Source organism: Siniperca chuatsi, linkage group LG17, assembly GCF_020085105.1.
Source record: "Siniperca chuatsi isolate FFG_IHB_CAS linkage group LG17, ASM2008510v1, whole genome shotgun sequence".
NCBI lineage: Eukaryota > Metazoa > Chordata > Actinopteri > Centrarchiformes > Sinipercidae > Siniperca > Siniperca chuatsi.
The window spans coordinates 21,360,422-21,432,510 of NC_058058.1; the positions used below are offsets into that span (position 1 = coordinate 21,360,422).

The window sequence follows — 72,089 nt, forward strand, 5'->3', positions numbered from 1 at the left end:
GTTACCCGATCAGCAGTGACATGTATATAAACACTGCCATATTAAAAAGGCAGTGCAGTGTGCTTGCGTACACAACAGGGTGTTCAACCCACCACCATTTCCGTTTAAATAAACATTTTGCTACGTTTTGTCGGGGCTGAACGCGCGCCAGCTTGACAATGGCGTGAGTCCCGCCCGTGGCGCCGATTAGCTAATCGTTAGTCCCTCGTCAGCGCTCATTGCATAATCACTTTATCTCCTGATTTCACTTTCTGCAAGAAACCGCATAAACATATTTCCCAAAATGTCAAACTATTCCTAAAAGTGATGCTCCATTTCACCATGCCTTTTTCCGTTAGCTAACATTCGTTGATTCGTTGATTCATTGGTGTCAAAGTCAACAACACACACATACATAAAGAAAACCCTGTTCCCCATAAGCATAAAGTGCACAGGCAGACAGTGACATGGATGGAAATTTCTGGCTTTCATTCAACAGCAAAATCTCATGGATGAACAGACTCCGCAGCGGTCAAAGAGGGTGGTTATGTCATGCACACAAACAACTTCACTGGTGTGTGCTCAGTGTTATTGTTTAGCTGAGACAAGCACTGCAGTAAAACAGGCTCAGCACCGAATAAATATTTAAGCAAACTAATCCATAGCTTTAGCTTCAAAGAAGATTAATCTACAGTAGCTGCAATCGATGTCATTCTTTTTTCACATATCTAACAAATTCTGTGCCAAGGGTAATGTATTGGAACAGCTGGATGGAAAAATTTGGGACATTAATTTTGCATTGTTCCTCCATCTAGATATTCATATATCAGCAGTGAGTGCAGAGTGAGAGAGAAGCAGATATAAAGGGGACTATAAAGACATGGATAGGGAATAGAGCTGGGTTGATGCAGAGGCATGATTGTGTGTCTTTGTATGTGCTGTGCATGTGTCTATGTGTCCTCATCTTCATTTTTGACGTCCACGTCACATCAGACAGACACCAGCGCCTCCTGCCATCTGAGGCTAGAACCAAGAACAGACGCGTTTGCATCATTAGGCTCCATCAGCCTCCTCTAACAATCTTCTGAGTCATCATCTGCCACTACTGTTTACACCATTCATTATAAAGCAAATATCACCATTTTATTTGACACCACACCATTAGCTTGTGTGTGTGTGTGTGTGTGTGGGGGTCCTAAAGTGTGTGAACACCTGCGGTTGAAACCTCCCTGGAGACCCACTCTAATTTATGTTTTTGGTTCCACTGGATGTCAAGAATGAGAATGAATGTGTGTGTGTGTGTGTGTATCAGGGGTTATTATATTGATGCATGGTGGGTGCTGCTCCAGCCTCATAAACCAGCCTTGAGTTTGAAAGCCTGGGCCACATCCACCACAATCTAACCTTGTCACGAACCATATGCTGGAGGCCAACTTTGGCCACCCACTCCATTAGCATACCAACATCTGATCTGATATATTGGGCCGATACTGGTCTGTCATTAAGATCAGATCTGGGCCACCATGAAGTGTCACCTGCCTCCTATTTGATGGGCATGATGCAGTTTGATTGCATATTTAATGGGAAACTGTGTGATATAGTTTTTTTTGAAAAAATAATTTTAACTCCTGGAGCGTTCAACGCCTTGAACCAGTGCGATGGGAAGGGATTGATCTGGACCAAAGCGGGATATTTTAATTTTGATGTTTTATTGGATTCCAGTGTGCATCAATTAGGGCTATAACTTTTTCTAACATTTATTTTCATGATTGATAATTTGTCAGTTTTTATGATTTATTGTTTACAGTTAATGTCACAAAATTCCAATCGCATTTTTCCAGAACCCAAGGAACAAGGCTGGATTACATCCTGGGCAAAGTGGACCCAGACCCTTTTTGACCTTACTGATTTCACTAAGGGCAAATTGGTTTGGAAATAAGCTAAACTAAATGACAAATGTGGCCCTGTCTCGTAGAAATGTGTAGAAATATAGTTTTATTACATTTATAATTGATATTGTTGATATTTCACTGCTTAATGAAATCACCACAAACTAATTTGATACACAGCAAATCAGCAGCCAGGGAATGTAAATAAGTATATTTACTCAAGTAGAGTACCTATGTACAATTTTGAGCTACTTTACTTAAGTATTTCCATTTTATACTACTTGATACTTCTACTCCACTGCATGTCAGAGGGAAATATTGTACTTTTTACTCTACACTACATTTATCTGACAACTATAGTTACTAATTACATTGCAGACAAAGATTCTACAACAAAAAATCTGTGCTGACCGTATAAAATCTAGCGCATTACTATAGATATACTATAAAGTAGTCAAACTTAGCTCACCCTTGACCTGCCATAAAATAATACATGATAATAAATGGACATTTGAACATCTACAACTCCACTGGCAAACCCTAACCACAAATGTATACAATAATAAACTATTTGTATAGCACCTTACATACATAAGATGCAAGTGGGAAAACTCTTGAAGATCATGTACTATGACTGAATGCTCCATTTGATCATTTTATAACTAGCATCAATAATTTTAATATTTTAATTATCACACGTTTTCAGTTTTTCCGTGGTAGAGTTTCAATGTCTCGGTACGGTCTACATGCAGTTTCAGGGCTTTTCCCATCATGACAAGAACAAATGGCATTTCTCTAACTGATAATATACAGTAAATACCAAGACACATCAATGGTGCATTGAAAATATTTTAATTCTTTCCTGTGTTAATACATAATTAGACATTTATATTTTCATAGAAATAGTACATATACCATGGATGTGAACGATAGCAGAGTCATGCTAGCCCTCATGAACAGGTTTTAACCCATGAACATCAAAATGGTTCAAACACAGACGTCATGATTGTACATAAAACACTGACTCCATTATTCTGCTGTAAATCCATGCTTCTTGGTTATTTGCTTCGACATAAAGTACAGATATATGCCATAACTAAACGGCCCTATTCTTTTCTATGTGTAGGACCTTAGGGTGATTAATCAAAGGCTCTCAATAGTCACTCATCCAGTCATCTACAGTACAGGCAAACCAGTGTGAATGGAATGACTAACCAATTTTGTAGTCTTCCGATGGCACATGATGATTAGGTAAGCAGGAACTTGGTTTAAGGTCGGGGTTAGTGAGAAGCTCAGGGTGTTGCAGTGGGACAAATTGCACTACTGGATTATTTATTATGTTAACATTTCTTAAGTCTTATAGTTTTATAAGTAGTGAGGGCCTAAAACATACATACAAACAAAATTATCTTAGTTTGGAGAGATTGTAAAGTCAAGCAAGCACTTGTTTAAAAAAAATCCAGGGGTGTCAATTCACTCAAACCTATAAATTATGGTAAAAATCATTTGCTTCCAGAACCTGCATGGGCACAAAGTAAAGCAATGATTGATTAGATATCATTTGGCCATTGTGATACATTTCAGGTCCTGCATATGCAATTTTTAATTTAACTGGTTATGCTTTGTAAAAACACTCCTTTCATATTTGCTTCAATGACGAACTCTAAAGTTCAAATTTGGACTCACTTTGTGCCCATATTGTTCCACAACACACTAAACTAAACACCCCTGTTAACATTCAAACACCTCATCATACTGGACTGAACTTAGAGCTTCGACACTGCAAACCCCACTGGGTGTAACGATCCTCTCTCTCCCTCTGTATCTGTCACTCCCAGTGCTATTCCCTCTGATTCTCTGACTCATCTTCTGTCTCCCTGCCTCTCTCTGTCTGTCTTTAGGTCTCACTCCCGGTTTCAGGCTCCGTATTCGCACATGCCTCATTGGATGTTCACCTTGAGCAGCTGTCGAGTTACCTCCTGCAGCGTCAGATAGACAGAGACAGAGCTGTCTGGGCCAGACCTGCCTTCTGCTGCTTCCCCCAATGTGTCGGTCTGGACCGCAGCCAGCTGGAGAATGGACTTGGTGCATGAGTGAGTGTTTAAGTGTGTGTGTGTGTATGTGTGGATTGGACGGATACAGGAAAATGACAACTTCAGGTTGAATACTATTACAGTTACTAAGCCCATTTGTACTTTTATCACTCACTATGTCAAACTAATGTTCAGTGATCCAGATAATGTTAACCCCACATGCACCCGGTTTAATGAGAAATTTAGTTTCAAGATGATGGCAAGAACAACATCAACAGCGTTTGTTTCCTTTGATCATTCACAAAAGAGAGAACAAAGTTATTCTGATTTCTGAAGGCAAGAGAGGATGCAGCTGCTGATTTCAGAGAGCGTAACGTCCAAAAGTTAAAGGAACAGTCCGACCTTTTGAGTAATGTGCTTGTTGCCTGTCAAACTTTTGTCAGGTGAGAAAATCACTATCAGTTTCATCTCAGAACATCTTCAAAACAAAAGTAAGTTCGGGATATGGTTAGTCTTAACCTGATAATCAGACTGAATTGCCATTTTGTTTCCCTTGATTCATTCAGTTTGACATTGTGTTAACGTCAGCTGATTTAGTGTCGGAAGGGGGTTAATATTGTTTTGTCTGAGTGATGTATCCGTCCTGCCACGCCACTTTCAGTCCACACAGCAGCTGTGGTAGAAACATTTAACCAATTTTTAAAAAAGCGTCAAATTTAAGAGTTATTTCTGTAAAATGACTTACAACAACTTGTAAAGCTGCATCAGTCTCATCCATGCTTGATGACATTTCTGTCAATATTTTCCTGTCGCTATTTTTCATGGATGTATCTAGGTAGCTAGCCGGCTATAAAGATGACGTCCCCATTCTTAATCCTTCCTACAAAGCTCTAATTGGTCGACTGTTAATCCAACTAGAGGTGTTGGCACAACACCAGACCTATTCGCATCAAGTCAGTGATACGTGCAATGATTCATGATCCAGGCTAGCCTAGCTTAGCACAACGCCTCATTCACATCTGACTGGATTTAACAGCAAACAAGCACATTCCCCAAGTTTTAGGACTGTTCCTTTAAAGAGCAAACGTTAGAGTAAGGGCTGGGGTAAACTCGATCAGCCCCCCTGAAACAGGAAAAGGGTATGGTTTAGAAATACTTCCAGAGTCTTTCCCTGCTTACACTTGGTCCATCTGTGCCGACGGAGCAACAACAACCACTCCTTTTTCCAGCTTCTAACAGGCTTGACATTCAAATCCCCAGTGTCTACTTTGTCAGACATGCTTGTTCTTTAATTCTACTGTGTTCTTCAGGCCAACCATGATGTCCCACTTCTGTCATCGCTTCAAGTATCACATGCTTCTTAAATCACAAATCTGCTGTTTTAGTCTATTTCTCTTTGTTTCTCAAAGATGTCAGATGGTTTCTCTCTACAACCAGCTTGAGTTAACAGACCACCACTTGAGTCACTTATTCATTCTACACAGTCATTCGTTTAATCTCTTCTCTCTCTAGATGGATTTGTTTTACACCCATTCTGGCTTGAGAGACTTGTGTATGAATCTGTTAATTATTTTCAGCTTCAGCCTACATTTAAGAGTAACTTAACACCAGGCTGAAAAGCAGTGTTTCACTGCTCTCTGAGGTTGAACGTTTCAAGTCTGTTTCACCTTTGACAGGATGTGGTTGGGTGTGGTCTGAAATGTGCTTTGTTGCATTTGTAACCACACCCAAAGGTGATGTCATGGTGTCCATCACTGGAACAACGTGAGAAGTTAAATCTCTGGAGGTCAACAAAGGCAAAATTTTTAAGGGGTGTTAGGTTACTCAATTGTTTTTTGATCATGTAAGTTTGATAAGGATTTTTTTTTACCACTTTTAAACCACTTTTTTTTTTCAGCTATCTGCTACGCTGTCATGCCCTGACATTTTATTTGAACACAGCTAACGTTAAGTTAGCTGGCCCGTCTGCCTGTGCAGAAAGCACCTGCGCACACGCCCCTTGGATCGGGGTGTGGCCGGTTGCAATAACAGATGGGCTGAAATTGTATGCAGTGTGTGGATTGTGTGGTGTGGATGTGTTTCGTAGACGATCTGGCATCTTGGGTGACGTCAGACAAACATCCAAAACTTGGATCTGTGTATTCATAATAAAGTTTGAGGGCCATGCACATTACGGGAGTTTTCCCGGGAGAAACAACAAAACGGGAGGGGGCTGGGAGATGGCCTTGAAATGCGGGAGAAACGGGAGTGTTGGCAGGTATGAATTGACGATACATGTAGAAGACAGAAATAAAAATACAGTATTGTACTTGTATCGCAGTGTAGAGCTCCTAGTATTATTAAGTACAATAAGTACAGAAAAATGTAAGATCACACTGTTATTTCTTCTAACATAACAGTTGGCTGCTTATCTTAGATACTTGTTCGCACTTTCAAACTGTATGTTTTCACTTTTACGTTACAAGAGAAAAGGCTTTTGGGATGAGGACTAAATAACGTGTTTGGCAAATGTAACACTATCTCGGGTAGCGTTGGGTGGGATTGCCACAGTGTAAACTTCCGCAATTCCAGTAACGAGCAAGACAGAGCTGCGAACGTTAGCCTAAACTCTGGTGATAACAACCAGGACCGGCTTCTACACAGTGGGGAAATGCTACACAATGGACGTGCTAGTTGTAAACGGACATGCATGTTGTGTTTTTGGTTTTGGCAAGGCAAAAAAGAAAAAAAAAAGACACCACCCTCCAAACTCCAACCGTCGCTGTTCAGGGGTGGACTTTAACGAACAGTCAATTATGTGTCCTTCTTACATCTGACAAGTCCTGTTCCTATGCCTTTTTAAACGCACTTATAAAACTCAACCTTTAGGTATGTGCTTATTAATAGTGTATAAAAGTGCATCTTCCTTACTTCCTCTCCTTCTTTCCTCACTCATCTTATCTCTACCTTACCTGTCAGTTCTCCTCTTTCATTGATTCTTACATTGTCCTCCTCCCTCTAGTCTATTCCGCTTTACTTGTTTACCAGGTGAAGCGTCCATCCACGCCGGTCTGAGACAAAAAGGTGATAAATAGCAGAGGAGTGAGGGATAGGCAGTGGGCCGGCGCCGAATAAAACAGACATGAGCTGATGCGGCGAGGGAGAAGGCGGCTAACGGAGGTCTGAGAGTGGATATCACGAGAAACAGGGGAGAGGGAAGCTGGGGGGGGAAGAGAAGTGAGGACAAACTGGTGAAGGGGAGAAACAAGGAAGGGTGGAATGATATATGAGAAAGAGAGCATTGTGACAGAGAGATAGAAAGTGAGGGGAAAGTCATAAACGGGAGAATGATGGCGGATGAGGGTGGCTGGAGACAGAGAAAGGAGAGGGTGAAAAATGGATGGCAGGGTGAGGGCCCGGTGTGCTGGCAGAACTGATGATTGAGATGAAAAAGTAATGGCTGTCTCTCTCTCAGCACAGGAGGGCAGTATTTAAATCCAGCATGTGTATATATGTGTGTGTGTGTGTGTGTGTGTGTATACAGTATATGTGTGTATGTGGTGCTGATTAGCAGTCATCTCAACCAGCGAGGCATTCAGACATTCACTCATTATCTCTAATATGGCTGCAAGTCTGCTGAGTTCAGCTTCGCAGTGCTTTTTAGTGAACTCAACTGGTCGGAGCGCCGGTGTTCAGGCGTTGGGGTCCAATATATTTGCAGTTATGTGGATAGCACATCATAATTGAACAGGAAGCCCCAAAGAAGATAATGACGCTTTATCTTTAGCTGTATACTTCTGATTGTGTGATGCTCCTTCACATAAAACCCTTGATGAAGCGGTAACTAAATAAGTGGAAAGGTAATGAATATGTATGCTATGATTTCTCCTTTAATAATAGAATGTTCAAATGTGCTTAAGAATTAGGGCTGCAAATAATAATGATTTTCCTCATTGATTAATCTTTCCGTTTGTTTTTGCTTTTAAGGATTAGACATTATTCTATATTTTTCTTTTTGAAAAGACCAAAACCATGTGTTATGCCTGGTGCACACTAGAGGATTTTCAAATTCTAACTGATTTTAAAAACGTGGGAGACCACAGACGTAGCGACAGAGTTAACTGTTTTTTGATATTTGAATTGTAAGGACGCACACACCAGACAATTCAGTCAAGACGCAGGACCACACAGTTGCCGTTTACACTAAACGATTTCAGAGTGGCGATTCCAGAGACTTGGGATCTCACAGAAACTCGTGTGATCAAACGTGACTTTAGAAAAAAACAAACATGGAGGCGGACTGTCGTCATCAGCTGGTTGCATTTGTGTGTGCTATGTTTCGCATCGCAAAATAAAAAAAGAGAAATGGATGTAGTCATGGCTAAGAAGACGGAATCACTGGCTCGGGAGACAAACATCCTATTCGTGCTGTTGGCACAAGTAATTTCCTAAAACAGCTGGGCACTGTAGTTTTTAGCAAATGTTACTTAAACAGGAGTAAATAGTGCATTTGTTGGACTATTTTCGGCTGTGGATTAATACACATTTGATGCACCAGGGAGTTTTTACAGCAGCAGGATGTTGTGGGATTGACTCAAAATAAACTACAGTGCCCATGTTCATTGCAATGAAGGAACGTTTCACCAAGTGCAACGATGTGTGTCATTGTGTTTATAATCGTTTTTTAGACAACAATGGAGCTCTGGCTATGGCAAGGGGGAATAAGATACATATCAGGCTTTGGCTACACACAGACACAACACTTGTTATTACAGTCAGTTCATCTGTTCATTGTTGATTTTGGTCTTTTCATTAGATTTTTTGACAAGAAGGAAAATATAGAATATTGACCTTAAATTGATTACTTCCCCTATAAAATGTCACAGTTATCAATGTGGTGTACTCAAATTGCTTATGCTGTCTGCCCAACAGTAAATAAACACAAATGTGATAATGGTATGATGTGGTACTGTATGATGAAGGGTATATAAATCCTCAAACTTCTGATGTTTGGACTTTTTAAATGACTAAAATGATTATCAAAACTGTCATCAATTAATTTTCTGTCAAACTAATTGATTCAGTAATTACTTATTTCAGCACAATTTACAGAAGTAAGTAATTGCTTATGATGAATGTTAATGATACTTTCAGAGGGGGGTCTGAGAGAAAATGGTTTACATTTCAAAACAGGGTTCAGCCACACAGCTGAGTGGATCATCTGTGTGCTTCTACAGCCTGCCATCCCTGCTGTTCTTTAGCCAAACCAGAGTGGAAACCCAGCCAAAATTTGCCCAGTGTATACATTAGGAAAGATGCCCTGCGTATCTCCATCCTTATTCCCTGCACATCCTGTTGCAGACCACAGGCAGCATATGGTGCTGAATATATAGTGATGAACAAAACACTTCAATTTGAATCTAAATCAGTAACTTTCCAGCCATGCCAGTCTTTTAAAAGTTTGACACTGAAGTTAACTTCTGGATTTCAAACCAAAATTTTGATTTGGAGTGAGACACCGCTGTGAGGAGACATTGCCTGGTCAATCCTCGAACTTTGTCTGAATCATGGCTGTATTCAGACAGCATCATCCAACTCATACAAGGAAAATATTGGGCGCTGTAAAAAATGTGTCCGATTTTATCCCTGAACTGGCATTAAGGTTCCAGTTCAGAAAGGGGAGAGAAAAACAGATGCATCATTTAACTGATGACGCAGAGAGAGAAAGGCAGGAGACGTGACTCAGTGTGCAATACTTCTGACGAATAACAAAACAATACCGTAATAAAGATTGGGATTGTGAGGGCTCAAACAATCACAATAGGAGGAGCACCAAACGGCAACATTATTATTAGAGAGACACAGACACAGAAAGAAATAGATGGAGATGAGCTGCTACACAAAGGGCTGTAATAAAGACAGAAAGGAGGCAATGTGGATGAGAGATAGAAAAAGAGAAAGTCCTTGGTTTAAAACAGAGCTTAGCTTCTTTAGTTGTGTGCTGACTGATACCTGGACCTTGCGAGGCAACCTACATTTCTGCCATCTCTGACCAGTGATACAAACCTGAAGTTGACGAAAAGAAAAACAACACTCAGACATTCATGTTTGACGATCCGCTCCTGGGATTCGATGCCACTGATGGAGAGTAACCAGAACGTATGAATCAAGCAGTTCTTGTCACGAAGAAATTACGTCCCCTTGTGTCTATATTGGCTGTCCACTCCAAGTAGGCTACAGTCCACTTTTGGTCACAACAAAGGTGAATGTAGTTTTGTCCTCTTCTGTTTCCTGTTTGACCATTTGCAACATTCGATTCTGCAAGTTCAGATTGGTGTCCATTGTTTCTGAAGAGTTCTTCACTGTGTAGAGAAGAGTTTCTGTAATGGTTTATCGATTCTTCAGAACGATGATGTCTGAGAATGGCTTTCTGTTGGTCTCAGGGTCTGGAAGAAACAAATTTACTGTACATACATACACTTTTGCTCTAGTGTTTTTGGCTTAGATGACGACTATTGCTCAGCCCCATGCAACACTTCAGCATGTTGAGAAACTGGAAGAAAAAAAAATTCACACACAACAGAAACTAGTTTAAAACCATAAAAAGCATGGTGGGCTGTCAAAATATATGGGAATCAGAGAGAAAACCGTAAATTAATGAAGAGATGGTCCCTTGAGGATAAGATGGTGGGGGGGATTTAGGTTGTTGCAGAAGCGTATTAACAAAATGGAGCAAAAAGAAAAAAAGCATTGAAATAAATATAGTAAGTATTTATATGAGGTATTACATAAAATGAGTCCTTTTTGTAGATGACAGTAAATAAAGATTTCCTGTTCCTCACCTATCCTGAGGTTCGAGGAGTTGGTTATTGCACAAGGCTATGCAGGGCTGGTCTTAGACATTGCTCCGCAGTAGCCCCCCCTGTGGGTGCTCTGGAGTACTGCACTCTGAGGAGTTCTTGGCTTTGTCCTTGTTGTTGTTGGGCTCGTTGTCTTTGATGATGTCATACTGACGACAAAACAGGGCGATCACCCCTAGGAGACAAATGGACATCATAATTATTTGTCAGAACAAGCTGTTAAAATACCTTTTTCCTTTGGTTTAGTTGGCTCTCCTCTATGGTGAGGTCAGTAGTCAAGATCAGCTATTTGAACAGCCTTGGAGCTGGCAGGAGTTTTAGTGTTTTGCTTGATATGTTATTAGATTTTTGTATTGCCAGACAATGTATTGTATTATTGTATTTTCACAGTCTAGCCAGTAAAAATCATTTGAATTTGAACTAAGTTAATGGAATAGTTTGAAATACGCTTATTCAGTTTCTTACTGAGAGTTAGATGAGAAGATCAATACCCCTCTCATATCTTTACCCTAAATATGCAGCCAGAGCCAGTAGGCAATTAGCTTAGCATAAAGACTGGAAACAAGATATAACATGTTTTTTAGTGCGCTTTAAAAGTGCTGGTAGACAGCTTATTGTACCTCTTGACAGAGCCAGGTTAGCAGTTTCCCCTTGTTTCCAGTCTTTATGCTAAGCTAAGCTAATCGCCTGACATATGAGAGTGGTACCGATCTTCTCATCTAACTCTCTCCTGTATTACTAATCCTTTAAAGATTTGTAATACAGTATGAGAGGGTTACATGGAAGCTTCTCAGCTCTATCATGTCTGCATTAATCACATTTTTTTCAAATTCAGTCTTCAGCTTTAGAGGTGCTTGTAGGCTAATTCTGTTACCTTTGGACAGAGCCAGACTGGCTGTTCCCCCCTTTTTCCAGTCTTTGTGCTAAGCTAAGAAAGAAAGCAAGAAAGCGAAGAACCATATTTCCAAAAATGTCAAACTATTCCTTTAAGGATTAGTAATATAAGAGGGTTACATGGAAGCTTCTAAGCTCTATCCAGCCTGCATTAATCACATATTTTCAAATTCAGTCTCAACTTTCAACATGGACAAGAAATCCTAAAAGTGCTGAGAGTAATGGCAAATTTGAACATCTACCATTTCATGAGAATTGAGCAAACTTCATCTGCTGATGAGGACCATGTGATATGACCAAAAACCCCAGAACATACGAGTAGTGGACATTGAGTGGAAATTGTTTTGCCAATTCTAACAGTTTTTACATTGAAAATACAGTTTGTAACATTGCATTAATCTGACCTGAATTAAGCCAAAAGGAAGCTTAATTCTCTATATTCAACCTTCTATAAAGCTTATTTGTTTTTCACTTCACTAAATTTGGTTTCTAGCCCTACAGTATACACCTTGAAATATTGATACACAGCAACACATTTCTTTCAATAACAGATGGAGGAGGTGATGATATGTACTAGTTATTTATCTCTATTCATCCAACTGTCTTTTGATGTTTCAAAAAAGCCGACCAAATTGAACTGAGAGAAAGAGAGACATGAATAGTGAAACGTGTAGACAGAGATGTGAACTTGATGATAAGATAGCCACGTGAAGCCTGCCTTCCATGCCAGTGAAAAAGATTAAAAACATGGCGAGAGGAGGAGAGATACATGTGGAGAGGGATAGAGAACAAGCACGAAAAAGGAGAAAGAGAATAATTCATGAGGGTGGAGGAGCGTGTGGAGGGTTGAGGCAGGAGGGATCTGGCCCGAACGGGCCTCAGTCTGGGCTGTTCTGCTTATGTCAGCCTCTGCTCATCTGATCACTGCAATACCAAAGGGCACAATGGGATATCTTACTGTGATATCCCCCAGCATGCCCCACAGGCCCAATTAAAAGCTGAAAAACACAATTTGCCCCCTTCACTGCCCTCTTTTTTCCCTCTTCTCAAGATTCGATTGCTCAGTTTTCACTCTTTTCCCTCAATGCTCCCTCTCCAACTCTCTTTGAATCTCCCCCTGCTCTCTCAGCCTCTCGTCGTCTCACGGGTAATTGGTGAGGGAGAGCCAGGCCTCTTGCTGTTACTGTATATGCCATATACAGTATTTGGAGCGTATTTGTTTCTCATTACACTTGGTGAAGCGGGTAAGGAAGGAATATTTATAGCTGTGTGCATCTGTAAAACAGTGCTGAGATGAACAAAAGGATAACTGAGATAACACAGAGCTACTGACTGGGAGGCTTAAATAAGAAGCAGCCTTATAGTCTTATAGTTGTAACTGATGGAATGATAGTAACAGTTTACTGTATGTTGTGAGGATGGAAATGTGATTTGCAATTGGCCATACCCTGTTTATTTGAAGCTTGGATACCCTTGAGTATCCTTTTTTATTTATCCTTATATATGAACAAACCAGTTGTTCAGAATGTTTCTTTTCATGGTTTTAAACTTTTATGTGAATGTAAGTTTAAACAGAAAGCTAAGTTCTCCATGTCTGACTGAGCAGCAGCTTCTGTCTAAATCATCCAAATAGTAAGAGTAAGGTGGCTGCCGTCATGTTTTTTGCTGACATCAGTATGTTATCATTATAATGTGTGAGTCAGAAGGTAACTCTTTACATGTATACATACCTAAGGTGGCTTTATGCTAGCAGCATGGCTCTAGGCCCACCACTTTGCTCTGGACTAAACAATATCTAAACAACTTTTGGATGGATTGCCATGAAATTTTGAACAGATATCCATGGTGCCCAGAGGATGAAGTCTATCGACTTTGGAGATCCCCTGATATTTCCTCCAGAGCTACCAGCAGGTCAAAGTTTTCACTTATTCTGTGAAATATCTCAACATCTGGAACAAGATTTGGTACAGATATTCATGGTTCCAAGACAATGTATCCTAATGACTTTTGCGATTGCGATTTTTACTTTTAGTGCCACCATGAGGTTGACATTTGTGGTTTTGAGTGAAATGTCTCACCAACAATTGGATTGATTGCCATGAAATTTGGTACAGATGTTAATTTCCCCCCTCAGGATGAAATTTCATTGTCCTACACACCCTACAGGTGTACCTTAGGCAACACTAGCCCAAAATCACAAATTTTCCTCAAAGGGCTTTACCATCTGTACAACATACAACATCCTCTATTCTTAGACCCTCGATTTGGATAAGGAATGTTTTATGTATCATATGTTCAAGTATGTCTGTGTTCCATGATTCACCTGGCTGCAAGACAAATTTCCCCTCAGAGACAATAAAGTTTAACTATCTAACTAATTATCTGCTGAATATGATGGACTTCAACCAACGGAAAGTTCAACCTCAGACCCTGAAATGAAGTGTTTTATGATTAAAATACCTCTTCACTATAGAAAAAAATAACTCAGTCCAATCCTAAATCTCAAACTTAGATTTTTCTTTACCTGACTATAACACATTTCTGTCTGTTTTGACAAGCATATCCGGATGGGTGTATAGAATTTAAACCTGGATTTGATTTGTTCTCATCACCAAAAATGTTTTTTGGCCAACATCACACCATCCCAAAAGCACAAAAATAGTCACCACCGAGAGATGACACCTCTACCAGTGTGTTTGTCTCTTAGTAGGACCTCAGTCAGTGAGCTTATTTGCCCCAAAGACAGTGGATTCCTATAAGGTCTGCAGTGATGAATGTGCGTTGCTGAAGAGGAATATTACCTGCCCACATGATGAGCACCACTACAATGATGATGAGTTCTCCAGCCCTCAGCTGGGCAGCCTGACCAACTTCCTCCATCGTCACCTCGTCTGGAGAGAGAATACACACACACACAATCAACAAGTGCCACTGAGGACACGATTCATTGTCCCAGAGAGAAGATGTGAAATTGCCATCACTCTGAACCTCTGCAGGGAAAGATAAAAGAATAAAACAGGGCAACAGGAGAGCAGAGGTGGTGTAAATTTTCCACTCTGGTCGGTGTAATTAAAGCTAAGTGAGAGCAGAGGTCTACAGAGACAAAGAGAGCTGGATCCCAAACCAATCACTCACTGTGTTTCTCTTGCTGACAGGACTCTGGCACCTGCAGCATAACACCAATCACAGGGTTAAAGGTTTGAACACAGTCTGGGCTACAACCTCTCAGTCTCTGTTGCCAACAGCAGGCCTCGTGCTACCTCACGTTTCCCCTGGTCAAACCGTCTCCCTCTTCCAGCCTAGGGGTGATTTCCTTGCATAGCACTGTATGATATCAAAAGGCTCGCATGAATGGCATCAAGACATCACTGTCACTTAGTTTGCTTGCATTTTAAGGGGTTTGTAAATTCTCAGAGGAATTCTCCAGAACCCACTAGTTGAAGGGGTTGGCCTTGAAGTTATATCACACGCATGCATTATTTTACTATAACAGCTTACTACTGCAGTTTATGGAATGGCCACGGCCAATAAAATCTCAATGCAATAAAATATCTTCTAATTATTACATTTAGAAGTCACGAAACACAAATAAAATACTGTAATTTATTCAACAGGAAAATAATATTTTTATGGATACATGGCACATTAATTATGATTGGCACACTTGATGGGAACCTTTTGATAAACTGCGCAGAACAACATTAACTCAACATCAGGGCTACAGCACCAACAAACCACTGAAGCACTTAAAAGAAGCTACATGTTTGCTTTTATTTTGAAGTATAATCAGTAAGAAGTGAACGATAGAGAGTGAAACTGGAACTTCCGATTTCTTTTCAAGAAGTAAGAAAACCTCATTCAAAATCCCAAAAGATTTAATATCATTGTTTATTCAATATTTCAGGCGTTTAACGAACAGCATTGCCATAAGTCCTGGACCAACGCGGGTTAAACGTCATGGCATGAGCAAGTGGAGGATCGCAGTTAGCTCAGACATGTCTGTAATAACAGCAGGACACTGTAGACGTTTTTAGACAGCAGAAATTACAGCTAAAATGTTGCAGAGATGATTTTTACAGGAGAGTGTTGAGGAATATTATTGATATGGATGAAACTAAATTACGAAAATGTACCCGCGCTGCCGCAAGTTTTTTGTATGCTCACAAAGTAATGGTTGTTTAACTTTGTTAAAACAACAAAGGTTTCAATTTCTGATAGCAACTGCTGTAGTGCATGCTGATGTATCTTAGGATATGGACAGTAAACTCCAGGAACACACTTCATTTCTTTCACAAAGACCGATCAAAGAAATGCTAAATGAGAGATTGCATGAGTCATAGAAGCTAGTGAAACTGAGGCTAAACCCGGACGTGACGTCATGACTTTGGTTCTCTATAAGCAGGGTTGAGTTTTTCCTGAGTGTGGTCAACATCCCCATCCCACAGTGTCTGGATGAGTCGAGGATGATGGTGCTTCTGTGGTCCGGCTTGCTCTGGTCTCTTGTTGCCATGGTGATCCCTCTGAGCTGAAGCTGAGGCCTCAGGCTTGACAGAGGGGAGGTATGCTCTTATAAAGTTGGTAATAGCAGATTACATGTTCTGTTGCGAGGGCAAACGTCTGATGGACAGCTCGACATGAAGCTGTAAGTTGAGGCTTACCTCTCTATGTCTCCGATAATATGATTATATTATAGTTTTTAGTTTTCAGTTGTGTTTGACAGTCCAGTTAAACAATAAGAGAAAAAACATGGAGAGACTTTGTTAGTGTTTATCATTTTGTGCATAATTCCAACTGCAAGTGTTAACTGTATCCTGAAAACTATTGCCGCCTCAAAAAACGTTTAGTTTTCCTTTGATCACTAGCCATGCTGCTCTTTTGTCAACAGTGTTTGGTAGCAATGCATTACTTATCGTAGAAAAGGTTTCAGTCGTAGTCATCTGGACACTGTTTTCAGAATCCGGAAGTCATTCTCAATAGAATGACTTCCGGATGGGAGCCAAAACGTCCAGATGACTATGACTGAAACCTTTTCTACGATAGAACACTCCTGGACGAATGAGGGACTACACCGTCTTAATGCATTACTTAGTAACACAGTTACTCAGTAACGAGTAGTGTAAGGAATTACAGATTGAAATTCAGTAATGGCATTACAGTTACTAATCCCAGTAATGCTCTATTACTTTGACATTTGGGGGTCAGCTTGGTCACTGAGTTGAATGGAGAGTTAATATCAGTTTGTTCTCTCGGTTCAGGGGACAGACTGGTCCAGGAGCTTAGCACAGGGGCTGGAGGTGTCGGGAGGCGGTTAGTCTCTACCAAAAGAGGACAAATGCGACTCCCAGTAACTTTAAAGTTGTCTTATGTTGGTGTTTGACCTGTGCAGCTGAGGTTGGGACTGGAGAGTTGTGTGCAGTCACCATGGCTAAGCTAGCTGTGGATGGTCAGTAAATCCAGGGCAGCTCCCTAACCTCCCAGATTGGTTCCGGCACCTCCTTTGTCACTATCAAAATCTATAAATACATTATGTGTAATATTTAATCTATTCTGTCATTCTTTTATTTCCCATTGATGTTACTCGTAAATCGCTTGTTTGCCTATTTTGGATGCATTTTAAATCAGATTTTTTTAAAAGAGAGAGAGAAATCAGGTCACGCAGTGAAGCCTGAAGCGTGCGAGTGTCACCTGAGCTAATGTTACTGCGATTTAAATTGGGATACCCTCAGCAACAATGAGGAAACAGGTAAAATGTCAAAAAGACAATCAAATTTGTTGAATTACTTCAAACCAGTAGGTCAGTCGGACCCTAAGCAGGCGTTTCGGTGGAAGGTGGGCACTGTCCATAGAACTGAAGTGGGGCGGAGGAGATCGATAGACAGACAGACAGAACAAGGCACTTGGTTCGATTTCTTTGCCTGCACCTTTGAGAGAGTTGGGCTGAGTAACAAAAGTTATGTAACGCATTGCTTTTGCTGTAATCCGCGGAGTAACTATTAAAGTAATGCAATTACTTTTTCAATGAGTAATGTGTAATGAGTAACTGATTACAGTTTTCAAGTAACTTTTCAAGTCATACAGACCACTTTTCTTTCAGTTCACCCTGTGATCTTTGACCCCACAGAATGAAATTACTGACAGAAGATCCACTAAGCTGTTTCACACAAAGACAGCAATTTGAAAAACTGCGGTTAAAGCAGTTTGTCTGTTAATCAAGTTATGCCTTAATAAATGTCAGATAACCTCAGTGTTTACTGTACACACAGATGCAATAATCAAAGTAGCATGAGATCTACTTATCCTAGTCATACAGTGTATACAGTATGGTCATAATTGGAACTGATTGTAGAGCAATGCATCTGTTCTTTGTTCTATGTAGAAAAAATCAAGCCAAACTCCATAAAATAATCTAGCAATTCAGTGTGTGTCCTTCACATAAGTAGGCCTACATGCTCCCACCATTCATGACTTAAAGCTTTTGTTTAGAAGACAGACTACAGCAGCTGTACTGGGAAGAACAGAACACTGTGGTTGTACTGTGGGATCTTCCATACTTGATGTGTGTAACTGTGTAAATGTGAAGCAGGCTGCTGCTGCTGCACCACTGTCAGAGATAAATTAAAGGCTGAATCAGTTCTGTCAGTAAGGAGGTTCTGTAATGTTTTACTGCTGTAAAAGATTGATTTACAAAACTGATTTTGCAGCTCCTTGTATAATGTAATAACCAACATTAAAACAGTATACCTCAACACTAGCCACCAAAGATTTTACTACATTATGAAAACTTCAGTGCATTCAGGATTTTTGCAATGTTTTGCTGTTATTGCTCTACAGACAGATAGAGACAGAGAGATAGGCAGATATAAAGAAAGATAAACAGACAGAAACACAGATAGGCTGTGTGCTATGTTGCATTGCGCCTGCAGATACTAAATGGTGTCAGGCTGATTAATACCTGCTAAGAAGGGGGGGAGAGCTGTAATGACTGGGAGATTTAATCAGGACAGCTAATGAATGCTTCCATAAAACACACACACACACACACACACACACACACACACACACACACACACACACACACAGAACTTCCATCAAAGTCGGAACAAACAAAACAAGTCAGCCCCTCAACATCAAGACAAATTATCCCACTAAACACCTATGACAAACTATGAATCAGAAACTGTTGTTTTCTTCATTCTATTTGTGAAAATCCAAAAAAGGGAGATTTCACTGCTTTTGTCACGTCTAGGCCACATTTGAGCAGGTCCAGATCAAAAGCTTTATACTTCTACCAGTCTGTGTTGGCTTGAACCACTATTTATCATTATTATTCCTATCATTATTATTACTATTAATATTTTATTAATATTAATATTACCACTACCATTACATTATTATTATATAATAATATTATAAAGAGTACGGTCTAGACCTGCTCTATAGGAAAAGTGCAATGAGATAACTTCTGTTATGAATTGGTGCTATATAAATAAAATTGAATTGATTTATTTTAAACATCTATGTGGAATTTGCATTGTGCTACTGTATGCTCTCTTACCTCCTGCTCTCTCTCTCAACCCAACCGGCAGCAGCAGATGTCTTGTAATATTAAAAGTGAAACATACTGTTTGAAAATACGAACAAGTATGTAAGCTAAACAACCAAACAGTGTTCTGTTAGAGCAAGAGTCTGATCTTGGATTTTTCCTTAACATACTTCTAATACTAGGACTAACTAACTCTACACTGTAAAACAAGAACAAAGCTGTTTCTTTATTTTCCTGTCTTCTACATGGATCATCAACTGGTGAAGATGCAGATTTGTTGCCTGTGACATGGAGCTTTAGCCTCAGTCTGTTAGCATGATGTCATGTGGCCCTCAAGTGCATATATACTGTATATATGAGACCCCTTTTACTCCTTTCTCGTTTTAAGCCAACTCATGCAGCTATTAGCTTAATTAGCGGATAAGATCTGGCAGCAACAGTTGTCATTTCAGCCGGTCGGCTAGGCCTATGTGCCATGCAAGAATGGAAAGCTTGACATGCGTAGCAACAGACCTCAGACAGTCATTTGAAGGAAAAATGGCCATTTAAAGGTCCAGTGTGCAGGATTTAGTGGCATCTAGCGGTGAAATTGCAGTTTGCAACCATTTGAATACCGCTTGCATCACCTTCCCCTTCCAAGAGTGTAGGAGAAACTACGGTGGCCGCGAAGCTCGCGAAAAATGCAAACAGCCCTATCTAGAGCCAGCGTTTGGTTTGTCCATTTTGGGCTACTGTAGATACATGGCGGTGCAACATGGCGACCTCCGTGGAAGGGGACCTGCTCCCTTTGTAGATAAAAGCAGCTTATTCTAATGTAATGAAAACACAACAATTATTATTTCAGGTGATTATACACTAATGAAAACATACTTATAAATATTATATTCCATTTCTGCCAATAGTTTCTCCTAAATGTTACATACTGGACCTTTAAGTATTGCAGAAGAGACTAAATGACTTGTCAGTGTTAACATTTTTACAGTTACACTTGAACACTTTTCCCCCTTACAGGGACATCGACAAGCTCCCACACAGGGTTTTTTTTTCAAGAGAATACACTGCTCCTAATGTGCCCTGTTTCCTCTCTTATCACCTTGCTGCTGATGAGCATTTAGCATTTGCTGTGCTCTCTGCACTGTAACTGGGTCGGACATGATCAAATTGGAACTACGGCAAGCCGTTCCAGATAACAGCAGCCTCTACATTTGAGAATTAGAACAATACATTGTATGGGTTCTCACAAAGACAGAAACGTCTGCATTTTATTTGTCAAATAACCATTTTCTTTGTCGTGATTAAGCATGAAAACGCATAAGAAAACATTAGTACTCTACTGTGTTACTGCCTCTGGTTAAAAGCTATTAAAGCTATTAAAATCTGTGTATGCATGTGCCTGCATGTGTAGATGTATGTGTGAATTTGTGCATGTAGGTTTGTGTGTCAGCAAGGGAAAAACAGGGAAGCATAATGTTTGTTTGCTCTCTCTGAGTGCTCCTGTGTTAATGCATGATTGCTTCTGTTTCTGTGTGCTTTTATACTTATGTGTGTGTGCCCTTGCATGTATTGAAATTGAATTATCTGTATGTGTTTGTAGCACGTGCTGTACAACTCTCTCTCTCTGAAACTCACAGTGTTCATGTCAGGCTCATCGTTTTTGACTTTTGACGGTTTTCACAAAAAAACACATGAATCTTTGTAAAGGAAAACATCACTTTAAGGGTATTTGCACAGATTTTATGTCCCCATGGAACCAAGAGGACACTGATCATAGTATTTTGCATTAATGAGGTCCTCTTGCAACATCAACAACAGCTCAGAAAAAGTTTCCAGTAACAGAAAGTGAAGACAAAAATGGGGACAAATGAGCTGCTTATTAAGTGCCAGTTTCCCTTTCAGTAAGTAAAAAAACAAACTAGAGTGTTTGTGCAGTTTACACCCAGATTTGTTTTTGCATCAGATATTAACCCATGTTTCATTAATCAAAAACACAGATAAATTCCTAGATAACCAAGTAAAAAGTGTTATCGTCCCTCACCTGGGCTCTTAGACGCCATCTTCTCCGACTCTTTGGGCGTTCTGAAAAGGACCGGCTCACTGGGGGGGCTGCTGCCTCCCATGCTAATGCTCTGAACGTGAACGATGTACTCCGTGTCCTCATCCAGATCCCACAATGCACAGGAGCGCGTGGTGGTGTTCACTTCCTGGATGAATCTCAGCATGCGTACATCCTTCTTCTGCAGACAAGCGAGGAACAGAAGAGCAGAGGTAGAGAAATCAGGGCCAGGAGGCTTGATGTAATATGATACTTTATTGATCCCTGCAGGGAAATCCTCTTTTCTTTGGCACCACCTCAGCAGAGAAGTCACAGGTTTCAGGGTTAAACTGATGCATCAAGCCACTGTCTGATATTTGGTTACCACAGATTATAGTGGGTTTTGATTCTAAATGTTTTTCTAACGTGCCAAGGACAAAATTCTGGGGAAACCACTTACTACTTGTAATTTCTTTGACATGAAAATGTTGACATTTCAAGATAATATTGACACAAAGTAACAATATCTGCAATCAGAATCCCTTATCACTTTAGCTAAAGTCACAGGTTCAGCTTCATCCTGCTTCCTCAAGGCATTTTAAGAGAGTTTTCTATGTTAGCAAATATTCCTTGGATGCATGCTCTTTCAAATGCTGATTTCTGGTGGTAAGTCAGATTTTCCTGCCGACAATCCCTCTTGTGAAAATTCAACAAACTGCCCTGTGGTTAGGGCTGATATTGTGCAAATGCATACACGTCTCTCTTGGTTAACAGTTGGGAAAAAGATGTAATAAAGCCTGCAGGGGTTTTTCCTGCAATGTAATTAAGCTTAAAGAAACAGAGTGCTTCTCTGGCCATGTACGCTCTGCTTGAAATGTACATTATTATCCAGCTAGGACTGCTTGCTCAGGTCAATTGGTTCCATCAAGATTAAGTCTCCTTAGGGGCTTTTTTATTTACTGGCAATTAAAGAAGGGAATTTCTTAACCTATTTAAACTGCACATAGACAACATGTACATTTGAAAAGTATCTGAAAGTGTATCTGCAACTATTTGGCTTATTTTATCTAAACCTGAAAAGTCTAACACTGTGCCCCCCCCCAGACAAAATAGAGACAGCTTTGTTTAGCCTATATTTATTTACATTTTGGTGAATTGGTACCATTAATAGTATGCCAAATGATCTATTAGCAGTTTCTATTTGCAATGAATGTATGGATTTACCGTCAACAATCGCTGGATTACTGTGATACTGAAGAAAACAGCAAAGAAAAAAGGAGCGTCTTTTCTCTATGATTTCTAAGCGGATTTATGGTCATTTATTTGAGATGGATATAAATTAATTAATGATATTCTCAGAAAGTGTAAGTCACCCTGAATCTAAAAATATCTGTATCACGTCTGTGTGTTCAGATTTGATTGAGTTATGACTGAGAAGGAGTGCGATTTTTGAAGCTAATTGCGGCATTCAGGCGTTAAGGGTTTTAAAGTACCTTAATATCCTCCATGAGCTGTGTGTCACAGCCACTGCTGCTGCTGATGCAACTGCACACCGTGTTGGTGAGCGGGCCGAACTGCAATAACTAATTTCCTGTTGTTTTTAGATTCACCGGCATGTACCTGTCCCTTTCACCTGATGCAGTTTCTTTGCTTCATCTCTCTCTCTCCCTCCTCACAGTTTGAAAACATCTGATCTAAATTATGTCCAAAGTTGTCACTTTCTGTCTCTACACACACACACACACACACACACACACACACAAAGGACACAACGCACGCAGAGGTACCTGTTGGGTGATGGCAAAGCCGATGACGGGGTCCCCCTCCAAGATTTCCCACGTGACCATAGCAGAGTTGACCTCAATCTCTCTGATGGTCACATTGAGCGGAGCTGACAGCAGGGTGTCTGACACACACACACACACACACACACACAGAATGGCCACAAGAAACAAATTAGAAGACACAGATCATAAATATTCTGTCATTACACCTTGTAATACATACAATAGATGCTACAATGTAGACCTGAACACACATCTTCCCCTCTCCATCGCTCTTTCTCTCTTTCTTCTCTTGCTCTCTCGCCCCGCCTTCCCTAAAATCTTTTCTTCTCCTACAAATTAATCTTTCTGCTTTCATTAATACCAGGCCTACACACACAGATGTCTCTTGGTGTTTCCCTTGAAAAGGCTCTCTTTCTCATCTGTCTTTGTCTTTGTGTTTCTCTTTCTCTCTCACACACACACACATACACCTTTTCCTCTCTTCCCTCTTCTCTCTCTTCTTTCTCCCACGCACATCTCATTAAAGAGTGACTCATGAGGGTGTATTTCCTCTCTCATACTGCCAAGTGATTTTAATGTTTGGGCTAAAAAACTCACATCCCAGAATTCAATGCGATGTTTGTTGATCAGGCGATTAACTATGATGGATTAAAGTACAGTCTTTCTTAACTTTCTTCCTTCCTTAACTGTAAAGGGAGCACAGAAAACACATTGGTAGCGTGTGTGTGTGTGTGTGTGTGTGTGTGTGTGTGTGTGTGTGTGTGTGTGTGTGTGTGAGAGAGAGAGATTGTGTGTGTGTGTTTGATTGTGAGCTGAGACCAACTCAAGGTCTTCTATGATCAGAGTCAGGGCTGTATTTCCTGACTTGTAAAAGCAACATCAGAGTCAGACCTTGACATAATAATAGAACACACACATTCACAGACACATTCACACACACGCATGTGCCTGCTCACATGCACAAAAACATTCACACACACACACACACACACACACACACACACACACACACACACACAGGATTAGCATTGAAATGTGCATTTATTCCATTCTGTGCTATAAATACTCCAACTGGACAAGCATATATACAAATTCCAGTTCAGTTAAGTTTTTTTTTCTCTCTAAAGTCTCGCCTAACACAACTATTATTCCACCAGGGCAGGGGCATTCTGGGAAATAAAATGTATAATTTGCATGTGCTTTCATAATAGAGTCTTTCTTTGTAAATGCTGGACCATGCACACCACACACTTCTTCCAGTTTTGCTTTCACTCCAGGTGTGTATCTTGTCTTAAAGCAGCTATAATCAATATTTTATATCAACAATGGATCACATGACTACTTGTATGTGAAAATGGTCACTCATAGTGATAAACAGACAGATAATCATCACCAACTCTGCGTCCCCCTCAGCTCTATGGAGCGTTTTAGCATCAGCATCTTTGAACTGTTTGCTAACATGTTCTCCATCAACTTTGTAAGGTTATATGTTGTGTTGTGTAGTGTTGTGTTCACAGCTTGTTTCTGCTGCCCCCAAGTGGCCAAAAATCATTTATTGGAGGTTTAAAATAACTGTAGCAGAACAGCAGCCAGTGTGGACATTAGGGTAATGGTAAATGCTAAAATGTATTGTAACATTAGCACGAGTAGAGAAGTCATAAAGTCAGCAAATTAAGTCAGTAATGCCAGTTACTAGGAATTTCCCTTTAAAAAAATCAAGTTCGAAAGACTGAGAACTAACACGTAATTCCTAACCCATGTAGTTTAACCCTAAACTATGATGTGATGCCTCAAATGTTTCACTTGAGTGACCAGTTAACGGGTGACTTTAAGCCTTAATATTTAATGGAATTAAATTAATTAAAATTAGCTATAGAGACCAAACCCTTTTTTTGTACCAGGCTGAAACATGTTTATATCTGCTGTAAAGTTGGGCATTTTAACATGGGGCTCCATGGGGATTGACTCACTTTTGAGCCAACCTCAAGTGGCCATTCGATGAACTACAGTTTTTGGCACTTCGGCTTCGGCTTCATTTTTCAACCAGAGGTTGCCGCTTGTTCTAAATGCAAGCCAGCCGGTCAAAAAACGTTCCGTTAATGCAGCTGATGGTGGCCGACCAGAGGTGGAAGAAGTAGTCAGATCTTAGTACTTAATTAAAAGTACTAATACCACAATGTGAAAATACTCCACTACAAGTAAAAGTCCTCCTGCATTCAAACTTTACTTCGTATATAAGTATTATCAGCAAAATGTAGTTTTGCTTAAAGTAAGAGTACTCATTGTGCAGTAAAATGTTCCCTGTCAGTTTTTTCCTATTATGTCTGATGTGTCTGGATTAATATTACTGCTGCATTAATGTGTATGTTGTATGTTTTACTGCTATAGATGTTTAAGGTTGTGCTCATTTTAACTACTTTATATACTGTTGGGTAGTTTAATCTACATCAATGTATCATGGTCTATAAGATCAGCATGTGTGTGTGTAGCATCGCTGTCCTGTGAGAACCATGTATCTCTAAAAAGTCAACTTTCAATGAGCTCAGAAAAACAGCCTGTTTTCAGCTTTGTGACGATGCATTTTCCAGCTAATCCAAGAGGGTTTTTAATTGTTTATTTAATTTAAATAGTAGAAGAATTTACTCAACCCATAAAGGAACACTGGTGAATATAGTATCTTGGGTGAAGGACGTGGTGCTAAAATGTAAATTTTCAGCTACTATTTGTACTTGTACCCCCACATTTTAAAAATCGCTGCTCCACCCCTGCTGCCTCGCTCCCTGTCTGTCCAATTCTAACACAATCACCAGAATACAGCAGAGAAAACTGGAGTGTGACAAAGTGTTGGTGAAACTAATTCTTTGGTGGGGGCCAAACTCTCTCAGTGGCTCCCAAAGGTGTTTGTTGATGCAGAGTAGATGGTGTGTGTTCAAGTATGTGTGTGATACATTGATATGACTCCCTGTTTGACTAGCTGTTTTCCCACTATTCATCAGCACTCTCTCTCACACACAGAAACAATACAATAGCAGAGAGGGAGTCCCATTCATTCTTAAGCCATTTTCCGGCCAAAGAGCTAAAAGCAAACTGCAGAATCACAAAACTCCCTCTTAAAACTACATTCATCTCTCCAGCCTCAGGAAGCCAAATATCAAATCTCTGGAGGCTGAGATAAATCCCACATGATCTTATCGCCTAGATTTCAGCGTTTCAAAGGACTGCCTGTCATCTCTCAGCTTATCATGCGGATGCAATGTAACCAAGATCTTACGCTTGAGATGAATGTCTTCTTGAATATAAGCCGCTGCAGGTTAAAAATATGCAATATCATGAAAGATAGATGAGATACTATATCCAACGTGCATAATATATTTTGTTTAGATGCTGTATATAGAGCTTTGAATTTGAATACTTCATCCTTGTTTAATCTAATACTGTTTCATATGCCTTCAGGACATTGATGGATGTTGAAGCTGAAAGTTTTCAGGCAGGCCGACACACTTTAGGGATGCAACTATTGCATCATTTTCATTATCGATTACAGTAATCTATCAATAATTGTCTTGATTAATCGAAAAATCTGTTTGTCTATAACATGTCAGAAAATGGTGAAAAATGCAGCAAATATTCACATTTTTGAAGCTGGAACCAGCAAATGTTTGGTATTTTTGCTTGAAAAATGACTCAGCTCATGAATCCATTATCAAAATGATTGCAGATTAATTTTCTGACGATTCAATTCATCGTTTCAGCTCTAACACTTATTTAGTCTTTGGTGGGGTTTTAAAATCGTATTCTCTTAAATGAAGTGCACATTTTGCCAGAGTGTTTCCCTTAAAAATTTAAGAACTTTCTTAAACCAACCACAGAGTGCAACAAAGATCACCTTTCTTGTTTGCAAATAACACTCATTTGTAGACATATTCTCCAAACTGAGGAGAAAAACTTCACGTCACGTGTCAGCCATGTTTGGCATTACAACGCTTATTACTTCTACCTAGCTGATGCAAATGTTGATGCTGACACATCTATGACAATGTGTCATGCCAGGTGCTTTCCCAAAGGGATCCGCTACACTATGTATTACATGCATGACATTAGACAGCTGGGGTCCACACATACTACACGGCAAGCATGTGTTGTTTGATCAGCCAGTACATCGTCCCCTGTTTACTAGTGATGATCGCCAGTCAACCTGTGGTAAAACTCACCGGCATTAACGGAGGACACCGACAGGAAGCCCAGCAGGAGCAGCAGCACCGCCGCAGACAAGCCTGGTTTAGCCATCCTCCTGCTTCTTCTAGCGAGGCTTCACATCCTGCGCGGCCCATTTATAACATCCCATTTAACGGGATGGAGCAAGCATCCCGGTCGGAACCGGGGAGAGGACTTGTTGTGTCGGTGACGAGGCTCACCTGAACTTGGACTCTGCAGCAGAAGCGCAGCAACAGCCAGATGAGGAGGATGAGGAGGAGGAGGAGGAGGGTTAAGAGGAGGGGAGGGGAGGGGAGGGGGGGTGGTGTTCGATACTGTGTCCGTTGTCTCGTTGCCGGTGGAGCCTCAGTGACGGCCCTCAGACCACCGGCAGACTGGTGACGGAGCGGCGGCGTGGAGAGGCTTTACTACGCGGAGAGGTGAGCAGAGCGTAAAAGGCGTGCGCAAGTGCTGCAGAGTGCAACGTGCAGCCACAGTTAATGACTGTCAATCCTCTCTCTCTCTCTCTCTCTCTCTCTCTCTCTCTCTCTCTCTCTCACACACACACACACCTGCAGCAGGCCTTTGGCAAGTTGCTTCTATCTCCAAAGAAACATCAGTCCTATAGCCTATCAAGAGATAAGATAGGCCTTTTATTGGCCCTCGAGGGGGAATTTGATTTACAGTTGAGGGCAAAAACACAAACACAACATTCAAAAGGACATGGGACATGGGATGTATCTGTTCTTTAAAAGTATCAACCATTGGATAGCCATGATAAAATGCTGCTGGTCAAGGTTCAGTGCAAATTATCTGAGAAGTTTTGACGGGCATTTTCCACTATTTTCTGACATTTTATAGACCAAACAATTCGTTGTTCAATTGAAAAAATTATCAATCAATAAATTAATCGATAATGAAAATAAATATCAGTTGAAGCCCTCAGTGTTAATATAACATTTGTAGTGTTTTAGTTATGTAAGCCTTAGCTGACTCTGTTGGCCAATACGATTCATTTACAATATAAATGTGGGTATTCAAGAAAATATCAAACATGAACTGACAAGAAATACTTTCAGTCTTGTGTTTCTTGTGAGAGTGGAGTAATGTTTAGGAGAAACCTTCCTGGAAGTGTCCTCAGATTTCCTGCAGTGCTGTCATTTAAAGGGATTCCACCGGGTTTACACATGAAGATCAGTTTCAGCTCTCGAAGGTCTGAGAATCATCAGGGACTAAAAGTCAGGACATCCTGGCCTCTGTTGCTTTGATTTTGGAGACTCTCCTCTCAAAGGACAGCATCAGTCATTTCAGCAACTGGCAACGTTTTAACCCGGTGAAAGCGACTGTCAGCGCAGGCTAGAAATGATGCGCTGCCACCTGAATGCTTTGTACACTTATCTTTGCTGATGAGAAAGAGAGAGTTCGAGTCAGAGCTCAGCAAATCTGTGTATTTTTAAACACAGTAGAGAACAATAAAGAAAGAATCGGAATTTGATCGGCTTGAGGGCTAGCCAATACCGATCCTTTCAAATATGCCCGGCTCGGCCCTGACATGGATTCTTAGGATCGGCTCAGGACATCTCCAATTTGAACCCAAACCACGATCTTTCCCTAAACCTAACTGAGTCGTTTTTGTGCCTTAACCAAATCATAACCATAGCGCTGTCAAATCATAAAACGGATTTACAGTGGTTTGTAACGGTTTTGGAGGGCACAGACAAATTATGTTGTTGTCCAGATCAGAAAACACTTCTATATGTCATTCTAGAATGCATGGACAAAAAACGTACTTTGTCGTTTAATTTGTGCATGTTGTAAATGCAATACTGAATAGTTGGACTACCCCTTCAAAGAAACTGCAGTAAAACTACACATTATGTATTTAGCATCATTTTGCAAAGTGGAATGATGGCACAGCACCCAAGGAAAGCCCTGCAGCGGAATATAGTCCACTCATTAAACCATTTTCTTACTCATTAAACCATTTTCTTACTTTCTGTCAGCGCATTCTGTCTGGCCTTGATCAACATATTAAATCGAAAAGGGGTACCCAGTGTAAAGAGGAAATCAGCCCTCAGTGTGATCTATAAGTATAATACAGGGGTCATATACCCTATGGGTCCCATATCTGGTGATAAAATGAAACAGGTGTTTTATACCTGGTCCATGTAAGGAAATGTGGGTCCTATGTGGTCTATTAAAAGGAGTTAGAAGCAATACACACTGTCCAGTCAATAAAGAGGAAACAGGGGTCCTACAGTACATGTAGGCCTTATTAAGGATAAAATAGGGCCATTGTTTCTCCTGTAGTGAGGAAGAATGACGTTCATTGCTCACACATATAGGGATAAGAGTGGGCCATAGATTCTACAGATCGATACACGGTTAACATTCCTAACAGAGGCCTTTTAATGTCTGTTTCATTTCAATGAGAAGAGGCAGAGGTGCCACTCTCTTTCTCTCCTCCTCTTTGCTCGTCACTGTCTTTAGCTGAAGGTTATGAGAACGATTTCAGATGACAACAGTCATATCTCTTTGCTCTGCCACTGACAGTTTTATCACTCAACCCGGGTTCAGATGAGTGAAATCTCCTCCAGTGACCTCTGGTTTCAGCAGTTCCAGCATGCAAAAATGACTTTGCCTTTTCACCTATTGTTTGTCTCACCTATTTCATGGGATTTATATCATTTGGAGAACTTCCTTTAGAGGTTAATGTATTTGGTGCAATGATAATAAAGTGTATGCAGATTTGATGTGGGTGTTGAGGAATGAGAGAAACACCTTATAAACTACTGAAGAGGTGAGGAAGATTGTTGTTTAACCTCTACACAAACCCATGCATCACAAACAATTCACAAAAACATTACATTAATTCTGTACTGTGTCGGTGGTGATCAGCAGTGAGTTTTAAGGAAGCTAATGGCAAATGATGTCGTTTAATGTCATTGTAGGCCTGTTATTATCATGGAGAGCTTATGGGTGATGTAAAAAGTATTTTTGCTGTATTTGCTGTGCTGTCCAGTTTGAATTCTAATCTTGTACCAAGTGCAGTTAGTATACATGAGAAATACAAATACCTTTACAAACAATGCAAATGGAGCTCTTTAGTTGTTTGTATAGTTGTTTGTATGTTGAGAATGTATTTTGTTGTTGTAGTGGACTAATATTTTGTGATGTCTTCATAACCTACAGCCATAAAATGACCAGCCATAGCCTGACACAGGTTATAGCATTAGAATGATTAATTATATCCTCATAACAGGGACTCATACTACACTATTCAGTGGACATGTTTAATTATTGATGTTTTATGCATTGCTTCTCACTTATAAGACATGAAACAAATATGCCACAAAATCCGATATTTGAGTCTGTACTCATAGAAACATAAATATGATTTGTAGAATTTTAGTTGGAGATCAGGTTTGTGTGAACAATTTAGTTTCACACAAAGGAAATAAATAAATAATGGTTTGACATGAAAAGAATTGGGGGAAAAACTGACAACATTTTAGAATGCAAAGTAACCAGCATTAAGCAGCATACTGGAACACCTTCAAAAGCTGACACCTTACAAAGGAAAATGATTACACTTATAGATAAAAAAACTCAAGATACACAATACTGACTTACCAAATGAGCAAACTCCATACACTGAGAAAGACCGGAATATGCGGTTCAAAGCTGTGGAAAACGTTTAAAAAAAACCCCATGATCTTAGACTCCAGAAGATTTATTTCTTGTTTGTCTGTTTTTGCCTGGGAGCTGAAAAATACGTTACAGATTCAGTTTTGTATTTCAACAATGTAGCTTGTAGCTCATTGTCACATGTTCACATTAACAATAATTCCTTTGGTAAATTATCCTACTGGTTAGTTAGCTTCCTAACAAAGCCATGCAAAGTCGGGTTGAGGTTCACTGAGCCGACTCAGCTCAAAATACAACTTGAACAGATTAAAATGAAATATTTGACACATTAACCTCTAATTGGATAAATGAATATATTACATTAGGCTACTTCAATATTCCTAATTATAGTGAATTCCCATTACTCTGTGTCAGTTTATACTGATCGCTTGATGTACTTGATGGGTTGTTTTCCACGGGATGTTGAGAGTTTGGAGTTTCACAGGAAACATTTGGCCTGAAGAGCTTTCTGTGCTATGTGTGGGACTGAAGGGGAGCTGATGGGGTACAAACAGGCTTGAAGTGGCCTTAATCCATCTGAAGCTGCATGGGAATGAGCGAATCTGCAGCAGCTTTGAAGTGCCGTTATCGCTCACTTTTTCCTCGCGTCCTCTCACTGCTAACCACCAAACTGCCCCTGGAACACTTTAATTACACTGTATAGTTTGTGTGTGTGTGTTTGGCAGAATATTTTTTTCTTTCTGGATGAGTCATGCAAATGAAGATGAAAGAGGATCACGGGCGAAATGAGTTGAGAAATTATAGTAGAAATTGCACCAAAAAAATCGGAATAATAGAGAAGTGGAGACAGACAGAAGGATAAAGAAGGACAGGGCATGAAAGAAAAGTGTCTAGATTGTGATATAGAGATAATAAAACAAGTTTCAGCCCATTACCTTACTGAGCCCCCCCCGATGCCAAACTGAACCCGTTCAACTCAGCATTGTGGTACCTCCGCAATGTCACATGTACTGCACACACACGCGCGCGCGCACACACACACACACACACACACACACACACACACACACACACACACACACACACACACTCACACACACGCTCATGCATGCTGCCATCCTAAAACAGTGCTCCACCAAAGAGCTGCTGACATCATCAGACTCTCATTCATGAATATTTGTCCCTTTTGTCCTTGGCAGTGCAATTCAATTTTAAGGCTGATCTCACGGGACTCAAGCGATTCACCTTCCTCATCTCTCCGCTGTGCATTATTGTAGGAGAGCAGCGTGTGCACTGCTAAATATTTTCGTCTTTATGAGACAGTAAGTTGAATATGGAGCCACAGAATCAGTGTTCTTGAAATTAGTGGGGAAAAAAGTCTAAGTGTACAACAGGAAATAGTATGATCTTAATTCTTATTGTTGGCCTCTGTGAGTTAAAGTGTCTACTGTTATATTGTGCTGTTGATTGAATTTCAAGGCTATAATGGTAGCAAGTCAGCCATACAGCCTGTTAATGACTTAACAAGGGGGTGTTAATTTCAGTAATGTTTTTGCTTGCGCAGAGAAGTAAACAAAAGGAAAAAAATGCTAGGCCCAATCTATGATTCTCTAATGTGAGCTTGAGCAAATATATATATACTGTATATATGTGTATATATATACACCTCTCATGAAACTTACACACTGATATGATTCTTTAGTCTTCAGTTACTTTTTGATAAATTAATAAATAGATGAACACAAACTAAATTACCTACCTGAATAGAACACACAATACAGCATATATACAACAAAAGCCTAACAAAGACTAAAAAGTATTTTATCAAAGGTGACAATAAAGGCTGACCAACATTGGGCAACATAGGTGATACTGGTGAATAATTATAATGTGTTGGAAAACATAATCTTCTCAGTAGTCCATGTGGGACCAAAGCTGCCTACTTACCAGGAACAGATAGGTGGGTCATTGTCTTGCTCGAGGACACTGCTGGCAGTTTCTCAGGAGGGTTGATATCACTGGCGAGGCTTTGTAGCCGTAACTTATGAAGCATAAATCCAAAACACATCTCAATACTATGGCATCAGTTTACTAGTTTATTTCTTCTGCTAACACATTTCTCAAACAAGCCTTCTTCAGAGCCCCAGTTTGTATCATTGTACCAATTGTCACACAGGAAGAATATGAGCCAGAATTTGTGAAACTGACACATTGTAAGTAGGTGTGAAATCAGCTGATGATCATGCACAATGAACAACTGTGTCCAGATCAGGGAAATTCTATCTGAGACAATCAAAAAGGATATGTGTTGGGGCCTGCAGTCAAGGCTGGATTAACCAACTGGGCAAGCTGTCCTTGGGCCCCAGAACTCCAGGGGCCATGAAAGCTCCAGGGTGACTGTGTATTAACTAGTTTGTGCCAGTTTGATTGAAAAGGTGTTTGAGAATATGCACCACTCAAGCAATATCAATTGACATGATAAGAGCTTTTATTACCTGACCTTGACAACAAGTCCTCCAAATTAAATGACAAAATACGTTGTTGGTCCATGCCCACGTAGAAACATTTTCTGATCTGACACTGTTATGGTTAAGGTTTGGTTAGGTTAAAGCGCAAAAACAATTTGGTTAGGGTTAGGGAATAATCATAATTTGGATTTAAGACCTTCATTATTAAAATTTTCTTGGGAATACGGAAAAGGATACTGAATGGATGTTCTGGTCTCTGGTCAGGTTGTGTGAGATGATGGCAGCAAAGAGCAGCAGAAAGATGGTGGCAGCTTATTCCCTTAAGTGGTCCCGATTGAAGTGTTGGCATCAGGTAGAGGGACTGTCCTAGGAGGGACAGAAGGAGAGGAAAGACGGAAAGATGGGGAGAGAGATACAGAAAGTGTGTGTGTGAGCAGGAAAGAGAGGGACGTTCCCACATCAGCATCTTTTCTTAGCTTCCCTCTGTGTCTCTCCTCCTACAAGGACATGTACAGGTGCCCAGTGCTGAGGGTGCAAACCCCTCTGTTACCTAACAGAAAGGAGATGCTGCTGGCTTAGGTGCAGTGACATTTCAGGGATGCGTGTGACAGTGTGAACATGTGTGTCCATGTAGAGCAGCGTTAAAGTCACTTTCATCCAAGAACATTGTCAGATGAAACTATTACTGACTATATTTCAGATAAAATGGGATATATTGCTAAGATTAGGCCCAATGGACTCATTTGATCAGATTAGTCCCTGAACCCCCACTTCATATTGTTGTGGATAACCATTTAGTATTAAATTGTAGATCTGTTTGCTGTGTATGAGGGGAGATAATAGGTGATGCCTAGTCGTGGGCATAGTCCTTTCTGATTCATGCTCTAATGAGACATATTAAATTATTGTTAAATTAAACTCTCATTTTGCCGGGGAACCCCTTGAGGACCCCCCTCTGTGCTGGAACCTCAAACACTGTTACACTCATCTCTCTCTCTCTAAACGTAGTCCTCCATTAAGCCTTTATTAAAGTCAACGAGGCACGGCCGGTGTGTCAAGTGTTGGATTTCTCCAAGCAAGTGATACTTTGTACATTAAGAGTTTGGATGGTGTGTTTTTTTTTACCCTCTCCAAAATCAAAAATATAAGAGCAAAAGTTTAAGGAATGGATTAAAGGGTAGGTTTATCTGCTCCAACATAAGTTGCAAACGTTAGCATGTCCAACTAACCAGCTTACTAACTACAGTAGTAACCCAGCGTTGTGGTTAAAAAGAAAAAAAAGCCCAGTTCACAGCTAACACATCCAATGTGTAGTGTTTGTCCTCTGTGTGGGACTAACGTTAGCGGCTCTGTCCTGCGCTATTGGATAGCTTTACATTTACCACACACATACTGACAATACACTGAAGTATGTCTTTTTTCCATGTCGTCTACATGCATCATCATCTAGTGAGGATACTTCTTTCCAGGACATGTAGCTTTTACGTCAGTCTTACACAATATTATGTATGTAGCCGTCAAGTACTGAAGACCCCTTTTACAAGCTTATCGATTTAAAACAAGTCAGCTGGAAACATTAAAAAGTCAAACTCATGAAGCTAACATTAGCTTGATTTGCTAGCTAGCTATTGCCATCTGCTGGCAACAGTTGTCATTTCAGCCGAAAAAATTGAGACGCTGAAGCATGCTTTTGTCTACTTATGTCTGAAGCATTGTTTATTGTTTGGGTTTTTTTAAATTACAAAGAATTTTGATGGCAAATTTTCCTACTGGGGGGTTGGGGCTTAGTGAACATTCAGTTAGATTGAGTTGTGATTCTACTGTATATCAGTCCAAGGTAAATTTGCTCTTTCATCTCTAATCTCACTGGATTATGGAAAAGCAACTGGACTGTGGTCATTTAATATTTTCTGTACCTCCCACATTATCTAATTCCATTCATCACCAGGCTAGCTTCTGCACAGCCATGTATGTGGAAGTGTGTGAGGATGAGCTGAAGAGATGGTGAGGAAGAGGAGCTGAGGAGGTGAAAGGAAAGACGAGAGGGAGGAGAAGCTTTGATGAATAACTGCGGTACTGATGCTGACAGCACACTTCAGTAACAGACCCGGGGTGTGTGTTTGTGTGTCACTATCACTGTCTATCGCACATGAATCCAGTATCTGTCATTGCCATTTCTGTTTGGTTTTTGTCAGTGTGGTGCAAAATAACAGGTTCTAAATAAATGTTCTAGATTGATCCACACACACTATCGCCACCCCAACCCACACACACATACCACCAAACTCATTCTCCCTCTCTCTCTTTTGGCTCCAGGCTTTAACATTATTGCCAGTGTGCTCTCATTAGGGGGGAATGGGGACACATTTACCATCCTTGCTGGGTTGAGCGCAACAAATACCTCACTTTACTTTCATACTTTTTTTGGATTGAGCCTTCATATCAAGAAAACATCCTCACACCATCATCATCACCAGACTCCTGTCTATCTCCACTCTATTCCTCCTTTTACACACACAGTTTAATGATCCTGCTGTTCACTAAGCGTTTCTTTCATTAGCATTGCAATAACGGTACAGCCAGTGGGAAAAGTGTATTGATGTGAAAGTCTTATATATCATATTAAGGTGCAGCTGGTATGATTTTTCTACTTAGGAGAACAAACCATTACCATTATATCTGCAGGGGTTGTGTATTATTGCCAGTAACTCAGCGATTTCTGTATTTTCAGAACAACACTGATAAAAAGCTTTTGTGTCACCTCTCTTCTTCTGGTAAAAGTTGCACTTTCATATAAACTGCAGCCAATGCCCAGCTGACCATTGACACGCGCATGCGTTCTGCACCTGTATGGAAGGAAATCCCTATTCAGTAGTTTATATACATAAAAAGGGGCATTGCAGCAAGACAACATAGACAAACTAACCAGTGCATCTGTTTCCATGGTCTTTCTCTACTAACAAATTGAAAAAGATGTCTGATGACAAGTTGCATTTGGCACTGTGTGTTTTACTTTGCTCTGTTTTGCACTGGTGTTGTCAGCCTGTGGTTCTTTGCTCATGGAAACAGAAAAGGAAAGGCATGGATGAAAAATAGGTACAAACAACCCCTAAATGGGCGAAATCACTGATTGACATGACTAAACGTCTGTTCACAGAGCTCTCTGTCATGCCTGCCCCCACTGCGGATTTACTCAATTGACTGTGTTGAATTGGCCGAATGAGTTATGCTCAATCAGATATTAATTTGCACTGACAAGGGCAGGATTGCTTTCAAATTACTGATTGTCTTGGCTTTCCATGCCTTTTTGCATCTCCCTTTCTTCATGTTTTCAATACTTTTTCCCTGTGTCATTTAACATTATAACACATAATTTATGGACATCTATGATTTGATTTCTTTGCATGTGTGGATTTCATGAGTTGTTACCTTTAGAAATACATTTACTGAGAAATATGGTGACGTGTTCAATACTTATTTTACCTGCTGTATATGTTACTGACAGGGAGCAGTTTTTCTGCATAATGTGTACTTTCACTTTTGAATTGGTTACTTTTACTTAAAGGAACAGCATTCCTTTTGCATTGTGGTATTGCTACATTTACAAGTATATACTCTGAACACCTCTATATATTACAAGTTGAAAGTTGTTGAGATTGGATCAGTTTTATTCACTGTAATTTATAGCCAATGTCAGAAAAACACACAAATATATCATGCATATGTATGCATGATATATTTCAAAATTGTGATTGAATTTCATAATAAATAGATAGTTTTGCTATGCACATCAGACCACACATTACTTATTGATAAAGCAGCAGACAGCTGTCTGTGAGATTAAATTTAGAGCTTGAACGAAATACATTTTAAAGACTGATATGTTTGGATCAAAACGCTGATATTCAGGACCTTCAAATTGTAATGTTATGGTCAGTGTTTTGCCCATGATTTTTGATTTTTCATCATGTCCTTATACTGTATGTTGTTTGGGCCTAAACATTGCGATGCTGAAGCCTCAACAGTAGAAGATAACAGATGAAAGACACCTAATAAAGGAAGTCTGTGTGATTGTGATTGATTAGAGAGGAGGACAAAGCTAAGAGAACACGTGAGCAAAGTTAGTGCCTGACTGTGAGTAGAAGAGTGAGAGTGAATGCATGTATACTCAGCCTGAAAACCACCTGGATGCACCTCCATCCCCCCGAGGCAGCGAAGCCAAAACTGGACAGCCAAATAAGATTGTTAATAGAAGACCATTACAGACGACCAACAGTGTAACCCCAGCTCACACAGTGCTGTACTGTACACTGATGGATGATGTCCAGATGTAGAGGTCAGTGGTTATGTAATAATCCCCTTCTTTCTTCCTGCGCACGCTGTCTCTATATTTGGCAGCAAGGCATCAAAAAGGTAACAGCTCTGGGACTCCAGCTGGAGCCATTACTTATTCATAACAATGGCTTTGTGAGCAGTGAGACTGGGTGTGTGTGCTGTCACAAGTCACCTGGCAGACACACTCACACGCATACATGCACAAAGTCTCCTTCCTCACCCATATTCTCTCTCTTTCTCTGAGCCTCTAAACTCTCCTTCAGTTTTCTCTAAAGCAGTGTTTAGCATCTAAGGCGAGGGAGGAGAAGGACTTCAATCTTTTAACCGGCAGTGGGCGATGTAGGAAGCGCATTGATGGCCTGCAGGAGGAAAAGCATGTGGGTTGATTTTTCCTTTCCTGCTGCATGTGGAATAACATAATCCAAAAATAGTAAATAGATTTAATATATTTAAACTTTCCAAAATGACACTCAACTTACATGTGTGAACTTTATCTGTCATGAGACAGACAAAGACTAACTAAAGGTATAGTCCTCAATTAGTGACACTGTGTGTTCTGACTACAGCGGTGGAAGAAGTAAATCCTTTACTTATGTAAAAGTACCAATACAACAATAACAATAAATATACTCAATTACATGTACAAGTCCTTCAATCAAAATCCTATTAAGTAAAAGTACAGAAGTAATGTACTTAAAGTATCCTTCTGCAGAAAAATGGCTCCTGTGACTGAAGACACATTTTACTGTTGTAGCTGGTCAGACTAGCTTTCAGGCAGTTTATTCCAGATGTGGCCAATCCAGGGTTCAGGCCCCCTCCAAAGGGTCACACCATAAATCTGAGGGTTCATCGGATGATTAATGGGGTAAAAAAAAAGAAAGAACAAAGTTCTGCAACACAAAATTAATCTTTGTTTCTGTTTTTTGGTAAAATGAAAAATATGACCTCTGTGGGGCTCAAACTGTTATTTAAAACCATCTGAGAAGTTTAGAGGGTCAAAAAAGCCACCAAAGTCTCTTTAAGGTTGGAGGCCACTGGTTTAATCTTTAACAATGCATTTTATTTTATAATATTATCATCAATTTAATTTATCTTAATCTTAATCTGAAAAGAAACTAGTAACTAGCTGTTAAATAAATGTAGCGGAGTAAAAAGTACAATATTTCCCTATGAAATGCCAATGAGTAAAAGTATAAAGTAGCATAAACTCGAAATACTCAAGTAAAGTACAAGTACCTCAAAATGTACTTACTTAAGTACAGTAATTGAGTAAATGCACTTAGCTACATTCCACCACTGTCTGACTCCACACATTAATGTTAAAACAACACACAACATCAAGGAGTATTCCTAATTAATGTAGATTAACAGGCCCGTCTTCATGTTTTCTATGCACACCTGCCAGGATCAGTGGCTAGATAACACATAGCAGGATGGGTTGGAGAAAACTCATCAAAAGCATTTCAATACTCCCTCTGTAAACCACCAGCCTATTTAGTCATGCTTTGGAATTACACTGAAAAATGCATTCAGACTTTAACAAGGCAAACACAGGTGTTGTTAGTAATATGCAAATGTGTACCTTTAATACAAGCAACAATAAAATACTGAGAGAAAATAAAAGTCATAATCCGAGTTTGAATTTGATATGCTGATTATAGGCACAAATACAATCCTAGCAAGAAGGAAGGATATATTTCCCATTTATTTGCTTAAATATCCTCTCAGCAGCTTAAAAGCCCATTTGAATCAAAGCTGTAATGTAATGCTCATTCATCTACCAGCATTGTTAAAGAGTAAAAAACATAAATTAACAAGCATTCCTATCGGAAATACCCCTGCTGTCATGCTTAGATTCAGATGGTCTTTTCTTCGTCAAACAGCCAGCGAGTGAAAGGTGACACTGAGGCAGATTGCACGCCACATACGCTCCATCAAAAGGAGTTCACAGTCAGACTTTTACCAAATGATGACAGAGTAGCTTTTGAAGTGTCGAGGCTGAGCGGAGTGACAGCTCCAAATAGCCCTTTTCAGATATGATTGTGTGCAACACGGTAAAATGAGGCTTAATTGCAGTGCAGCTAAGGTTTGGTAATGAACCCAGTAGCACCTGGATATGTTTTACAGGAATTACTCTGTGCAGAAGACAGCTGAAATTTGTCTTTGTGCACGCGTGACAAAGACAGTGTTCATTTTCATTTTCACAAAATGTGACTCAATAGATCCTTCTGACAGGCAAGTTTATTCTTTTTATTGCACTAATTTCACACTTACATCACTTTGATACCACTTAAAATGTCAAAATGTGAGTTTAGATGCTACCAAATGGTAATCAAACCCCTAATCAAGGCATATACTCTATTATATGTGCTTTTCTTTCATTCATCATCATCACTGGTTACTAATGAGGGTTGCATTCAACCACATTGGAGCTGACGTCATTTGGCAGCCCACTATTTCTCTGGCTGACGCTAATGGCTGCCAACTGACTTTTGGCAAAGTTACTTTCAGATTTGCACCTTATTAACTCAACTCACTAATGAGCATGTGTGCTGAGCCAATATTCAATTAAAGTCATAATCTGCCTCAGCAGTAATGACTGAAAATGACAATAGCAAGTCTGAATGACAATTAAACACTGTCATTAAACATACATTATGGAATTATGGAACACAAATGGGGGGGGGGGGGTTGGAGAAAAGCTTATATCTAATGGTGATTGAGCTGGTGTCAAATGGAATCCATTACTAGTCCGATTAAAGGCCTTCTATTGAATTGCTTATTGGAAGAGGGAGAAAACAGATCAGTTGTTTCAACAGCTACAGCTTGTGAAAAGAGGGAGAGAACTGAGTTATGACTGAGTTAAGTTAAATAGGGAACTTTTTCCCTTCATAATTAGGCATTATGGGAGTAGTCTCATTGTGGAAATAGCATTGGGGTTTTATATATCTACTTTCAAACACTCATAAAAACACACTGCTTCAAGGAACAGTAAAGAGGAGGAGGCTTAGTCAATCACACAACCATTGTTGTAAAGGAGCATACCCACACACACAAATGTGTTTTTTGTTACTTAGGAGGACATTCACTTACAAGACATACGCTAACCTTAATCAAAAAACAAGTCCTTAAAATTATATAATTGGCCTTGCAGGGATCCGTTTTTTGTCCCCAAATGCAAGTTAAATCCCCATAATGTGACTGTGTGGACATAATTTGGTCCCTATAACATGATTAATACAAGTACGAATACACTTATTTACTTGTTTGTCTATACTTGTGAGGACCCTCATTGCCACAATACATTGTGTATTACCCCTAGTCCTAACCTTACAGAGTGATGTAACTTATAGAGTAACTTAAAACTAAACTACCTTTTTTAGTTAGTGAATTGTATGTACAGTCACTTTATTATTATCTATCTATATTATCTATCGGCCCTGGCCCCGTTCTGTAGTGTTCATTGCAACAGTAGTTATTTGCCTTTTCCCAGAGAATATCAAGTGATGTTGCCCAGATGTACAGTATACAGTATGTAATTATCAATAGGGCTGAAATGCATGTCCAGTCAGGGTGAATGGTACAGGGAAACCGGTGCAATGATCTGACTGAGCTGACTGAGCTGAAACCCTAGCCTGAACAGGCAAAAAACTGGTCTTTAAATCTGCAACAACTGATTTTTTGGCCTCCTGGGGGCAGCAGTACAAACTGAAAACATTAAATCTAGCATATTATCATGTAATAATGTTGTTATGGTGATCTTATTAGACATGGAGCAACATTAGCATTCATTTGGAGTCATGTTTCTGGACACCTGACTTTTCACTCTCCTTTTAGCTCGATTTTGTTCTTTCTGCCAGCTCTTGAGATAAAACACTTTCGCTTTAGCAGCTAGCTAGATGCTCAACTTTCTTCACCAGCTAGTTGCAAATTTTGTCTATCTGCTGTTAAGTGCTGGGCAGGTATTGTACACTGTTTTTTTTTTATCTCCGTCAAGCGTAAACCTGGAGGGGATTAAGCGTTTGTGTGTGTGTATCTGTCCACAGCTAATATACTGCACCCATCAGCATAAAATTTTTTGTGCACATTAACGACTGTATGCTCAAGGACCTGTCATGGTGGCGGTGATTCACAATTTTTGAAAAACCTATTTTATTGACTGTTCTGTTTTATGCCGCCATTGACTGCTGATGCCTCACTCCTCTTAACTGGCCAGTAGGGGGTGCAAGTGATCAACAAATGATTGATAATGTAACCTGCATATTGTCTCCCCTTCATTCCACTGTTTTCATGCATACACGCTGGACACACAGCCTGCCCTGCACTCCCTGTGGTCGCCCTTATGGTAACAATAATAAATATATGGTTAATGTTGTGAAACGATCACACTTTGGTCAGGTTTAGGCACCAAAACTACTAAAAATCATGGTTTTGGTAAAATAAGTACGTTAGTTATATCAGTTAAGTCACGTACACAAGTTAAGTTACGTTATGTAAGTAAATTACGTGACGTAAGTTACGCACGGGACACAAACAGCGGTCTCCTGGGTGAAAGTCCTGTGTTTGCTTGACCCCAATTGACACTTCTCTGCACAATATGTCAGTAAGGACTGAATGACATGGAATGACACGCAAAAAGCAAAAAAGGTGTTGTGATAACACCTGAAATAATTTAAGATATTGGTGTGTTATTCATACGCCGTTTGGGGATACCAGGCCTGGTGGAGATCTGCACTGTGGCTGGATACAAGGTTGATGAGAGCGGGCCTGAATTTATTAGTCAGTTTATTTATTATTGTTTCTTTATCTTTGTTTCCACTTCCTAGTCACTTTAGTGGTCATTTTGTGCATCTCACCAATCACCTACATAGCCACACACACACACACAGACTTCACCCATGTTATTGCCTTCTCTGTTTGCAGTTCATCCTCCTATTGAACGTATAGCCAACAGGAGTGCAGGAGACAAACTGTGATTTAGTAGCAGTGTAAACTAGAAAGCCGAGGTCTGTGGCTCTGCTTTATCAGCAGTGCGCCATCTTGCCGTGGGGACACACTAGAACTCATTTAGGGTGTTGCCAGAGATGGTCTAGCACCAGCTGATAGCATGGCTGAATTACAATCGCATTGCTACTCTTTTATTTCTCTCCTTTACTCTGCCTGTGCGTATGTGTCATGCCTGAAGGTGCGGCACTGTGCGTGTGAATGCTTCGTGACTGTGGTGGCACCTGCAAGAACATGCAGTTGTGCATTGTCCCTAAGAGTTTTTTGGAGTTTAACACAAAAAATGATAATTAGCAGGGAATCCAATTTTGACAAAAAGATATTATTGCTGGTGTGTACATATGTTTTAGCATGCAGGTTTGTCTGTATGTGTGTTTGTGTGGTGCCTCATATTGTGCTCCAGATGGCTCTGGGGTCACCATGGAGACTTGTGACATATAATCCAGATGTGGTGGGTGTTTTTGGCTTCCTGGGGTGTAGAGGAAGGATGGAGGATGAGTATCATAAAATTACAGTGGATAGATTCTTCCGTCACCTCATAAACCATACAGTAATGTAATGTAATAGTCCAGAGCATTTCATATGTTTTGCTAGTTTCATTTTAAAGTTGATGTGACCAATAAAGCTCAAGCCAGCTCCTGAAAACTGAATGATTGCTCTTTCTGGGAGCAAACATCATTTAAGTTTTCAGTTTATTTGGAACACACAGCAGAAGAACTGGGTATTCACAAAAAGCTACTTAGAGAAACTTGATCAACAGAAAATCCAGTGGGAGACACGTCAGACACAGCAGGAATTGTTGTGCTGGCAGAAACCTCTTTACAATGTCAGAGAGGACATTCATACTCTATGCTGATCAGATGCTCTGTACTGCGAAAAAATTACATCTGGCTTGGTTGTACATCTGGTCACAACTTGTCTTTTAATCTATTGTAGGTGCTGAAAGGGTGATTCCAGACACTTTTATTTCTGTCCAATGCATATTAACTTTATTGACGTCTTGAATCATGTATCCTGTTTGGTTTTGTTTCAGCAGGTGAAGCTACGTTGGCAAGAAATTGATTTATCTCACTTCTAATGGTAGTCATTTTTCATTTTATTTTAGTGTGACTAATACTGGGCATTCAGAATGAAAACAGCACTGTGGGGAAAAAAACCAAGGTTGTGGGGTGGTGTGGGTGTGTGTTTTAGGTGCCGGTAAAACAATGAACTACGATCCTGGAATGCAGGTTTGATTATTAGATCTGTGAGTTCAAAGGGTTATCAGATGCCAAAACACTGTACAATGTTTTTTAATACTATGCAGAAGGATTTTTTACAACTCTGGAAAGTTATCCCCAGCCAATCGAATGACGATGCATTGTGTTTAGCTAAGTTCAACTCTGTGTTGCCACAGCAGCGGTGCAGATGTCTCATTGAAATGAATGAAAAGGTTTCATTTTTTTGACGCAGTGCTTATGTTGGTCTGGTCTGAATGCGGCCTTAATGGTGTTCAGACTGAACAGGGGCTGCATTGGTGGGGGCGTGTTGAGTGAGTACTTGATGGCAGGCCAAAATCAAACTTGTCAGTTGTCGGGTTTGTGTGCTCTATGCAAGCTGGTGTCTGTACTCAGCCAACATGAGGTGCATGATGCATCACTCTGTTACAACAGAATAATAAGTCGCATTCTGAAGTTAAACGTTTATCCATATCAATAATTGAAACTTTGGCCTTCAATATTTGGATCAAGTAGTTTGTGAAAAATAAGGGGTCGAATTTAGAAGGACTCGGTTTTGGCAGATACCCAATGTTAAAGGACTCGGATTGGGAAAGGGGCCAAAAAACTTCAGGAATCGGGACATAACTAGTTGAGAATCGTACCAAAACAACCATTTATTATTCTCTATCTCAATGATCGCAATGTTACCCCCGTCATGTTACAAACTAATCTACCAGGAATGTACACTTGGATATTAATTGGCCAGCGCAAGGCATTGCTGGATGATGCAGCATTGCATTGTGGCAAATGTTGAGCCAGGTTCAGTGTTTTTTGCTGGACAGCCCTACATTTGTTTGCTGGAGACCTATGCGTTGGCACCCGAAAGGAATGAGGAGGCTGTTTTTTCACACAGTGCTAATGTTGGTCTGAACACGACCGTACATTAAATTATAGCTTGATATTTAACAGTGTGCTTTCTGTGGCAACCTCATGCCCCCCACCAGCAACAAAGCTTGTTAACACCTCACAGAAGACACATCATCACAACACGTACTGCACTTCTCAGTCAAGGATGTCTTAAAAACAGCAGAGGTTATACTATCTGTTATTTTATTCAATGTATTAATTATACTCTTTCATTATTAAAACCAATGACTGGCCTGTAGTGACATGCAAAATCAGATATTTTCTTTTCTACACACATTACGCAGGCAGGAAACCACACAATAAAATAGGCCTTTGCTACAAACAAAAGATAAAACACATTGTAAGAAATTCATTGCTAAGAATCACAACTAAATGTTAACTATGATGCTGATCATTAACAGGATCACAAATTTCAAAGCAAGAAAAAGACTGCTAAACATCAAGCATTAAAAGTTTCGAATGTCAAAAAACTCTGCAAGCACTCATAAAACATTTAAATATGTCATAAACAAAACATGTTTATATTTTTCATACTCATTTCAAACCTCACTGAAGTCACAAGCAGAAAAGTTTTTTTTGATGCAACAACACATACAAATGATATATGATGTACTGTAGCTACACAGTATGCAACCAAATACATAAATACACAAAAGCCATTTATTACCACTGATGGTGTAGAAAATACGTAGTAAAACGCAAACTGAGTGTAAATTTGTAAGAAGACCATGATGTCCTCTGCACAATGACAGCTCAGCCACCAGGCCCTAAAAAAGGCAAAAAATAGAAGTGACTATGTGGTTTAAAGGCAGTTTAAAGAGTTTGACATTTTCGGAAAAGAGAAAAGAGTCTTGCAGAGAATTAGATGAGAAGATTGACACCACTCTCATATCTGTCCAGTTAGCACAAGCAGCCAGTAAGCTTAGCTTAGTACAAAGACTGGAAACAGGAAAACAGCTAGCCTGGCGCTGTCCAAACATAACAAAATTCACCTAGCAGCCTAAGTCTCACAAATTAACATGTCATATCTTGTTTATTTAATTGGCCAGGCATATGCTAGCTATTTCCCCTTGTTTCCAGTCTGTGTGCTAAGCTAAGCTACTTATTTGCTGGCTGTGGTTGTTATTTCTTGGTCAGGAGTAGCAACAAAAGAGATATAACATGTTCATTTGTTAGCTTTAGAGGTGTTGGTATGCAGATTTTTTACCTTTGGACAGAGCCAGGCTAGCTGTTTTCCTGTTTTCAGTCTTTGTGCTAAGCTAAGCTAACCAGCTGCTTATACTAACTGAACAGATATGAGTGTGGTATCAATCTTCTCATCTAACTTTCAGCAAGAAAGCGAATAGGTGTATTTCCCAAAATGTCTAACTTTAAATATTTCATTAATGTAACAAACCAGTGCAAATATATCTTTCCTATTTAGAATAATGCAAAAGGGAATACCTTCCTCTTTCTTCCTCTTTTGTTCCTTGTGAAAAGTCTGCCCATCCGTCTGAATACAGCAGAGTTTAAAGTCTGGTAATCCATGTTTCACCAGCTTAGCATGCATCTGTAGATAAATAAATAAAAACATCATTACAACCTTTAACAGACATATTCCTTTGCTCTTCCTCCACTGGCAGAGAATGTAATGGTGAAAATGATGATGTAACCCAGAGATTTCTTACTTTCCTGTGATTTTAATGTGTTTTCTTTTGTTGAAATTTAAAATCTATTGAAGAACAGCACAGACACTGTGTGGGAGCTGGTGTCTTTTTTAAACAAATTTCCAAAACCAGAAACAAAACAACAAACTAGTAAGAATATATTTAACAACTTGTTTATTTGCTCTAATGTAAGCTGCAAATGTTAGTATGGCCAGCTAACTACCCGACTACCTACAATAGTAACCTAATGTAACTTCCAAACCAAGGAGAATATCATTAGCTTACTACGTTATTTTGTGGGGTTACAGGTTACACTAGAAAAAGCCCCGTTCAGGATGAGCACATCCACTGTGCGGGAGCCAGTCCCGGATGCTGGTATATGAGAATTTAGCTAACGTTAGCATCTCTGGGGGTTCACACTCTAACAACCCTGGTCAAACCCTTAATATCAGAGATAGTGTTATGTTTGCAGCTTCAAACTTACTGTACCTGCTCTAACATCTGCTGCTGAACTGCAGGATCATTCAGATCAGCCTCAGATTGGAACTTTAACTTGAATGTTGTTTTGTGCTGTGGATGAGGCACACTTTGACAGATAAAATAGTGCTCTGCCTTACAGTCAACATCCCACCACGTTCCTGTGGTTATGTTGACCGCGACACATGGTGTCATAGTGTCTCCATTGTTGTTGGGCTGTCCCTCGTTCCAGTTAGTGAAGGTTGTGGGCCTCTGGTCAGACCAGTAAGCCCAGGGCTTTCTGCGGAGACCGATCCAGGTGTATTCTGACAGCAGTGAGGAGATGTGATTGCTCTCAGACATGTTCCTGACACTGACATGGTCTGTGTAGTTGGACCTACAGTATGTCTTAGCCTGGTGCCAAGTCAGCTTAGTTTGCACTAAAATGTATGTGGAAGGGCCATGTTCTGAAACAAAACAGAAAGAAAATAAGAACAATAGGTTGGGCTGTGGAGTGGCATTTTGACTGGTTACTACGGTAAAGAAAGGTACATTTACATCTTGAATACTGTCAATAGCTAAAGTACTGACATTAGAGTCAGGCAAAGGTAATGGTCCATTGTAATGACAATAAAGATCATGAAATATAATATATTCAAAATTAATGTAATTATGCAGTTATGTCACATAATAAATCTGTCCAGTTGTTAGTGTTTTTAGCTTTGCTTAAGTTTCAGTGGTCTGTATGAGAAACCCGATGATGATGCAGTGTGGGATGAGAGAGGACATTAATTAGTGGTGATTGTAAACGGTAAGTGCAGTGTTTTCTGCTTAGTCACCAAACTTCATTCATAAATCCTACATTTTCGTTTACTGTACAAAGGCACTAACATAGTGAACTCACTTATTTTAGATGTTTTATAAATCAATCAGGTAATATCAATCAATTACCTTACCTTTGCTTAAGGTAACTTCGGCATGGATGATTGCCAACAAAACAAAGCTTAATGTCGACGAAAAGGCAATCTATTGTAAGGTACAGACAGAAGGGAGAGAGAGAGAGAGAGAGAGAGAGAGAGAGAGAGAGAGCCGCAAACAGATGTTTCTACGTGCCTCCACCTGCTTCTCTGTTTGGGTAGTGGATCAACATGACAGACAGGCTGAGTGATAACAGAGCAGGAGGGTTTCCTTCTATCTCACACAAATCACCCACCCTGTTTTAATATTTTTAGACTTGGACTGAATTGATTTGCAAAAATACGGAATAAAAGCACATCCCGTATCAGTTAAATACGGAACACGTCTTTTAGTTTCCAATTACAGGACTATTCCCTATTTTCTGGGACGATTGGCAACCCTAGAGGGGACATAACATTTCCCAAATGTACTGCAGAAGAAGGAGTTCTCAGATAAGGACAGGTAAAACATACAAAAACAATGATGTTTGTTACAGTAACTGCAACACCACTTATGTTGTGTATCGCCACACTTGTTTCTCCAATAGACGTACCAAGAGACGCCTGAAAGACTGAGGGAGTGAACCTGAACTAAAAATGTAGATTATCCTATGACACGTTACTTTGCTGAAAATCATGCGTGCAGTGATAGTCTTTTGAAGTTGAATGGATGACAGGAAACTGCTGCAGAGGAAAACATAGTGGATTTTCACATTTAAAGCCTTAGTATACGTGGGTCTGAATTTAAAAATTGATTATTTTTCTAAACAACCTACCTAATCGTACCTATTGATGGGACTGCATCATACTGTGTGATATAAGTTGTATAGGCATTATTTCATTTTATTTTCATTTCTATGATATAAACATTTTGATATCATTGCAATTCTTGTTTTCTTTGTGGTTGTTGGTCATTTCATTATGTGAGGGAATCATTTCCGATATAGTGTCAATACGGAGTGCCAGGTGTTATCAATCTATAGGGTTGAGCGAGTACTCGCTGAAACGAGTATCCGGTACATATAATGCACTTTTTACGAGAACGAGTATCATCAGAGTAAAATGTGTCAATATCTGTACTGGTAAATATAGCCCCTTTTCTGTAAATAGTTCTCTTGTTTTTGTGATCAAAAACATATTGCTCTGAAGCTCAATTCTGAGGCTGTTATGTAAATGTAGCAATTTCCGATCTACCCATATCAATTTCAGGCTTAAATTAACAACTTCCGACTAGCCCCGCCCACATCCGGTTCAAGCACCACCCACGTTTTAGCCTTGCCCATTCCGAGTACCGATACGAATACAGATAGTTTAGTTGGTTAAACGGATACAGATACAGATAATGGTGTACTTGCTCATCCCTATCAATCTAACTATTTTGCTATTTATGGCCAGATGAAGATCCCATGAGGTTCACTGGTTGGTGCTTTAAACCAATATGTCCTACTAAATTAAAGCTTTTAATATAACTTTTCTCATTGCTCTGCCTAAGAGTGCCTGAGGAATATTTTCTTGTCTTTGTGTTGAAATTCTAATAACTCGGAACTGAATTCTTCTTACCATAATAGCAGACTGCAGGATGTTCTTTCTGACATAAAGAGTGACACCAAAGCCCATCTTGTATCATCACAATGCAGTTCTTCTCGGAGAACTCATTTAGTCTCCAGTTGCTGAAATCTGTATCATTGTTGAAGTCTGCATTTCCCAGCGCCCACTTCCATCTGGTCACGTTACCATAAAGCCCTATCCATGCATGTTCTCCAAGGCCCTGCAATACACTCAGCAGCCTGTCATTGTCATCTTGATTGTCTACAGTGGCAAGGTCAGTGAGCGTCTCTCTGCAGTAACTCTGAGCTTCAGCCCAGGTCTTTAATGTCTTTACACAGTGGTACACTCTGAGGATGTTTGTAGACAGAGCCGACAGCCCTGATGGATAAAGGACTGCTTTTCATTACAAAAACACTCATGTATTCTAATGTAATACAATTATCATGCAACAAATACAACCATTGTTAAATGTATATAATGATCACTTTTTATGGAGATTCTCAGAGAGATAATGTTATTCAATTTTGTGAAAATTTGAAAGCAATAGTTTGAGGTGATGTCGCATCGGATTGCATTATACTGTAAAGTGTTCATGTTACTGCATCCACCCGCTGTAAATATGTCTACCTCACTCCCTTACACACAACTTTACCACACAACACATAATTTCTCTGACCTGAGAGAGTGAGGCCAAACAGTAGTGTCTTCTTCATCCTGGAAATAGAAACATGCAGAACACGTTTATTTCTCCTCACTATACGAAGAACAACTTGTATTTTGCAGGACCACTAACAGAAAATTGGTTTTGCCTAAAAGTAAAAATGCCTGAAAGATCTCAGGGATGGGATAACTTAATATGTGCATTGGTTTAGTGTTGAGCCAAATTTTGGGGAAAATATTTTGAATATTCGCATGAAAGCTTGGCATAAAAGGTGCAATTCTATGACATCCAACTTTACTTCTACCTTTACATTTTATAAATCTTTCATACATATGACAGATCTAATTCTTGTTTTATCAGTAGCGAGGGAAACCTATCAAACAATATATCAGTGCTATAACTCTCTGACCTCTGAGGCAGAGGTCATTTTATGGTAAAAGACAAAGAAGAAGAAGAAGATAGAAAACGTAAACAATGGCACAAGATCATTAGGCCTACCTTGGAAATTTCCAGCTTTTGTTTCCGCAGTTTGTTCCGACACATATCAAACCTTTAGTAAGTGTTCACTTACTTTTATTCAGTTCCTCCCCTCTTTCTCTAAAGTAATTATGCAAACCTAATGTCATTCATTTGCTCCTGACTTCAGGAAACAGGACACAGGAACATACAAATGAAGATGGTGAAATTGAGCGTGTGACCTTGAACTTGGTCATTATGAGGCATTACAACATTACAAGGCAAAGACATGAAAGCAACAGGCATTATACAGAATAGTTAACTCATATGAAAAGGTTCACTACAATCAGACTGGAAAATGTCTATCCAGTACCTGCTTATCCTGTTTAAGGTCATGGGGGGCTGGAGCCTATCCCAGCATGCACTGGTGGAGAGGCACACACAGATACTCGTACATACGGGAGTTCATACATTTACATTTTCATACATTTACATTGATGTTTGGTAGAGACCTTCTTTATGAACATCAGTATTCAGATTTTTTACTTAAGTAAAAGTAGTAATACTACAATGTAAAAATTGCAAGTGTACACCCTGCATTCAAAACTGTATTTAAGTAAAAGTATGTAACTATTAAGAGCAAAATGTACTTAAAGTATCAAAAGTAAAGTTAGTCATCATGGAGCAGAATGGCCCACTCGGCGGTATATCAGTATGTAATGTTATTGGATTGTTATTACTGATGGGTTATTGTGCAAGCAGCATTTTCATCTTGTAGCCGGTGGAGTGAAGCTACTATTAACTACTTTACATGCTGTCATGCAGTTTAATCTACAACAGTGCATCATATTGTGAAAACTGATCAAATGTTTTGTATGTAAACCCTAAACAAAACCCACTAGTATGGAGCCTCATGTGTAGCAAAATGTAACTAAAGTAAAAAAGTGATTTAGGTAAAACTAAAGTCCATTTTATGTTATATTTAAAAGAGTAGAGTAAAAATACTCATTATGCAAAAAAATGATCCCTGTCTATGTTTTACTATTATATATGATGTTTTTAGAATAATTTCACTGCTGCATTAATGTGTATGTTGCATGTTACTGCTGTAGTTGTTTAAAGTTCCCCTCCAGACACGTTTTAAAATATGTAAAAAAAAATACTCTACTATGATTAATATTTTGTTTATGATGAATGATCAGTGTAGTTAGCATCTCTTATTTGTTTATGTTGTTTGTTAGCATGTTAGTTTGTAACTGGCAGTGGCTGGCAGGTTAGTGGTTGTGAAAGCATATAATAATATCTGCTATGATGTTACAGTGTGTTCACGTTGTTATTACATAAAGTTAGTAGACAGTGGAAGGAATCTCCAGGGTCTCCAGGGTTTCACTACGCTAACTTAGTGCAAACTCTCGCTCTGTACTGACAAGTCCGCTCTGTGCTGGAGGTTTCAGGTTTCTTTGCCGGTGGCATTGCAATTTGCTTTCGCATTTGTGACATCCCAAATCTAGCTTGCCCGGAGTATGTTTGAATCTCAGATTTTAGGAAAGTGTACAGACATCTCCCCCTTTAGTAGAGGAATGTGAAAACACCTCTCCAGTGACAAACTTTGCACAGATACAAGTCAGTAAAGTCAAGGTCTGACATTTTAGGGGACATAAACATAAGTATAAAAATATTTTGAGTGGAAGGGTACTTTAAGGTTGCACTTATTTTAACTACTTTATATACTGTTGGGTATTTTAATCTATAGCAATGCATCATAGTCTATAAGACCATCATCTGTTTGTGGCGTCGCTGTCCCGTGAAAACTACATATCTCTAAAAAGTCAACTAAGAAAAACAGCCGTTTTTAGCTTTGTGACGATGCATTCTCCAGCTTAAGAAGCAGGAGAATTTTTGTAACCCATAAAGGAACACTTAATAATTTAGTTTATCAGAAACATTAAGATTCAAAATCACCAGGGTATGGAATATTATATTGTACATCTGAAAAGTACCTAGTAACTACAGCTGTCAGACAAATATAGTGGAGTAAAAAGTACAAGATTTGCCTCTGAGATGTAGTGGAGTAGAAGGACCTTGAAGTTGTACTTAAGTAACTGTAAATGTACTTAGTTACATTGCACCACTGCTATGTTTGTAATGTAATGTTACATGAATAAAGTAATGTTCTTTTCTGACAAATGTTATTTCATCACAGCAACAGTATTTTTTAATGTCTCACACAGTATGTCGGTGTGGGCTGGACAGGAAATGACCATATTAACTGAAGAGGATCCATTTCTCAGACTGGGACACATATTTGGTTGCTATTAGTGTTTTAGGAAATCCTAAAGTAATTATGTAAAACCAACCTCTTCATCTCATTGGTAGTGTGGACAGAGCTTGAACTCTAATTTTCATGCACTATCAGATGGTGAAATGAAGCACGCGACCTTCTGCTCGAAAGTCATTTACATACTTTAGTTTGCGTACTATGTACTAAAGTTGACAGTTTACAACCATTACAAGCACTGTACCGTCATTATAATCCTCTAAAACAAAACATTTCATGTCTACTTCACTATATTTTATCAAAATACATGTACATGTTCATCTCTTCCCTGACATCTGAAAGTACTGTATATGCAAAATATATTTTAGTTTACTCACTCTTTTTTCCTACTGCCCCTTTAATCTGTGTTTTCTTTACACAGGTCTACAGTAATTACACTAACCCGCTCTACATTAAATGTTACTGTATATGCATCGTACAGACTGGACTGGCCTGTAATATTTGTACTTGTGCTTGGGCAGATGGTGAATTTCAGTGTGTGACCTTTAACTCCTGGGTGATCTCAGTCATTTGTCCAGTGAGTTAAAGCTGACAGCTTCCAGATATGGATGGTCTCAATCTCAAGGCTGAAGGGCACTAAACAGATGGACAGAGCTATCTCTAAGGAGAGGTGGGCATCTGACTTGGGCTGTCTTTTTTAACTAGAGCTCCCTCTAGTGGTTACAACAGTGGTTTTAGTTTGAAACCTTAAAAATACAGGTGTTTTTGTTGCATTGAGCAGAATTATTTACCTGTCACCAGTCAAGGAATTTTTGCCTTTTTCAAGCTTTTTCACTAAACAGCTGTTTGCTGCTGCTGAAAATAACAACAACGCTGATGAGAGCGGTGAGACTGAACCAAAACAGTAAAGTTGCAGGCAGTAAACACAAAACAATGAACTGAGAGACGGTAAAATGCTTCATAGATCTGAGGAGAATTGGTAAGTTGGGTTATAATCCTTTGTGAGTTTGTTTTGAGTTAGCATTTAAGTTCCAATTACAGTGGATAGATTCAGTCACCTCATAAACCACACAGTAATGTAATGTAATAGTCTGGAGCATTTCATATGTTTTGCTCCTTTTCATTTTAAAGTTGATGTGACCAATAAAGCTCAAGCCAGCTCGTGAAACATTTATATTTGCTGTTGAAAACACCTGGGGCCAAATGTATAAAACTCTGCATGTTTAGGTGTAGAAATCTGTGTGCACACAAAACAGGATCATCAAATCATCTCAATCATCCTGAAATTGTGCGCACCTGCAGAAGCCATCTGACCATTCCCATAAGTTCCAAAAATGGCTTCAAACACACCCCCAATTGCCTGCTTTGCATGTAAAAGGGCCGGCATTTAGTTACATTTTGAGGAGAAATGGTGGAAGCATCTAAGAAGAAGAAGAAGAAGAAGAAGAAGAAGAAAGAAGAAAGAAGAAAGAAGAAGAAGAAGAAGTGTGAAGAAGAGGAAGAAGAAGAATTGTGGTGATGAAGAAATGGTTGATCAAACTGACAGAAGAAAATGTGTATTATTTGGAAGCTTAAGCTCTGGCATTAGTAACAAAATGAAACAAGTTGAACACCATTAGTTCCGAGCCACAGACCCTAGAAGAGATTTTTAAAAAGTGGCCTGATTTCAAGCGTGAGGCCAAGAAGCGCATTACTGCACACAGCAATAGTGTGCAAGCTACTGGAGGAGGAGAGAGGACCCAAGTGCTCTCTGCGCTTGATGAGCGCACATTCTATCCTCGGCCAAACTGCCATCAGTGGCTTTGTGCCAGATGAGTTAATAGACAAGATGCACTTGCCTAGATGGAACTTGGTAAGTCGCCCAGTTTGAATCTTATTGTAATCGGACTTGCAATAAAAAGAGACTAGTTTATCCTTTGTTACAATGTAGAATATTTTATTCACAGATTCTGATGAAGACCCTGGCGCCTCCAGCGAACAGGCTGAGGTTCGGGGGAGAGGACAGTGCGCCACAGCTATCACCTGCCTGACACATGCATGTGCCCTCACTGACCATGTCCTGCAGTCACAAAACAAAATTAGAAATGCTATTGATAATGTTTCCATGGAAATGAGGGAATTTAAAGTGACACTCAGGGAATCATTAAGTGAAATAAACTGTACACTAAAAGAACTTGTGAAAACAATACAAAAATGGATCCATCCTCTAACCTTTTTGTTTCATAAAACACACACTGTTCACTCGATTTACCATACTTTGAGGCGCTGCATCACATAAGATGCACTTGCTGCAGCTGGCTGTTGTTCATCATCGTATTCAATGGGGGGGTGCTCTCTACCACAGAGCAACAGACCACCATTATAGCGCGTCGGTTGTTCTTTGTAAATGCAGCAACATCTTTCAGCAACATAAGACGGTGTAGTCCCTCATTTGTCCAGGAGTGTTCTATCATAGAAAAGGTTTCAGTCGTAGTCATCTGGACACTGTTTTCAGAATCAAGACGTTTGGGCTCCCATCCGGAAGTCATTCTCAATTGTGAAGAAATGGGACGGGAATAGTGAAACTAGCTATTAACAGATACTCAGGCAGATTCCTTCCTGAGGGCAGGGCTTATATAACACAGAGTAGCTTAAATTTCCTATTCCCGTCCCATTTCTTCACAATTGAGAATGACTTCCAGATGGGAGCCGAAACGTCTTGATTCTGAAAACAGTGTCCAGATAACTACGACTGAAACCTTTTCCATGATCTTTCAGCAATGCCAAAGCAGCCATTGTATCATTTGGCACCGCCATTACGCATGGCTACAGCCTTTGTGTTGGGGCATTTTAATGACCTGTTAATTGGTCACACCTGAAGTTTTGGGTTATTTTTTAATAATCAGGATAATAATCTTTATTTATATAATGATCATTTATTTGTTTATTTATATAAAGATCATTATAATTATTATAATGCATAGTGGCAAACATTTAGAACGAAATTAAGGCTTGTCAAAAAAAGGTTGTTAACACTCATGCATCACTATGTAGTCATAGTGAAGGTTTTTTAAAACTATAGATTACATCCCAACACAATGTAGTGAAAGAAAAAAGCTCTATAAAATGTCACCTAATTTCACACTTATTTTCCTTTTTTGCCAACTCGCAACATCACACTAATTGCACTCAAAAGACATATACTGTATGATACGCATGGTGTGAAAGATATGTACCGGTACGCACATTCCAACAGTCCGTGGATTTTCATACATTCAGAAACCTGCATGGAAAGTGGTGTAAGTACACCTTTCGTGTGTATGCATGGTTTATACATTTGGCCTCTGGCGTATAGCACTGCAAATACAGAAAACACAACAAAATACACAAATGATACATGACCAACTTCAATAACTTCATGAGTCACAAACCATGGCAACAATAAGCATGTCTAAGCCATACTCATCACTTTTTAGTGTCCTCTGGAAACCCTTTTTTGTTGTCGTCTGTGCTAGGCTATCAGAATCAGCTTTATTGCCAATATGAGGAACATACACATATGAGGAATTTGCTTTGATATTTTGGTGCCTTATAATAAACAGTAGAAATATAAAGAAGTATAAAGAAACATAAAGCAAGTACTGCAGGTGTTATGGTTCACAGATTTTGGAACCAAAGGCATGACTTGACAACAGAGAGATTTGAAGTGATTAGTTTTGGTTTATTGTATGAACAAGTCGAAAGAGTAACCAGGTGTGCAGGTAGACTGGGAGAGAACAGCTGTCCTCTGCACATGTCTGGTGGAACCACTGGCTGCAGACTGTGCAGGAGAGCCACTCCTCTGTGCACCTTGGGTCATTCTTATCGCCATATGCATATCTGCCGATGATGCATGGCTCCTGTTCCAACCCGACGTCACATTTGCGGTGGCCAGTCGTATAAGCCGGCGATCAGACCAGAAGACTCCCACAGGAAGAAGAACCTTGTTTACCATGTATCACTGTAGCATCCTTTCAAGAGCTGTACAACCCTGCTATGAGGGAATACAAAGAAGTTAATCACTGTGCAATCGCTTGGCGTTGTATCACTCTTGAAGTTGGGATTTCTGGTTAGTTCTTGTGCTACAATCAGCACACATGTCACACAAATGGGCTAGTTAGTGACACTACCACACCGCCGCACAACCCTGCGCTAAGGCCTAGATGGTGAGAGGTTGGTGGTGCAGGGAGCAGTGCGTCTTCTTCCGGTCTCTCTGTCATCTCGCTGGGAGCAAACAGGCTTGCCTTGATCTGCGCTGCATTCGAAGGTGATTTTGCCCAGGTCTTGGAGAACAGTGGCACAAACAATGCCCTGTCCAGTCTTCTGCCTCCACTCTCCCTTGTTGTTGATGTTTAAGGCTCTTAAACAGAGCCCTGTCTGCTGCTGTTCATCAACTTAAGAAAATTCAAGTTGTAAACATGTGAGGTGTGCCTGTTTACTACCAGAAAATAGGGTTGTGGGTCATCTTTTCAGGTCCTCTCACACACTGTTTAATTCTTCTTCAATAAAACACTTGAGTCGAATAGAGTCCAATGCAATATACATTTTACTGTAATATCAAAACAAAGTACACGTAAAACCGAGTTGGTTCATGAAGCAACTGAACAGGCTCAGTTGTGCATTCACTTATATTTTCAAAACATGCTACTCCTGGTGGGTTGTTAGGATGTTCCCTATTGGTCCATAATCAAAACACGGAAATCATTGACAGTCTCTGATTCGTTATGAATTATTGTGCCATTACACTTTTACCCACGTGAGGGTTCCATAACACAAGGAAACTTCTGATTAAAGACACGAAAACATGATTACCTCAACTGTCCTTGAATAAATTGGATGAAGATAAGGCTACGGTTGTTTTTTGAGAAACTGAAACAGGAGGATCCGGGCAGAGACATATGACTCCTGGGAAGAGCGTGTTTTCTGTCTCTTAATGAGACAGAAAGAGTTTATCACAAAACTTCCCAGGCTCTGTTCAACGAAATACAAACTTTCGTGTGTTGTTTCTGGATCATAAATTCAATGTTTCTTTGATCAAAATGGAGCACATGATAACACATCATAACTCTGCAATAAACAAGCACCCTTGGTAAAACACATCAAAGCCCACAGCAGTTGGTGTTACGTGTGTACAGAGAGCATGCACATTTTCTTACCTCAACTCTCATGTATGTCCATCAACTGTAGACACTTATTGTAATCTATAGTATGTTCTAAAATATATAAAAATAAAGGCTTTGTTACAACACTATATGTATTAATCAGGAAACATATTACTTGCGACCAAAGAGTGAGCTAATTCATGCACTAGGAACACGGGGAAGGGGAAGGTCACTCTGCCCTGTGTGCTCCAGAGTGTTTACGCAACTAGGAGTGTCATTGCACGGGAGAGGCAAAGCGTTTCTTCATACAATGGGCACCCTTCCACAGGAATGTAGGCGCAATACAAGCAGGCCGGTGCTTTCACTGAGCAACACAACCTGAATGATTATTGAATTTATCTTATTATGTCTATATCAAGGAAAATATTTTCCACAGCCCACTCCAGGAACAGGTCACTGTTGATCCACCCTTTATCGGACATCTTTGCTGTTGTGTTGAGTGGGGACCCCAGGAGCCACTATGACTTCATATGTTTCCCCTTGAATATAATAACGGTTGGTCCATACCCACCAGCAGCATTCAGGCTGGCCAGGCAGGTCAGGCAGGTGTCTCCCCTTTCTCCCCGGCCAGTCACCTCAAAACAGGGGGATCCAACCTCGTTCACCGTGGTAACCACAAGTGGTCCTGCAGCCCATTTTCGTCACAGTTCCAGATGTGCGACGACGTGTCCACTTACCATGTGGTCTTTATTGTATTTTGGCACATGTCAAACCAGTCCATTACAATGGTTGGGTTGAATTCTGCTGCCCTTAGTGCAGAGAGGCCTTCCGGTTTCCTAAACCCCAAACATAATTTGACAACAATTAGTTTTATTTAAGCCAGATTAATAACATTTTATCTAAATCCTATGTCACTGACTATTGAGTGTACTTCACAAGAGGTACTTCCTGTTTGAAGATTGTTCTGCCCCCAATTATGACATCACATCCACAAAGTCATGTGATTTAAATTACATGACACCCATGCTTGGATTCAACACCAATCACGTTCACTGCCAAAACAACCATTTATTATTATCCATCTCAATGACTGCAATGTAAACAGTAGAATTACCCCCTTCACATTACAAAGTAATCTACCAGGAATGTACACTTATTTCATTGACCAGCGGAAAGCATTGCTGGTTAATGTTTGTGTGTTTTCTGTGGCAACCTCATGGCCCCCACCAGCAATAAAGCTCGTTAACACCTGAAAGAAGACACATCATCACAACACGCACTGCACTTCTCAGTCATGGATGTCTTAAAAACAGCTATAAATAACTTAAGTTAACTTAACTATCTGGTATTTCATTCAATTTAGAAATTATACTCTTTCAAAAATGTCCTTTTCTGCACACACTACGCAGGCAAGCATCTCAATCAAACATTCTGGAACTTTAAGGTCAAGGTAACGTCTTAGTCATACTAGAGCTTAAGACCAATTTTAATAATTACAGTGGATCATCACTCTGTCAAAAGCACAATTTCAATTCTCTCTCTCTCTCTCCCTGTGCATGTCCTTTTTTAATGTTCCATATTTAATAAAGAACCACACACAATAAAATAGGCCTTTGCTACAAACAAAAGATAAAACACATTGTAAGAAATTCTTTCAAGACTGCTAAACATCAAGCATTAAAAGATTCAAAATATCGAAGGACCTTTCTTCCTCTTTTGTTCCTTGTGAAAAGTCTGCCTAACTGTCTGAATCCAGAGGAGTTTAAAGTCTGACTAATCCATGTTTCTACAGCTTAGCATGCATCTCAGGGGCATTTCTTGGAGTTGACAAGGTCTGGGGCTAAGCCCAGACCATCCGGGGCCAAGGACTAGGTGTGAGCACATGCCAAAAATGTTTGGGTCGTCCCTGCTGTTCTGCCTGAAACACTACTGCCTAAACTTCTTCTCTTCTTTTTCTGCATTGTATGACTACTGCTGTTTGCTGTGTTGGATGCCTGATCTCTTGAGTTGCTGGCTGACCTGAGAAGTCAAAACAGATACTAACATTAATAATGAAATTTAATATATAGCCTACTGGCTACTTTTCCCAAGACCTAGAGTCTGCTCTTGACTATAGTTCTACTACTTACTCGTGTGCTATTTAATTTGCAATATATTTTGTAGTGGTCAATGACAGAATGAAAAAAACATAAAACTTGCATTACTACACTTATCTAAAGACTACTTTCTAATCCTAACACAACATCTAGGCTATACTGTATACTACACACTACAGATAAGGTAATTACAGTACAGGGGATCTGTTACCAAAGATGGCTCAGTTACCAATCAACTACTTAAAGTATGTGCTGACAAACAGGCAGATGCATAAATGATGACAGACACCCAGTACACCACAAAACATTTACCATGGAGCTATTAGTAGTATCTATGGAGATTCTCTAGTTTTGGGAGATGCCTCAAACATCCCTCTAACAAACTTAACCCATTAGAGCCTCTGACAAACAGTAATGTTTTTAGTCCCTTTTTACTTTTTACAACTTTTTTTTACACTGTACAGTGTCCTTGAGTTTGTGAAAGGCGCTTTCAAATTACAATTTATTTCAAATGTATTATGATTATTGTAACACAGTATTATGCATAGTCACCTTATCATCTAAATTTTTTTAGCTGAGCTGCTCTGTTTTCTTGTCCAACACATTTCATTGTACCACACACACACACAGACACATACACGCACGGAGAGCAGCAAATAGGATAAAGAAAGGAAATATTCTTACACCTATTTTATTTTAAACAGAAAAATACAACCATGACGTTACACCTTCTGAATTCAAGTTTCTCTGTTTCACCAAAGTAAGACCAACCTAATTGCTTCATTAATTCAGAATTCTAATTCTAATTCATCCTAAAACACACTTCAAACTCGACAGAAACAAAATAAAACTTGCCAAAACCATCTTGGTTAGTCTTTCGACTGTTCAAACAATCGCCAACTCTGGTTTGGTCGAAATAAATCCTTATAGTTAATCACAGAGTTAGATGTGAAAATATTCTGGCTCTACAGCTGTTTTCCCCACTGCCTCTCTCCGCCGTTGCTGGCCTCTTTGTGCTCGCTGAATGAGACTCTGTCACTATACAGCGGCTCTCACTCGTTCTTTGGAGGCAGACCATCAACGTTAAATTAGCAAAATAAAATAACAAAAAATGCCCCAAAACGAGACTAGGCTAGTTTGGTGTCACTAGTACAACTATATTTGCTAATTATTTAGCTGGCTACAGTACAATGCAAAATAGGTTAGCTGTATACAGTCTACGGTATATACTGATAATTTGTGCTCTGCTCATATCATGTTCATGTAACTTGGAACTCATACAGACATTTACAGACGTTTTCCTAAATTATCATGACAGGATGTTTGTGCCACTGCTGTGACGAATTGACAGACCTGTCAGCCAATAAGAGACAAGTATTTCCACGTATTTTCTCTGATTGGTCTTGCCTCCGCTCCGTTACGTTCAATGAATATACAAAATTACAACAGCCCCGAATGCCCAGGCCAGGCGACGCCCATGATGCCTCTGCAGAGAAATATTTTTAAAAAAGACTGAATATCACATCATTACAACCTAAAACAGACATCGTCCTGTGCTCTTCCTCCTCTGGCAACCCGTTCAGGATGAGCACATCCACTGTGTAGGAGCTAGCCCTGGATGTTGCTATATGAGAGTTTAGCTAACGTTAGCATCTCTGGGGTTCACACTCCAGCAACCTTAGTCAAACTTGTTAACAGGGATAGCGTTACGTTTAGCATCGTCAAACTTACTGTACCTGCTCTAACATCTGCTGCTGAACTGCAGGATCATTCAGATCAGCCTCAGATTGGAACTTTAACTTGAACATTGTTTTGTGCTAAACTCTGGGAGAACTGGTTGAAAAAAACAACAGGCACCAATAGATGTATGGAGGGGACATAGCATTACTGCAAAAGAAGGAGTTCTCAGATTTAAGGACAAAACACAAAAACAATGATGTTTGTTACAGTAACTGCAACACCACATATGTTGTGTATCGCCACACTTGTTTCTCCAATAGACGTACCAAGAGACGCCTGAAAGACTGAGGGAGTGAACCTGAACTAAAAATGTAGATTATCACTTTGCTTTTGAAGTTGGATGGATGCTGCAGAGGGAAACCTAGTGGATTTTCACATTTGAAGTGTCTTAGGATATGTAAAAATCGATTATAAACCTTATTTATAAACAATCTAACTAATTGTATCTATTGATGGGACTGCATCACACTGTGTGATAGAAATTGTATGGACATTATTTAATTTTATTTTCATTTATATCGCACTCAAAACATTATCTAAGATGGTGTTAGCATCTAAACTAACCACGTCTCCTCGACCCCCTAACAGCTAAACTTTTTATAGATCTCTGGCCATTTCTGGGACCTACAATGCTGAATATTGTTAATTTGTCACTTACGACTGCCATTGCCCCCCCCTTTAACTGCTGTGGTTAAACCACACATCAATCCAGGGTCTCTGAATAATGATCGACCAGTATCTAACCTTCCATTATTTTCAAAGTACTAGAAAGAGTTGTTTCAATCTGCTTTCAGGCTCCCCACTGAAAGAGCACTTACTAAAGTGTTAAATGATCATCTGCTTACCATGGATTCGGATTCTACCTGAGTACTTACCATTGATCACTGTATACTCCTAGACTGACTGGAAAATCAAATTGGTGTCTCTGGCCTGGCCCTTGCGTGGTTAAAGTCTAACCTATCTGAAAGAACATAGTGTGTTTCCTATAACAATATTACATACATTTATTTATGAAGTGACATATGTAGTACCTTAGGGCTCGGTTCTTGGCCCTCTGCTCTTTTCTCTTTATATTTCACCTCTTGGCCAAATTATACGTAGTCATTGAATTAATTTCCACTACTATGCTGATGATACTCAGCTATATGTGCCTGTAAAGGCAGATGATCATTCCCAAATTAAATTAGAAACCTGCTTGTCTGCTGAGAAAAACTGGATTTCATGTAATTTCCTGCACCAATTTGATCAAGTAACAGTAACTCTCAATAACTGTGTGATGTCTCAGTTTGTTTGTTTGACAGCCAAGAATCTTGGTGTTACATTTGATCCTACCCTCTCTTTTGATCAGCACATTAAAGAAATGACCAAGACTGCCTTTTTCCACCTATGCAACATAGCTAAAATGTACAAATGTACATCTACAAGGCTGAGTCCTTACCGCAGTGGCCTGGGTTCAAATTCAACCCGTGGCCCGTTACTGCATGTCACTGGGCTATATTTGCTGTTTGACTGGAAGAAAGCCCTTTCTTATGGCAGATTTTATCTTCAGAGCTCGGAAACAAAAAGTATTTTTAATGTCTTCCACAGTATGTTAATGTGGGCTGGATCCTACATTATGTAAAACCAACCTCTTCATCTCATTGGTATGGACAGAGCTTGAACTCTAATTTTCATGCACTATCAGGTGGTGAAATGAAGCATGCGACCTTCCGCTCAAGAGTCATTCACACTATTATGTACGCATACTAAAGGTGGCAGACAGTTTACAACCATTACAAGCACTGTACCATCATTATAATCCTCTAAAACAAAACATTTCATGTCTACTTCAGTATATTTTATCAAAATACATGTACATGTTCATCTCTTCCCTTTAAACCATTTAAGTACTGTATAGGCAAATATATTTTAGTTTACTCACTCTTTTCTCCTACTCCCCCTTTAATCTGTGTTTTCTTTACACAGGTCTACAGTAATTACACTAACCCGCTCTACATTAAATGTTACTGTATATGCATCGTACAGACTGGACTGGCCTGTAATATTTGTACTTGTGCTTGGGCAGATGGTGAATTTCAGTGTGTGACCTTTAACTCCTGGGTGATCTCAGTCATTTGTCCAGTGAGTTAAAGCTGACAGCTTCCAGATATGGATGGTCTCAATCTCAAGGCTGAAGGGCACTAAACAGATGGACAGAGCTATCTCTAAGGAGAGGTGGGCATCTGACTTGGGCTGTCTTTTTCAACCGATTAACTTCTAGAGCTCCCTCTAGCAGTCACTTATGGCTCTGCTCTATTCTGACTGTCACAACAGTGATTTTAATTTGAAACCTTAAAAAGTTTTTTTCTGTTGCATTGAGCAGAATTATTTACCTCATAAGTCAAGGATTTTTGCCTTTTTCAAGTGTATTCACTGTAATACAATGGTACCAAAAACAAGGATATGCTATTGCTTTTAAACAGAACATATGACAACATATAATAATAATAATACTAAAGCTGTACTTGTTGCCAGCTGAAAGAGCTGTTAACACAATATTGACATATTATGAGCTGAGAGATGCTAAAACATTTCATAGATCTGAGGGGAATTGAAGAGTTGGGTTATAAGTTTGTGACTGTGAGCAACACTTTTCACATTACACGCAGTCATTTGACCCATTGTTCAGATAAAAAATATTGATAAGAACAGCTTTAAATGTTTAATCTGCGACATATCCCTCTACACAAACCAGCTACTCATCCTTGCTTGCTTCTTTTCATTTCATTTTGTTTCTTCTCATTCCATGAATCATTTTGCAGCCTTTAGGTGAGACCCCTGACCCCTTTGTGGAGAACCAATGGTATTCTGATGTTCCTTTCTAAGCTGATTAGGTTAAATTTTTGATGCTCAACTTCATTTCTCAGAGCAATGTTTTTGTCATATCTTTATTCAAGAACATTCCATCAAACAGAGCTTGATAGGAAAAGACAGGAAAAGAAATGCAATCTGAGAGATATCTGAGACAAATATCTATGTAGAGAGTGTATGTGTCAGACAGAAATTGGAGCCAAACAAACAGGATGTAAAAACATACAAATCAAGATAGTCAAATTGAGGGTGGTACCTTTAACTCAGTCAGTAAGGACATTGCAACCAAAAGACATGAAAGCAACAGGTATTATACAGAATAGTTAACTCATATGAAAACGTTTATTACAATCAGATTGGAAAATGTCCATCTATCCAGTACCTGTTTATCCTGTTCAAGGTCGTGAGGGGCTGGAGCCTTTCCCAGCATGCACTGGTGGAGAGGCAGACAGACAGATATTCATACAATTCATTACAGAGTTATTTGATCATTTATGGAGAGTTCATCCATTTACGTTGATGTTTGGTAGAAACCTATATTATGAACATCAGTAATAATAATATAATTATAATATAATAATAATATGTCTGAATCATCTGCTCCAATGTCGGCATGAAAATCTGCTAATCCTCCGAATGAACAATTCTGGTCCGGCATGCTTAATTGAGTGTTTGGTTGTCTGCCTGAATGTGGATAAGGGAGTGTGTGTGTGTGTGTGTGTGTGGCCTTGTATTACTCATGTTGTGGGGACATACATCTGTTTACACAGTCACGTCGTGCAGACTCACCTTCACTGACAAAACAGCCCCATAAGGCTTAGGGTTATAGTAGTGGTTATGGTTAAGGTTAGGATAAGTCTCCAGGAAATGAATGTAAGTCAATGTAATGTCCTCTGAAGTGATGGAAACACGACTGTGTGTGTGTGTGTGTGTGTGTGTGTGTGTGTGTGTGTGTGTGTGTACTGCATTTGGATATAGAGATAACATATTTTAAAGTGTGTATGTATCATCATGTATCTAAATGTAATTCTGTATCATTTTAATCTTTTACATTCACATTTAATACACTTTTATTATGTACACCCTTCATTTTAATCAGACACCAGATGGCGATGTTGCCTTCAAGATTCATGACCATTCCCAAGCTACGTTCCCCTCCTCCTCTTCCTCCTCCTCCTCCTCCAGCTCGGTGGATCTGGCGCGACAGTCGGATCCTCTCACCATGCCAGTCACGCCCCACACAGATATCAGTCTTTTTCTCCAACACACACACACACACACGCTATCACACCTCTCATAAACACTGACACACATGTGCACACACATACTGCACGTGCACACATGCACATTGTCGATCACACACAGACATCTCAAAGCTTGCACACTGTCCTGCATTTTAACCCCCAAATTCAATTCATATCCAAGTCCTACACCACACCGCAGCTTTTATATGTCGATTTTCATTTAAGTTAAAAGCCTCCCATCATATCGCACTGTTTCCAAGCCAAATGGTAAGACATCAGCCCACTCAGTCCTATTTTTAACCATTATTACAGTCATCAGTAAGTGAAAGGCTGGATGGCAGCAACACAGAGCTCAGGTGGAAAATAGACTGATTCATTACAACTGAACAGCCAATTGCAACCAAAGTGAAAATTACTGCAACCCTGTACACGCTGATTGGGTTTGGTGTCCACATAGATTTTGATTAATTTTATACGAATGATTTCTTTGCCCCAAATGTAGCTTTCCTATCAAAGGGATTGATACAGTACATTAAGACACAAAACTGAGAGTATATGGATTTTGTTCAATTGGAAAAAGTCTATAAAATTCATCTCAGTGGTCCTTAAAATGCAGAACCAGGATGGTAAGACCTTGTGACGCGCACAAGAAGCTCTTCCTGTGGAAAGACTAGACGTAAAAGCTGCCCTTATTTCACATTAGCTGTACATTGGTTTGTGTGGCGTCTGTATTCTAAGAAGCATCTTTCACGTCACCAAATGAAACAAGGGTGTGCAGTATGCTACGGTGTTAAGCCCGGAAGCATTTGGGAGCACAAACTGGGATCATTCATAGCTGTGGTTTTACTGTAGTACTGTAGCAATAAAATGCCCACTATGCCAACAACAAGAGCTTGGTTCGTTATTGACAAAAATGCCATTACACACACATACACGCAAATGCAGAAATATACACACACACACACACACACACACACACACACACACACCACACACATTAAAGCACCATCTCCCTACGTGTGGGAGACAGAGAGACCATCACCATGGAAACAAACGTCATGTAGCCTAGTCTCCCACCATCCACCACCACCCCCTCCCCAATATGTACTCACCCCCACTTCTCCCTCTCTGTTGCTGCCTGTCTACATGCTTCTCCATTTTCCTCCTCTGTTTCCCTTTCCCAACATCATCCATCTTCTCAAAATACCCCCACTCTCTCTTTCTATCTGTTTACACTGTTTTACATCGAATTTCATCAAATCTATCTACTGTTACTATGCCATATTTGATCTTATTCTATAAGACCATCCCCCCTTTCGTGTGTATGTGTGTGTGTGTGTGTGTGTGTGTGTGAGTAAGAGACAGAAAGTGAGAGTTAAAACCCAAAAGAGGGGGAGTGTATGGGGGATGGGTTGCCAAGACACGTACCTACGAAAAGTAACACACTATAATTTGTATATAACCCACGTAATCGGGAGCCACGAGGCAGTTACATTTATCATTAGGCGGCGACCTCTAGTGGCTTCAGTAATTATGATGAGAGTAAAGGAGGAAGTTAGATGAGGAAGTATAGAAAGAATCAAAGTCAATGTTGGTTGGTGGGTGGATGGGTCAGGCCTTTCACCCAGGAGACTGGGGTTCGTGTCCAGGTTGATGGACATTCGTAGGATTATGCACGAAAAGTGGTGCATAACTTTTCGTAAGATATCATACAAACCATTGTATGAGGACACGTTGAAATATTACACATTCACCAAACAAGAAATCTCCTTTTTCTCTTTCCTCTCTCCCTGCCTTTATTGGTGTTTACTGATCAATATTATGTTCCATTCATAATTAGATGACAAATGGTCAGGTTTGAAAGTGTGTAGTGTGACAGAATATAGTTAGTCGTGCCTTCTTTTCCCCAGCAGCTTACTTCAGCTCCTCTTGCTGATCCCTATGTGCCCATGGCATGCTGGGAGATTTAGTCTCCTGCCCACTACTGTATATCGTTCCTTCAAAGAGAGATTTCCATTTGCACCTCAACTGGCTTTTTTAAAGTCAACTACGAAGTCCTCATAGAGCTCCTTTCTCTCAAACTTAATTTTGTACGCTCAAATTCATATTGTCAGTTACTACCAGCCTGACCATGCAATACTGGACCAAAGATGGACCAGTATATTGAAAGCTTTACTTTATTTTCAGGTTACGTATTATAATTGTAGATATAAACTTAATATTCAGTATCATGATCCTTTTGACTGGTGAATGAGACTCCAAAATACCCGAACACCTCCACTTGGGGCAGCTTTTCACCTCCTCTCTGAAAAATACTGAGCACTCTTTTTCTGAGACCAACGTGGGATCGGATGTGCTGATCCTTACCCTATCAGATCAGAGATCAGAGTCACCATCAGCAAAAGGAACATCGTCATTTTCAATCAGCGCAAATGCTTGCAACACAAAACTGGTCTTTCCCAAGACCTTAGTGGCACCTTGATGTCAAGTACCAATGTACCCCAATAGACATTTTCACAGAAGACATTTTGATATGTCATAGTAAGAGATGCACGGGTGTAAATAATAAAATGAATGATGGAGTCCCATGGCGCTGCTTCAAATTCAGGGTCCTGGTATTGTGCATGCTGGCTCGCTGTCACACTGTCATGACTTACTGGGACACTTGAAGAGAACAGAGCCATCGTTAGTGTTATTAATCACACCTCTGCTTTTGACATAGACATGTGATAGCAGGAAAAGGTGTAAGTTATAACATTAATGGTGGCTCTGTCCCATCTGAGTGCCCAAGTAAACTATGTAAGTGAGCCAGTATACACAATACCGAGGCTCTAATGTTAACTACACCTGATGAACATCCTTTCCATGAGTTCCATGGCCATGTTGAAGGAGGCTGATTTAGTACAATAAAGTGAGCACACATTACAGTATGTATAACAGTTCCAAGGTGCAGACAGTGTGCACATTCTTAAAAAGTCCCTCAAACAATCATGGTAACTTCACATTTAGACTGCATCTAAAAGGCCCTGCTCACCCACTCAGGTGTTTTGAATTGCTTATTAGACTGCTCAAGTCATCACTCAACGTACTAAGGGAAATCACAAAGGTCTAAACAGAGAGATGTCAATAGTTCACACTCGCCCACACAGTCTTGAGAAGAGGCTGGGTGTGTAGGTACTTTAAATAGAAACATAGGTAAAGTAGCTGTTGTTGGCAGTTGAAAGTGGTGCAGTGTGACTGGGTCTGTTAAGACTGGGCAGAGAGGGGGGATTTTCTTGTTGTGTCACAGGTGTAACTCAGTTACTGTGAATATAATACTGGTAACTGCAATGACATGCCCACACTCATTTACCCTGACAGGTATAGTGATGAATGAGTAAGTAAGTAAAAATGTATTTGTTTAGCACTTTTTAAAATACACAGTTACAAAGTGCTTCACACACACGGAAAATATAAATGACTAAATGAATAAAAATATATTACAATACAAAACACAGCACAAAACCAAACTGAAGTAAATTAAAACATAAGACAGGGATGGAGATCTATAAAAGGCTTGCATATAAAGATGGGTTTTTAGAAGCCGCTTAAAGCAGTCCAAAGATTCAGCAAATCTGATAGTTTGTGGAAGATGATTCCAGAAGGTTGGGGCTAAAACAGCAAAGGCACGATCACCTTTTGTTTTGAGGTTGGAGCGGGGGATGGATAAAAGGCAGAGATTTAAGGATCTGAGTGGTGAAGAAGTGGAATGAGGCCACCTGTCCTAATGTCCTGTTATGTTATGACGCACAGCCTGATGTTTACTATGGTTTTTATTTGCATGGTAGCACATCATTTAAACTCTGAACTGGGCTTTTGTATGGATGCTCGCCTTTGACTTTGGTACAAGTCATAGTTACTGTACATCATACCCTGTGACATTACTTCCTTGTCTCCTCTGCTCTCTCTTACCTGTTCATCTTAATGCTCAGGTCCAAGCTTCCTAATCCATCACAATTCACAGTTAAAAGTCATTGCTACCCTGACACTCCTCTTTCATCTGCGTTTTCACCTTCTCTCTCTCCATCACACTCCACCTTTCTTTCATCTCCCCTCTTCCCCTCCCTGAAGGTTAAAGGGAATCAGGCAGAGGCAGGGCGATGTGGAGGGGTGAAGAGATGGATTTTGTAGAGGGATGAGTAGGTTCAGACAGCACCATGATGCTCCATACCTTTTCACTCCATCATACAGCCAAAATCATACTGACCTGTTTTTATTCCACCATCATCATGCCTAAAAGTTCAAGGATAAAATAACTGAAGTTATCATCAGAGTTGTGTTCTTGTTAGAGTGAAGAAGAAACATTTAAATCACGGTCACGAGACACCAAAACGTGTGTGTTGGCCAATATATCTGCAAACAGACACACATACACAGAGGTTTTAAATTTCCAGGCTCAGCATGGCTAAGGTTGCATTCTCATGCAAAGGTAATCAATGCAATACATAAAGCCCTTCAGTCATGTGTTGAGTTCTTTACTGGTTGTTCATGGAATCCTTTCCTGGGCTTGCTGAATTTGATTTGCTTAGGAATGTGTGACAGACCACCAGAGGACACACAAATGATCCTGAGATTGATTAGTTCTGAACTGAACTGAGCAGCCACAAGACTAATAGTCTGTCATCCATTAGCAAGGTCTTTTGCCTTGCTAACTTACTGCTCCATCATCCACTCAGGTCATCTTGACTTTTTTCTTTCTCTTTTCCAACTTCATCCAGGCCTTCTTTTATAAATAAAGCCCTCCTTTCTTTTAATTCATGCTTCTTTACCTTAACTACTAAACAATATTTTTATATTAACGATGGATCAAATGACTTTGTGTAATGTAAGTGTCGCTCATAGTGACAAACCCACAGATAATCACCCAAATTTACAGTTCCCCTCAGATTTACAGAATATTTTAGCATCTGTCAGCTGATTGCTTTGGTTTTACGACTTGCAGCTTTACTGTTTTTGTTGCGGTTGTTGTTTTTGCATTATTCTTTGTGCCGTGTGGTTCGTTCGTGTACTGCTCCTGTGACTTGAGAATTACTCCCCGGGGATAAATAAAGTATCTACAGCATCTATCTATCATTTGCCCCGTCTTCGAGTGTGACCATTTCGGAACAGGTATAAACGTATAGTATTCAAATTTTTACATCACAACTTGCTTCCCTCTGTCATTTTTGGGCAGGTTTTGAGAACCAAATCTCATCATCTTAATGGCGATAAATTCTTAGTAAAAATGAATAGTAAACAGTGGTTCCTTCAGAACTGTGTTGTTCAAATGCAATGGACAATTTTCACTAGCTGATATTCAGTTTAATTAAAAGAATATAATAAAATCAACCTAATCTAAAGAAACCAGACAAAAAGAAATTTCATCTCAGCAATCAGCAAAAAAAAAAATGGCTGCAATCTAAAAATGTGTGGACTGGCCTTTAAACTAATTCTTACCTTGCTCCTCACCTTTGACATCAAACACCATCCCACCAGCCGTGTGTGTCGGGGGGAATATGAGATCCAAGTATCTGACGGTGTGAAACGTGACGCAACATGAGTTTCAGACAATCTGGGTCACAGAAAGAGCAAATGTGCATCTGTGTGTGTGTGTGCGTGTGTGTGTGTGCGTGTGTGTGTCTTTGTGTGTGTGTGTGTCTTTATGTGTGTGTGTGTGTGTGGGCCATCTGTCCTGACAAGATTACTGGAGTCAGACAAGAAGTCCGACTCGACTAGATTAGAGTATGAATATAGGGCAGGAGAAAAAGAAAGAGAGCGAGAAACAGAAAGGGAGGAGGAGGAGGAGAGAGAAAGAAATAGAGGATGATGAAGAGCAGGGAAAATAGAAAACAAATGATAGAGGGAGTGAAGAAAGAGTGGAAGGCAGCAGCAGCGATAACTTCTTAGTTTCGTCTGAAATCTGTGAAATCTGTGTGACAATTGTTTTGTTTCTGAGTTACAAAGATTGTAGATGACTGGAAGACAAGAAAGTTTCATTCAGGAAACATCATATTTTAAGCACAATATGAAAATAAAATGTGACGGACTTTTTAAGGTGGAATGCATAAACAGTCAGATCCATTTCTACTGTCTGATATGTGATGTGATATGTGTCTGACCGGTGACCTTTTTTTTCCGTGTTTCTGGTGTCCTGACTGCTGCCACAGGTTTACATTTACCCGCCACTGCTTTCCACTGTAGCTACGCTATATATTTATCACTGCGTGTCTGTGCATACATATGTACTGT

The 72,089-nt window shown here is 39.8% G+C and overlaps 2 protein-coding genes across 5 annotated transcripts; both read right to left on the minus strand.

The window, feature by feature from the left end:
- Nucleotides 1–2,703: 2,703 nt before the first annotated feature.
- Nucleotides 2,704–27,647, minus strand: fndc5b (fibronectin type III domain containing 5b). 4 transcript variants are annotated; one of them, XR_006375289.1, is made up of 6 exons: nucleotides 27,412–27,647; nucleotides 22,997–23,115; nucleotides 21,213–21,411; nucleotides 14,436–14,525; nucleotides 10,723–10,915; nucleotides 2,704–10,326 (listed from the first exon to the last, which is right to left on the minus strand). XR_006375289.1 is itself a non-coding variant. In XM_044172368.1 (5 exons), exons 1-5 carry the CDS (start codon nucleotides 27,281–27,283, stop codon nucleotides 10,776–10,778), a joined length of 624 nt encoding a protein of 207 aa, XP_044028303.1. In that variant the 5' UTR covers nucleotides 27,284–27,647; the 3' UTR covers nucleotides 2,704–10,775. The 4 variants fall into 4 exon arrangements, 1 of the variants encoding a protein (XP_044028303.1); XR_006375287.1 differs by having other exon boundaries at nucleotides 27,208–27,647; XR_006375288.1 differs by having other exon boundaries at nucleotides 2,704–10,433; nucleotides 27,208–27,647.
- Nucleotides 27,648–44,974: 17,327 nt separating this feature from the next.
- On the minus strand, nucleotides 44,975–47,913 carry LOC122864754 (C-type mannose receptor 2-like). The gene is made up of 4 exons (XM_044172369.1): nucleotides 47,830–47,913; nucleotides 46,907–47,340; nucleotides 46,215–46,320; nucleotides 44,975–45,538 (listed from the first exon to the last, which is right to left on the minus strand). The coding sequence occupies exons 2-4, from the start codon at nucleotides 47,234–47,236 to the stop codon at nucleotides 45,525–45,527; spliced, it is 450 nt and encodes a 149-aa protein (XP_044028304.1). The 5' UTR covers nucleotides 47,237–47,340; nucleotides 47,830–47,913; the 3' UTR covers nucleotides 44,975–45,524.
- Nucleotides 47,914–72,089: the final 24,176 nt, after the last annotated feature.

Bases quoted from the DNA above. Each gene is read 5' to 3' on its own strand.
- fndc5b (XM_044172368.1), bottom strand. From the start codon at position 27,283: ATGGCTAAACCAGGCTTGTCTGCGGCGGTGCTGCTGCTCCTGCTGGGC. The intron at 14,526-21,212 runs GTGAGGGACGAT...TTCTCTCTCCAG, and splicing joins GATGGCGTCTAAGAGCCCAG to ACGAGGTGACGATGGAGGAA. The intron at 10,916-14,435 runs GTAATATTCCTC...TTTGTCTCCTAG, and splicing joins GGTGCTCATCATGTGGGCAG to GGGTGATCGCCCTGTTTTGT.
- LOC122864754 (XM_044172369.1), bottom strand. From the start codon at position 47,236: ATGTCTGAGAGCAATCACATCTCCTCACTGCTGTCAGAATACACCTGG. The intron at 46,321-46,906 runs GTACAGTAAGTT...ATTTATCTACAG, and splicing joins AGCAGCAGATGTTAGAGCAG to ATGCATGCTAAGCTGGTGAA.